The sequence below is a fragment of the Sorex fumeus genome, unplaced genomic scaffold, assembly GCF_029834395.1.
Source record: "Sorex fumeus unplaced genomic scaffold, SorFum_2.1 ptg000110l, whole genome shotgun sequence".
Lineage (NCBI taxonomy): Eukaryota > Metazoa > Chordata > Mammalia > Eulipotyphla > Soricidae > Sorex > Sorex fumeus.
The window spans coordinates 998,602-1,059,549 of NW_026606167.1; the positions used below are offsets into that span (position 1 = coordinate 998,602).

The 60,948-nt window shown below is 62.7% G+C and overlaps 3 protein-coding genes across 5 annotated transcripts; 2 read left to right on the forward strand and 1 right to left on the reverse strand.

The window, feature by feature from the left end:
- The first annotated feature begins 16,161 nt into the window (after positions 1-16,161).
- On the forward strand, positions 16,162-25,001 carry IRX4 (iroquois homeobox 4). 3 transcript variants are annotated; one of them, XM_056135178.1, is made up of 6 exons: positions 16,162-16,388; positions 19,741-19,885; positions 20,206-20,457; positions 20,899-21,011; positions 21,610-21,938; positions 23,669-25,001. In XM_056135178.1, exons 2-6 carry the CDS (start codon positions 19,841-19,843, stop codon positions 24,478-24,480), a joined length of 1,551 nt encoding a protein of 516 aa, XP_055991153.1. In that variant the 5' UTR covers positions 16,162-16,388; positions 19,741-19,840; the 3' UTR covers positions 24,481-25,001. The 3 variants fall into 3 exon arrangements, with proteins under 3 accessions (XP_055991153.1, XP_055991154.1, XP_055991155.1); XM_056135179.1 differs by lacking the exon at positions 16,162-16,388 and adding an exon at positions 16,501-16,588; XM_056135180.1 differs by lacking the exon at positions 16,162-16,388 and having other exon boundaries at positions 19,329-19,885.
- A 19,298-nt stretch (positions 25,002-44,299) lies between these two features.
- NDUFS6 (NADH:ubiquinone oxidoreductase subunit S6) lies at positions 44,300-46,730 on the reverse strand. Its single transcript, XM_056135323.1, has 4 exons — positions 46,590-46,730; positions 46,185-46,238; positions 45,396-45,518; positions 44,300-44,401 (listed from the first exon to the last, which is right to left on the reverse strand). The coding sequence occupies exons 1-4, from the start codon at positions 46,704-46,706 to the stop codon at positions 44,336-44,338; spliced, it is 360 nt and encodes a 119-aa protein (XP_055991298.1). The 5' UTR covers positions 46,707-46,730; the 3' UTR covers positions 44,300-44,335.
- Positions 46,731-46,991: 261 nt separating this feature from the next.
- MRPL36 (mitochondrial ribosomal protein L36) lies at positions 46,992-47,721 on the forward strand. The gene is made up of 2 exons (XM_056135328.1): positions 46,992-47,354; positions 47,608-47,721. The coding sequence occupies exon 1, from the start codon at positions 47,071-47,073 to the stop codon at positions 47,341-47,343; it is 273 nt and encodes a 90-aa protein (XP_055991303.1). The 5' UTR covers positions 46,992-47,070; the 3' UTR covers positions 47,344-47,354; positions 47,608-47,721.
- The last annotated feature ends 13,227 nt before the right edge of the window (positions 47,722-60,948 follow it).

Genomic DNA, 60,948 nt, shown 5'->3' on the forward strand with positions numbered 1-60,948 from the left:
TGAAGCTACACATGCCTGGCACAGCCTCCCTGAGGAGCAAACACATTAATTTCCCCGGCACAGGCAGTCTCGGAAGGTGTGATGGGCCAGGGCCCTGAGCTGCTGTGGCCTGGCCTTCAGCGGAGCTGCCGGCCTGTGGCGCCCCGCGCTCAGGCTGTGATGGCGCTGCAGCTCAGACAGCAGCTGGCAGGGGGCCCTGGGGGTCCCAGCATCGTAAGAGCTGCAGTAGCACCTTCTAGCAGCCGCCCTGCCACCCTCCCCCAGCACCCGGGGCCTCTGGGTGGGCAGTGGGGACTGGGCTTGCCCCCGTGGGCGTCCCCCATCTCCCTACAGCCTGAAAGCCACACCAGGGCAAGATCCGAGGCTGCAGGGGAGTGGAGAGAAGAGGTGCAGGCCTGGCCAGCGTGGAGGGTCCCCCTGGGGTGCAGGCCGGCTGCTTGCGCCCTAGAACCCTCCTCCCTGGCTGGATGCACTTGGGTCTGATACTCACTGTGGGCGCAGAACTCCCCAGGTCTCCGGCCTCGGCCAGATTTGATTAAGCACGATTCAGGCAGGTTCCAGAAACGCCTCGAAACTCACTTAAATCCAATTGAACAAGGCAGCTGTGCGGCCAAGTTATCAAGTGGCGTCTCATTAAAATGAGGATGGACGGAATGTTGGCAAGGATTAGGTCTGATTATCCTGAACTAGAAAAACCTCCAGGAACCTAATTTCATTTTCTATAATGTACTTATGTGGAACAGATACTCTCTACATTCATGTTAAAATCCAAATGAAACACTTAGTTCCAAAGTCTTGTTCTCTGGACTGACTCTCTCCCTCATTAGGCCCAAAGTTCCATAGGGGAATATTTACCTTTTGTTCCGAACTTCCCAGCAGAGTCAAACATACTGGAGATAAGTGAATATTTTATGAATAAGAGAGAGAATAGATGAAGCCTTTAAACCACCGTATATTATCACAGTGGGTGAGCTCACACCCACGGGTAAACTGGGTGGGGGCTGGGGGGCTGTGAGCCCTTCCCTCCTGGAAACTCTCAGAAGAGCCAGAGGTTGTGAAAGCCCTGGAATGTTCCTCACAGGACAGTGAAGGCGGGACTCGGCACTGGGACCCCAAGGCAGCTCCAAGGCCTGGCCACCCGCCTGTTGCTGTGCCGCGCTGTGTGTGTGAGGGTGTGAGTGTGAGTATGAGTGAGTGTATGAGGAATGTGTGTGAGTATACATGTGAGGAGAGTGTGTATGCTTGTGTGTATGAGTATTATGTGAATATGTGTGAGTATGTGTATGAGCATGTGTGTGTGAGTGTGTGTGAGGAATGTGTGTGAGTGTACACGAGTGTGTGTGAGGAGTGTGTGTGTCTGCATGTGTGTATGAGTATTATGTGAGGACATGTGTGAGTATGTGTATGAGGGTGTGAGTGTGGGATGTACGTGAGTGTGGATGAGGGTGTGTGAGGGTCCATGTATATGCATGGGTGTCTATGAGTACACGTGTGAGTGTGTGTGTGAACCTCCCTTGGCAGTTTTTCATTGCTGTCTCTGGTGTCACAGACGAGTGTTTAGCAGTACCTGTCGAATGAATGACGAGGGCACTTTTCCTCCAGAAATGAACTTTAAATGCCGCTCCCCGGTGCTACCGTGTGGATCTCTCCACGTTGCCTGCACACCTGTGGAAAGCATGTTCCTCTCTGGGCTGGGGAAAGTGCACACGCTCTCCCTCCCTGCGTGTGGCATCTGCAGGGCTCTCTCGGCCCCCTCAGCACTGACCACACCCAGGCGGGCGCCTGCGAGCCACCCGGTGTTCATTCTCTTCTCACCCTGCCCGTGCATGTCTTGGTGTGGGGTCACCCATGAAGCCCTGCCCCATTGCAGAGCAGAAAATTCCATGCTAGCTTCCCTGAGCTGTGGTGCGGGGCACATCCAGCCCCACAGAGCCGTCACCACTGTCCACACTGTCCATCCAGCCCAGAGAGATGGGACAGTAGGTGGGGCACCTGCCTCGCACACGGCTAACCTGGGCACCAAGTACAGCCCCCAAGCCTGGCCAGGATGCCCCTGAGCACGGAGTCGGGAGTCAGAGCCCCGCGCACTGCAGCTGTGCCCCGCAGGGCACCTGTCCCCCAGAGTCTGATGCCACATTCGTGCCGCCACCCCCACACTCCTGTTTCTCTGGGGAAATTCAGCCCTTCTCACTGGACACTGGTGTCCCACATGCTTCCAGTGGGCCTGTGGTCAGCTGTCCTCCCGTGGCTGGACATACCACCCCAGGGCCCACCTCTGGCTCCGCGGTCTCCTGCCCCTCTGAAGCCATGTCCCAGTCCTGAGCTGATGTCAGAGCTCCTGAGAGGGGTTCCTGCTGGCTGGCCTGACTGGCACCCCCGCCTGCCCGCCCATGTCTGCCCATGCCTGTCTGTGTCTGCCTGTGTCTGTCCGTGCCTGTCCATGCCTGTCCTTGTTTGCCTGTGTCTGTCCGTGCCTGTCTGTGTCCGTCCATGCCTGTCCATGTCTGCCCGTGTCCTTCTATGTCTGTCCGTGTCTGTCTATGTCTGTCCATGTCTGTCCATGTCTGTCCGTGCCTGTCTATGTCTGTCCATGCCTGTTTGTGTCTGTCCGTGCATGTCTGTCCGTGCCTGTCCATGTCTCTACGTGCCTGTCCATGTCTGTCCATGTCTCTACGTGCCTGTCCATGTCTGTCCATGTCTGTCCATGTCTGTCCGTGCCTGTCCATGTCTGTCCGTGTCTGTCCATGTCTGTCCATGTCTGTCTGTGCCTGTCCATGCCTGTCCATGCCTGTCCCTGTCTGCCCGTGTCTGTCCGTGCCTGTCCATGTCTGTCCGTGACTGTCCATGTCTGCCCGTGTCTGTCCGTGCCTGTCCGTGCCTGTCCATGTCGAGATGGTTGCCAGGCCGGGCTGCTCCTGCCCTCACCTCTGCATGCAAATCAGGGTCCACACAGTGATCCATGAGGACCGCGGGGGTGAAATCACACCTGGGGCCCCCAAACAGAGAGGGAGTTGCCTTGTGTAGGCTGGCGCATGTTCTGTGAGCTTCAGCTCCATGTTTCCTTCAGAGGCAGCCACGTGAGTGGCCACGTGTTGCCTGCTGTCTGCCTGCACAGAGAACACTATGTGGGCCCAGTGGCCCCTGGGCTGAGAGGGTCCCAGGGAGCCTCCGTGTGCCCCTACAGTCTTGCTCCCCCGTCACCCGCAGCTTCTTCCGGGCTCTTTTCCCAGACTGTTTCCACTGTGTCATTCTTTGAAATTCCCTACAAATTTCAAGGTCAGTTTTTTTCCATTTCAATCTTTTAAGTTTCTTTCCACAATGCCTGCATGCATGTGTGCGTGTGTATATGTGTCTGTGTGCCTGTGTATGTGTGTGTACATGTGTGTGCGTGCGTGGATGCACATGTTTGTGTATGAGTGTGCGTGCGTAGATGCACGTGTAGGTGTGTGTGCATGTGTGTGTGTGTGTGTGTGTGTCTGTGCACATGCCAAGTGCCCCTCCGGCAATGCTCCGGTGAGTGGATGTTGAGCTTGTGCTCTGTGCCAGCGTTGGCCTTTGCCCATCGGAAGGCCTTCGGCGGGCGTCTGTGTGGCTGCACAGCCACTTAGGGGCTGTCCCCAGCAGGGCCCCTGTGAGGCTGTGTCCCCGCAGGCTGTGCTCCTCGGCTTCTCACTGAAAGTGCCTGGGGGCCCTTTCTCTTGCTTCGTTGCCCCTGGACACAGGCAGGTGGGGTTCAAGAAGGGCAAGAGCCAGTGTCCACTCATGCTGGGAGCACGGCCTAGTGCCACTTCTCCCCGGAGGACAGGGCTGGGGCTACCACCCTCCCTGACCATTTCTCACAGGATGGGGCTTTGGGCTTTCTCCACTGTGACCTGCCTCACCTGAGGCTGCTGGAGGCTCACCCCCATCACACAATGGACCACCATCTCCCGATGAGCTGCCCATCACCCGGTAAACCACCATCACCCAGTGGACTGCCATCACCCGATGAACCGCCATCATCCAATGAACCGCCATCACCCGGTAAACTGCCATCACCCAATGGACCGCCATCTCCGATGAACCATCCATCACCCAATGAGCTGCCATCACCCAATAAACTGCCATCACCCAATGAACCACCATCACCCAATGAATAGCCCGTTTGATTCAGGTATGTCAGGACAGTTCTGTCGTCCTTGAGGTGAAGCCCAGTCGGTCACCATGGCTAACCCTCTGAGGGCAAGTGCCCTGGAGCCGCTCTGGCCAGCCCTGTGGTCTGCGATCTGTGGCTGGGCCCCCAGGAGCTGCCCGCTCACAGGTCACGGCATTCCACGCCAGCTGACATCTGCCCCGCAGTGGCCTCTGAAGATGAACACAGCAGCAAGCTTCTCCACCTCTCGGGGAAAGTGCAGGCGGGTGGCCCCTGAGGGCTCCTCGGGATCCTTCCCAGCACCCACTGGCAGCCAGGTCATGTGCGGCAGCCGGGCTGACCTGGTGTTTCCACCCGGAGTTGGCAATTTCTCCAGACCCCACAAGAGGGCCCTAGTCTGGGTACCGCCTCCCCGCGACAACTTACTGCTAAACTCAGCAGGCCAAGAAGTGTCCGCCTGGAGAGACCGGTTCCCGCGGGGCTGACCACCGGACCCTCTGCGTTCACAGTGCCGGGCGGGGACAGGGGCTGTGACCTAGGAAGCCTCGCCAGGAGTGGCTGTGGAGAGCCTGGCCAGGGGGAGCCTCAGGAACCCGCAGGCCCGAGGACAGAGAGGCCTGCGCGGAGAGCAACGGAGGCTGTGGCAGAGCCCCGCCCAGCCCCAGTGCGGCCCGTTCTGGGGGCAGGATCTGCTTTGGCATCCATTGGCATTGCGGTTCCCGCCCCTAAGTGAAAATATTTCTGTCCCAACTTCCTGGGAGAATCGACACTCTCTCCTGACCAGCTGCTCCTCGTCAGAGTATCATCACCTTCCGGATCCTTCCATGATCGCTTTTGGATATGCAACTTCTTAATAAAAGTTGAAGTCTGGCGGCTGGAGCAATAGCACAGCAGGTAGGGCATTTGCCTTGCATGCAGCCGACCCGGGCTCGATTCCCAGCATCCCATATGGTCCCCCGAGCACCTCCAGGAGTGATTCCTGAGTGCAAAGCCAGGAGTAACCCCTGAGCATCACCAGGTGTGACCCAAAAAGCAAAAAAAAAAAAAAATAAAGTTGAAGCCTGACTGAAGGTCGCCTAAATCACTCTCTGAGCCTGTGTTTAGTTCTGCCATCCTGGAAGAAAATCAAGGTCGTTGCAAGCAAACAAGCACCTGGGACAAACCCAGGCAATGCCCGGCATCTCCTGGTCTCTTCAGGCCTGGGGGCTGCAAACCTGCCCCCACCACGAGCCGGGCAGACAGACGCCACACACCGGCCACGGTGCAGATGTTCCTTCCTGTCTCTGGAGTGTCGTCCACCACAAGTGCACAGATCCCACGTTGTGCCCCGACACGCGCTGACGTGCCAGGCTTCAGGGTGCTGGACGAGGCCAGCTCCTGCATCATGGCCTCAGTCACTGGCCAGGCAGGCCAGCTGGCGCTCTGTTCCGTGAGACACACAGGGCCACGGGGCCCAGCTCTGGAATTGCCCCAGTCACAGCAGCAAAGGCACGGCATTTAGAAAGCTCTGGAAAAATACCCTGGTCTTGGAAACCGATCTCCCAGTTACACAAATCTACTTAGTGAGGCCTGAGCTGCTTCCAAGTATGCAGCAAAATCCTGAAACCACTCGTTTCCTTTGCTCGCAGGAGGTGAGAGCTCATGGCCAAGGCGGCGCGGGATGAGCCTGCGTGCCGTCGAGCGTGGCAGGGCCGTGTCCCGCATGGTCAGCAGAGAAATGGCTCTAATTCTGCTGCTTGTTGGAGCAAATTGCCAAAACGCCGCGCTGTTCTCCGCGTGTCCCGACGAGAGCTGCGGGTGATGGATTTCCCGGGAAGCAATCCTGAGGCGCCGTGACTCAGCCCACGTGGGCCCGTGGCCAGCTGACAAGGCCGGGAATCGCACCCCATGGCAGCTGGGGTCCAGGCGCACGTGGACAGGATTCCCCCAACAGCAACGCTGCAGCAAGGTGCAGGAGGGTAGGGCCAGGGTGGGCACCGGGGCCCATGGTGGGCTCAGCCTGCACCCCTTTCCGAGACAGGGAGAGCTGCTGAGGGCCGTTCAGCTCCCCTGGGCAAGTCTGAACACACAGCTGGAGGCGCCTGAAAAGGACAGTGAGTGAAGCCCTGCCAGGAGTGACCCTGAGCACTGCCAGGAGTGGTCTCAAATCTAGGGGACAAGGCAGAGGGGGCAGGGGCGACTGTGGGTGGCAGGTCGGTGTTATGCGGGTGTGCAAAGCCAGAAACCATCAGCCCAGGCTGGGGTCACCTGCCCGGGGCGCAGCCAGGTGCGGGGGCGTGTGCAGGCGTGCAGAGGCACCTGCGACGGGCTGGAAAACCCCAGGAGGAGACACAGGAGCGGCTGCGGAACGCCCCTCTCGGCCCTGCGCCAGAGCAGCCAGGTCTTGGGCAGGGGGCGGGTCCGGGGTGGGTGGGTGGCACCTGGGGCTCACACTCCTGCCCCAGCTGGGTTCACTTCCTCCACGGGAACAAAATCCCGACACCCACAACCGCAAAAGCCCAGGTCTGGCCCGGGGACGGGAGGGGGGGTGAAATCCCCAGGGGTCTGTTGACTCCCCCTATCTCATCAGGGTGAGACCTAGAGGATCTCTCAAGGCCCACCGGCAGCCTTGGGTGCACAGGAAGCCCCGGCCCCCTTGCAGTACTTCCCAGGAAGGGTGGGCCTTGCACAGGCCCTTGGGAGTCTCTCCAGTGACCACCCCAAGCCCAGACACCCCCAGTCCTGGCCCCCACGGGCCTCACACCGCTCCAGCCTGGCCACTCGCCTCACTGCCTGGAGACGAGAGGTGAGCCCCGAGGGTCCTGGAGGCAGAGGTCGAGGGGACAGGAGCCTGAGGGCCCCCGGCCTTGGCGCACGTAGCCAGGGAACAAGCTGCAAGGAGAGGCACGTGGCAGGAAGGGCACCAGGCTCCCGGGCACTGGACTGAGGTGGGTGTCCAGGACTGACCTCAGGAGCGAGCCGAGGCCACGGAGCAGGTCTGCCCAAACACCTCTGCATCTTTCTGGGCGTTTTCAATTGTCCATGAAAATGTCGAACACGGTTCTGCAGGATGGAGTGTGGAAATTAAACGATCTGGCTCACACTCCAGCCCATTAGGCCCCGCAGCCCTGGAGGAGAGGCAGGGACGGAGCCGTCTGTCCATGCCCTCCCGGGCAGCCCGGGCCGTGCGGAGCTGCAAAGCCGAGTCCCCCATGCCGTGTCCTGCCCCGACACCGCCCTGCCCCCACCACGCTGGGTCCTTTCTCCCACACTCGGGTCATGTGGTTCTGAGGAGCCTGGCTTTTTCGGCACCAGGCCAACCGACGGTGTGTGGGAGGTCCTCGTGCGCAGTGTGAGCCCATGGACCACCAACTGTCCTCCAGCTTCCTGTGGCTGCGGCTGGACCTTCAGTGGGCTCCGGCCTCCCCATGGCCAGAGCACACCTCGAGGGCAGGGGAGCCCCATGGACACACGGAGCCCTCCGGCGTGGCTGGCCCCCACTGGCTCACCTCAACGGAGGGAGCTGAAGCCCTGGCCCCTCGCTGGCGGTGACGTCACCGGCGCGGGCCTGATCCCCACTGCTGATGGGAGCTTGCGGCTCAGTAAACAACCATCCCGAGAAATTGAAAGACAGATTTGCTGTGTGGTGCGTGTATTCATTTCACTGTACAACACAACCCAGGAGCTTTGAGGCATTTAGAAGGAATTTTCCTATTTTCTCTCCCCGGCCATTAATTCCTCCCCCACAGTTGTCCTGCCTCTGGCAGTGGCCGCAGCCCCCATGCAGACGGCTGGCAGGGGCCGTGTGGAGACTGCCGGGTCCCGGCCCTGCATGTGTGGCAGTGTGGGCCGGGGGAGGGCAGCCCCCACACCCGTCGGCTTTCCTGCCACAGTGGGGGCTTCTGGGGAGTGAGGCTGGCCCTGGCCATAAGCTGGGAAGCCTATAGAGCCCGCCTCTGCTCCCGGAAGCCCAGGGTTATCCCCAGGGGGTGGGGCAGGGCTGAGGCAGGCGTAGGGGAGGCAGGAGGCGCCCGAGGCAGCTGGGGGTCAGGGTGAGGACGGCAGAAGTCAGACGGGCACTGGGAAGGGACAAGGGGGTCCCATGGAGATCTGGGACCTGCTGGAATCCCAGAGTGCCCCCAGCTGTTCAGATGGGCACTGCCCTGACCAGCCTGGGCTCTCTGCAGCCACTTGGCTCTGCCACACCCTCGCCAGCTCGAGCCAGTCCTGTTTGTCTCAAGGTCTCTCTCCTGCAGCTCCGGCCTCCACCTCCAGGGGGCAGCACTGCACCAATGTGGCCCTCACCTGCCCCGCCTGCACCTGCCCTTATCACACCTCATCACACCTGCCCCATTCACACCTGCCCATCACACCCGCCCTCACCACACCTGCCCCATCATACCTGCACCATCACACTTGCACCATCACACTTGCACTATTCACTCCTCATTACACCAGCCCTCACCACACCTGCCCCATCACACCTCATCATACCTGCCCCATCACACCTGACCTATCATACCTGCCCCATCACACCTGCCCCATCTCACCTGCTCCACCGCAGCAGCCCTCACCACACCTGCCCCATCACACCTCATCATACCTGCCCCATCACACCTGACCTATCACACCTGCCCCATCACACCTGCCCCATCTCACCTGCTCCACCGCACCAGCCCTCACCACACCTGCCCCATCACACCTCATCATACCTGCCCCATCACACCTGACCTATCATACCTGCCCCATCACACCTGCCCCATCACACCTGCCCCATCTCACCTGCTCCACCGCACCAGCCCTCACCACACCTGCCCCATCACACCTCATCATACCAGCCCCATCACATCTGCCCCATCACACCTGCCTCATCACACCTATCCTCACCACACCGGCCCCATCACACCTGCTCCATCACACCTGCCCCCACTCCAACACCCAGCACGTAAGCCATCAGCCACGGCAGCCGCCTGCACCTGGCACGCACAGGCAGCCCCCACCATCTCAGGACTCCCCGGGGGCGGTGGACAGTTTCTTGAGGTCTCAGCAGCCCCTCGGTGGCCACCACGGTGCAAGACGACAACTGAGCTGAGAAGCACAGCCCAGAGGCCGCGTGGGGTGTGTCTCCCCCCGGGCGTGTCTGCAGGAAGGCAGCACCCACGTCACAGCAGTTGCTGCCCCTGCCCAGCTGTCCCTGCCCTGCGCCACTCGAATCACCAAATCACCAGGCTAAGAAGCCGCCACGGGACACCACCCTGGGGGTCCCAGCCCACCCCCCACCAGCCTCAGCCCTGCCCCTCCCCCCTCCCAGCCCCTCAGTCCTGCCCCTCCCCCTCCCCCACCAGTCCCTCAGTCCTGCCAAGACCCCCAGCTGTGCTGTGGTCACACAAGTCCCCAGCAGACCCTGAACCCCCACAGCCATCTCTCCACATGGGCCTGTCTCCTGCTCCTGCCTCCTCACACAGTGTTGGAACCCGAGCACAGTGCCTCAAACCCCCCCAGACAGACTCAGCCCAGACCCCCTGAGCCAGCCCACGCTCTGCCCGCGGGCAGCCCCTCCTGAACACGGGACTGCGGCTGCCCAGGCCACAGGTAGAGAAGCGGCTGCATGTGCCCCAGAACCACACCCCAGTGGCACCCAGACCTGTGCCCAGATGTTCCCGTGGGGTCTGCACCCCAAACCTCTGAGAGGGCTGAGGCCCAGCCTGAGGAAGCTCTGAGAAGAGGCAGCCTGGCCTCACCCGAGGGGGTTCCAGCACCGCCCGGGGCTCCCCAGGCCTCAGCTGCCCACAGAGCCTGCGTGTGGGGGGGCGGGGCACAGGGGGTGGGGCCCCTGGGGCGAGCGGCCCTGTCTGAGGGGGAACGGACTGAGCCAGCACCTCTGATGAAGAAGGTTACAGACTACAGGGAGCAGCTGCCCAGACCCTTGAGGGGGATGGGCACCCCCAGACCCCCTGAGAGACCCTTGAGGGGGACGGGCTTCCCCAGACCCCTTGAGAGACCCGCTGAGGGGGACAGGCTCTCCCAGACCTCCTGAGAGACCCGCTGAGGGGCACGGGCTCCCCCAGTCCCCCTGAGAGACCCCCTGAGGGCCACAGGCTCCCCCAGACCCCTGAGGTTGTTGTCTTCTCTCCTGGCCCTGTCCTGTGAGGGGCCACGTGTGGGCAGTTGGGGTCCCAGGGCTAGGGACATGCTGCTGTCCCACGAGGTCCCCAGGACCCTGGGTCTTTTTTTTTTTCTTTTTTTTTTTTTTCTTTTTGGGTCACATCCAGCGATGCACAGGAGTTACTCCTGGTTCAAAAGGTAAAGGTAAAGGTAAAGGCCCTCCCGTTGATCGTCGATTTGCTCGAGCGGGCCCAGTAACGTCTCCATTGGAGACTTTGTTGTTACCGTGTCTGGCATATCGAATACTCTCGGTAGCTTGCCGGGCTCTCCGAGAGGGGCGGAGGAATCGAACTTGGGTCGGCCATGTTGGCCGCTTGTAAGGCGAACGCCCTACCCGTTGTGCTAGGAATTACTCCTGCTGGTGCTCGGGGAACCATATGGGATGCTGGGACTCGAACCCGGGTCGGGCCATGTGCAAAGCAAACGCCCTACATGCTGTGCTTGTAGGGCTCCACTCCAGCCCCAGGACCCTGGGTCTTAACCCAGGAACGGGGGGTAGATGAGCTGGCAGGAGCGGAAAGCGGGACTCTCGGCTCTTGTCAGCGTGCTGGCAGCTGCAGAGTCTCCAGTGAGGCACAGGAGAACCAGAAAATCAATTGTCCTCCCCAAGCAGCCATTGTTCCAGGCCGGGCTCCAACCAGAGCAGCCCAGACGGCAAGTCCTCCTCGGCTCTGCACAGCCTATCCTGGGGCCTGGGGAGAGGCCAGAGCACACTGCAGGCTCTCCTGGGGCACTGGGGGGGTCCACACTACAGCCCTCCTAGGGGCGTGGGGGCAGGAGCACCGGGTAGGCCCAGGGAAGTGCTACCTGCAGGAGTCACTGTCTGCCCCATGCCCAGAGAGAAGCAGAGAGCCCGGGGCCAGGTGAGGGAGAAGCAAAGGGCCTGGGGCCAGGTCAGGGAGGAGCAAAGAGACCAGGGCGAGGCCAGGGATGAGCAAAGAGCCTGGGGCCCAGGTCAGGGAGGAGCAGAGAGCCTGGATACTGGGCCAGGGCACAGGGGTACCCCACGGCATCAGGCTGGGCCTCTCCTGGTGGCCACTCTTTGGCCTGCAGTCCTAAGGGGGTGATGGGGGCCGGGGGCCGGGCCAGTGCTGGGGAGAGGGGGCGAGACTCGGCCACCTGCTCTGCCCCGGCCCAGCTAGGAGACCCCTGGCAGGCACAAGTTCCAGCCGTGGTCCCCGAGGGACACGGGGACTGGGGGCGTCCCGGGGCCGTCTCGGAGGCCAGTGGCAGGTGGTGGGGCCCAGCAGAGCAGAAGCAGCATGGGAGACCCAGGGAGCCGACAGCCACCCAGCCTGGGTGCAACAGACCACAGCATGGACAGCACCCAGGCTGCTGTGGGCACCTCCGCCACCCCATGTCCTGCGTGGCCCAGAGACACAGCTTAGGCCTGCATGCCCCTCGGGTTCCCCAAAGCTGCCAACGGGGTGGCACAGGTGGCCCCCCCGGGAGGGGGGCGTTTAGAGGATCCCAAACGTGATCCACCAGGCCAGGCCAGCACGGCCAGGCAGAGTCCCGTGAGCAGGGGCCGGACCGGGAGCCCCCTCACACCCTGCCCGAGCCCCACCGAGACAGGGCATCTGCACCCGTGTATGCGAGCTGAGCTTTCGGCCCTGAGGTAGGTCAAGACGGTCCCTCCTGCAGGAAGGTGGGGTTAGGGGAGCGCTGGCACGGCAGTGAGTGACAGGGGCGGGGTGGGGAGGGGGTGGGGGGTGTCAGCGCCTCACAGCCCCGTGTCTGAGCCTCACCCCGGGTGCAGAGTGACCTCTGTGTTTTTTCCCGACTTCCGACTTCCTAACGAAGGCCACTGGGCCAGGCACAGGTGGGATGGAAGCGGGCAGGTGGCAGGGAACAGGAAGTGAAGACGGGACTAAGCGGGGCAAGGCAGGAAGTGATAGGAGGCCGGAAGCAGGATGGAAGGAGGATGAGGGGCTGGGAGCACAGCCGGTGAAGGGCTGCTCCCCTCTCAGTCAGCGGGTGGGCGCCCTTGCCCCACCCACCTGGGCAGCCTGAGCTGGGCCCATCCTCGGAGGGGGCGAGGCTCTCCCGCAGGAGGAGGGGCGGCCGTGCCCCACTCCCTGTTGCCCGCTGCGGCTCACGTGGCCTCATCAGGCTGCTTCACGCCAACGGCTCCTTATTGAAGAATCCATTATTGATGAGGACAGTGCGCCTCACAGCCAGTCAAATGTTTTCATTTGACTACCACCAAGGAAGTGGCCAGAGAGAATCGCCCCGTCCCCACTCAACCCTGCGCACAGCACAGCTGATGGGATCACGGCCGAGGTGGGCTGCCGGGAAAGGACCACAGGACCAGGCACGTGTGGAATATTCTCAGACGAGAGTGGGGCAGAGCGCCAGGACGACTTCAGATCCAGTCCCTCTGTCAGGGCAGGACAAGCCAGGCCCACAGCATCATCAGTCACTGTATCAGCCCTCACCCGCCCCTGCCCACGTGTCCTCGTCACGAGCTCCCACGTCCTGGTGGGTGTCAGCGAGTGATGCCGCCTGGCTCTGTGTCTAGGGATCGCAGTGACCTGACAGCACCCCCCCCCCCGCGCAGTCCTAGGGGGACAGGCACGTCATTGTCATAACAACACACGGTCACCCTGACAGTGCTCACAGGGTTCCAGAGTCCTGACTGGCTGGGACAGACCCTCCTGTTCCCCAGCACCACCTGGGCCTGAAGCAGGTGGTCCTGCCCCGACAAGCTTAGCATCAAGGCTGCAGCAGGACAGGGAATGGGGTGACCCCCAGCTGGTGCGAGGACCTCGGCTTCTTCCCGACAGTGACCTGGGTCACTCCAGCTAAAGACAGTCCATGACAAGGTCAAAGTTAGAAGTGTGATCCCCTAAAGCTGGCTGACCCCACCTCCATCAGTGAAGCCCTCCACCTCCACCCTCTGACTCCCACCACCTCCACCCTCTGAACCCCTCCACCTCCACCTTCAGACACCCTCCACCTTCACCCTCTGACTCTCACCACCTCTACCATCTGACTCCCACAGCTTCCACCCTCTGACTCCCTCAACCTCCACCCTCTGACTCCCATCACCTGCACCCTCTGACTCCCTCGACCTCCACCCTCTGACTCCCACTGCCTCTACCATCTGACTCCCACAGCTTTCACCCTCTGACTTCGACCCCCTTTAGTGGCCCACAGCTCCCAGCCAGATCAGGACAGACAAGAATCTAGAGAAACGGTTGCTGGGGAGTGTCCCTGCATAACTGGCCGTGGCTCTGCCTGTCTCCCGGCCACCAGGGGTCCCTGCGTGTTCCCTCGCTCTAGCGGGAGGCCCCAGGCCCGTGGATGGCACATTCTCTGGGCGTCCATCCTGGGGCCAGCTCCCCGCTGAGGTCTCCGGGCTGCTTTAGGCCCACAGGCATGGGAAGGAGTGGTACTCGCCTGCCCCCAGGCGGGAGGCCATGTCCTGCCCCAGCTGCAGAGACCCGGGTGGGCGGGGTGCCACACTGGCCCCAGGCAGCTACAGGCCCCAGGCGCAGACCCGGGACAGTTCTCCAGTGTGAGAACTGGCTCTCCCTCTGGCCTGCACCCTGCAGCCCAGCCTGGGGCCACCTTCTCAGGGGCCTCGCCAGGATCCAAGGCAAACACTTGCCTCCCACCAGGAGCAGAAGCTTTCGGAGTGAAGCGTCTGTGCCCCAGGCCTTGCAGCAGAAAATGCAAAGGTTGCTAAACTCTGTCCCTCGGGCCCAGGCTCCCCTGGGGGAAGAAGGCGCCTTCATCTGGGCCTTGGTTAGCGTCCCCCCCCTCCCGCCCCGCCAGCTCCACGGCCCTCGGGGGACTCGCCACCACCGGGACCCAGCCAGCACCCCAGCAGGGTGCTGTGTGAGGGTGACTATGGGGCCTCCTCCAGGGGCACCCGAGTGTCCCCCCAACCACACGGGCACACCACGGACCTTCCCTGCCCGGCACCACTGTGGTGGGGGGTCAAATGCCAATGCTTGGCAGCTCCATGAGAGGCAGGACTGACCTGGCGTCAGACACCGCATGGAGCAGCCTCCCCCCCGCCTCTCCACCTGAGCAAAAACGAAGGACCCTCTATCTGCCCGTGATGGCCCGGGGACAGCAGGACACGGCTTGGGGCAGAGGGCCCTGCCCTGTGGAGGCGCCACCCATCTCCCTGTCCCGGCGCCCCGCTGTGTTGTTGCTGTACCATTGGTATTTCTCTCCTTCCCAGGAGGTTCCTCTGATGCCACCAGGCCCTAGACCCCCAAAGCTCCCCATGCCCTGGAAAATGGCCGCCACCCCCTGTCCGGCAGACACGGCGGGAGACACAGAGCCATGGACACTGGCGGCGGTGACAGCTCTTCACACAGAGTGACAGGAGCCTGCGAGTGGCTGCCGCAGCCCCTCCCCACACTCAGCCAGGAGGTTCCAGGAGGCAAAGGCCAGGGAGGACACCCCTCACAGCACAGGGCCACCGGGCCGTGGGTGGCGTGGGCGCACGGTCCCCACAGTGCTGGGGCAGGGAGCGCCCTGGAGGAGGAGACAGCCCCAACTGTCCTGCCGAGCCAGCCCGGAGGGGGCTAGCACCGGCCACTTCCCGCGGCCAGCCAGAGGCCCTGAGCAGGTCCATCTGTGGCGGGTGGCAGGCCCAGAGCTGCAGTCACAGCTGCCTCTGCCTGTCGTGGCGGAGTCGGGAGGGGGCGGCCCTGCACCCTGGCCAAGCCCCGGGGCGCTGCGCTCTGGTTCAGACTGCACGGGCTCTGCCAGCCGTAGACAAAGGGGCGATTGAGAGCCGCCTCTCCACCCCGGAGCTGCAGGGGGACGGGCCTCGCCCTATCCTGCCCGGCCCCTCCCCGCAGCAGACCCCCAGGTGTACCTTCCCACCAGGACGCAGACTGGCCCCCACCGCCCACAGCCTCTCAGTAGCCAGCGGCTCCCGGTGGAGGGCCCGAGAGCAGAGGGCAGAGATGCCCAGGGATGCCCCATCCGCCGGCTCGGCTGAGAGGGTGGCCAGGGCTGCAGGGAACCCACAGGGTTGCCCAGGGGCTCCCACCAGACCAGGCTGTCCCGGGGCTTCCTGGCTCCTCTCCCCCTGCCAAGAGGCTCAGCACCACCCTGCCCTAGAAGGAGGCCTGATGGGGGTCCTGCACGGAAGACCCCCTTCCCCGGGGGCAGCTGGCCTAGGGCCTCCGCACAGGCCTCCCATCCGGGGCCCAGACCTCATGGCTGTTCCAGGAGCTCTGGGCTCATCCCTGCCAGCCCAATTCCTGCCCCGTGAAGCAAGCAGGGGCTAAGCCCTGAGCAGGGCGGTACCTCCCACCGCGGGGGCTTTCTGAGGGAGAAGGGACTAGGAGAGCCAGAAGGGCAATCCTAGACGAAGAGCAGGGCCTCAAACGTGGATGGAAACACACATGGCAGGGAAACTCGCCCCTCCCTGGAGACTGGGACGCCCCGAGGAGGCAGAGCTGCCCACCCCAGGGACCACCGGTGGCCTCACAAAGGCCCTAGCGTCCTGGGCAGGCCCCGAGTCACAGCTCCCCAAACCCTAGTGCCCCCAGCGCTCAGCCCAGAGACCAGGCAGACGTGGGCGGGGCCTCGACCCAGTCCGGCTATTCTAAGATCACCTCCGCCCGCCCCCACCCCCACGGGCTGCCAGAGGCCTCGCCCTCAGCCTGACCTCCAGGGCTGGACCGGGGGGCACTGAGGCCAGGCGGAGCGAGGCACGTCCTCGTGCCCAGACGCCCCGGGTGGGCAGCGGGCGCAGGACTGGTCCTCCTAGCGCCTAGGAGGAGCCCCAGGCCCACGGGAGAGGCCCCGGCTGGCCCCCGCCCCGCCCCCAGGCCAGGCGCCCCCCGGGCCAGCCCGGCACGGGCGCGGGCCGGGCGCGGCGGGAAAAGTTGGCAGGAGGCGCCGCGGGGAAGCGTTCACGGCGGCCGGGTGGGAGCAGCGCGCCCGCTCGCCCACGTCACGCCGGAGCGGGCTCGCTGACGACCGCGGCGCCTGGGGACGCCCGCGCTCCGCTCGCTCGCCAGGTGCTCCGCCTGGAAATGTCTCCATTAGTTGTCGCCTGCTCCCCGGCGGAGCGCGCGCGCCGAGCGGCCGCGCGGCAGCCTCGCGGGCGAGCGGCAGTGGCCCGGCGCCCCCGCAGGTAGGCGAGGTCCCCGAGGTCCCCGCGCGCCCCCGCCGCGGGCTCCGGCCCCTCCCCTGCCGCGGAGGCGGAGGCTGGCGCGGCCGCCGAGGGGCGCGGGCGGCGGCGGCGGCGGCGACTCCCCGGTGCGTCCCGGGCGGGCGGCGCGCGGCTCCCCGCGGCCCCGGGCTGAGCGCGCGGCGCGGCGGCCACGCCGGCAGGTAGGGAGCGGCCTCGGCCGCGCAAACTTGGCGCCGATCGCTCCTGAGCCGGAGGGCGCAAAGTTTGCCGCCGCCTCGGGGGGTCTCCGGAGGCCGTCGCGCCGGCTCCGGGGGAGAAAACTCGGGTGTGGGGCGCGCGGGGGCGCGGGGGCCGAGCGGGGCCTGCGTCCCCCACAGCGAGCGGTGGGGGCGCCGCGGGGAGCCCGGGGGCGCCGGTCAGGATGGGGAGGGCGTTCGGGGAAGGGGGGACGACGCGTGCGCCTCCAGGTCGCCGCCCTGGCTGTGCGGGAGACACCCCCACCCCAAGACGGCTGCAAAAGAGTGAGCAGCCGAGCCCGAGGCTGGCGGCTGAGGCGCCCCGACTTCCAGCACCCCAAAGCCCTAACCATACCCGTGGGGGGCCTCGCTGGGCGAGCTGGGGCCCCGAGGGTTTGTCCAAGCGCCTGGAGAAAGGCCTCAGGCTAGGAGGTGCCCCCTCTGCCCGGAGGCAGCCTCTTGGAGGGACCCCTCCTGGGGGGGGGGGGACGATGCGCGCTCTGGGACCCCCAGAGCTGCTGGGAGGTCCTGGCGCGCCCGGTGTCCTCAGAGGCCCTCCAGGCCCCCAGGCTGTCTTCACCCTCGGGCCCTTGGGCACAAGGGCGACCCGCGGCCCCCCATCCCTCCCGCCCTCCCTGGTGGCCTGAGCTCGGCGAGCCAGCGGGTTCTTCCCCAAGCGCCGTTGCTGCTGGCTGCCACCGACCGGGACTAGGGGCTTTGCCCGCTGGGCTCATTAGGCGTGGCCGGGCACCGCTCCCCGCGGGCCGCCGCTTCCTGCGTCTGTGAGGGTCTGTGAGGTTGCGTTTGGCCGATGCCCCAGTGGAGTGGGTTCCCAGAGGGTGTCTGGGTACCTCCGCCCCAGGTACAGCGTTTTGGAGGAAAGCGGACAGTTGGTCCCGGCTGGGGCGCGTGGGCCTCGGCGGGCCGGGCTGGAAGGACAACGCCGGGGCTGGAGCAGACAGGAGTGGCCTGCGTCCGTGGCTGGGTGCGCTCAGGAGGGGCCAGGGCAGGGGGCCCGCAGGGGTTCCGGTCCGGGAGAGACCTCGGGAACTTGACGCGGTCAGGACCAGCCCTTATTCCGCACCCACCCTGGAAAGCAAAGCAGGAGATGGAAGCCGGCGGTCCCAGGGAGCCCGGAGATTTGCGAGGGCCCCCGCAGGGGCCGCGCCCCGCGCCCATCTGGAAGACGAACGGTCCCGGGGCCGAGGGCGCTCGGAAACTATGGCCTAGTTTGGGGGCGGCGGCGCGGTGCCCAGGTGGGTGCGCGAGCACTGCGGGCCGGTCGGCCGCGCGCAGAGCACTGGGGGGGGGGGCACGGGCCGCGGCGGGGGCCCCCCTTCCCGGCGGCGCGAGGTGTTTGTAAACAATGCGGAGTGGAATGTGCGCGGCGCGAGCCCAGCCGCCAAGGAGCGGGGGAGGGGCGGGCGGCCGGGAGGACCCGGGCGCGGGGAGATTCATTTCTGCGCGCAGCCCCCTGGCTAGCTCAGCCTCGCATTATTTACAGGAGGGTGAGATTAGCGATTCAGGTGAGAGAGAAAGGAACGCCGCGGCCGCGGAATCAATACAGAATTCGAAAACGATTATTAATGTCATTTGACTCGTGTTCTTTATATATCTCTCCCGGCTACAGACGCTAAGCTGTCTGAATAATTTGCATGGAGTGGCTATTCATTATTTCCCATGATTTTTCTCTGCGAGCAGCGCGGACGTGGCCGGCTGCGGTCCTGCGCGATCTGAGAACGCGTATTTTCATCTGTGAATTAAAGCAATTACGCAGCAGATATGATAGGATGCGTAGCGCGGTCTCCAGATAGTCATCAATCACCTTCAACCGAGCTGTCAGCGCGCGCAGATTTCGTTTCTGGGAGGCAGGTTCGCAGCTGGGGAGAGGGCGAAAACGTCATCATTAATTAGAGGGTGACCCCGGGGCTATTCACAGGTCTGAACCCAGGAATCTTCCCCAGCAAGTCTGCACAGCGCCGCCGCTCAGGCTCCCCTCTGGCCGACGGGAGAGGCCCGGCGGGACGCGCACGGGGCCGGGGCGCGCTCCCGGCCGCTCGGCTGTGTTAGGGGACCCCGCGCCCCGCACAGAAGCTGGAGAGCCAGCGGGGGTCTGGCGCGCCGCGTCCCCACCCAGCACCTCTCCCGAAGCGCCCTTCCAGGCGCCCCTGGACAGAACTGTGAAAAGGCGTGGGGCTGTCCGGAGGGCCGGGAGTGGACTCGGCAGGGGGCTCGAGGGAGGGGGGCTCCGTTCTGCGCGCGAACTTGCACGGGGTGAGCGGAGGAGGGGCGCTCCCTCGGGACGCGGGCGCAGAAGGCGGTAGAGCCCCGCGAGCGCCTTTTCTTGGGACCTCGGCTTGCGGGAGACCCACAACCCGGGGCACTCGGACGCTCGTATCCAGACGCCCGTGGCCACTCTCTGTGCTGGACCTCCCCCCCCCCCCGCAGCGCGGGTTCCACGCCGGTGCGAGCGGCGGTGGCCCCCGGGCCGGGCCGACCAGGGAAGGACGCGCACGCGGCGGGAGCCGCTGCCCGCTCCAGCGCGCGGCTAATTTTAACTGTTGATTACATCTCCAATGAAGACTCACTCGTGTGCCCCTTCAAGTGTCTCATTTGTAATTGAGACTAATGATTACAGTGCGGTGGGAAGACCAGCTGCTCATTAATTAATTTCTAATTAAAAGTGCCTCCGTCCGCGGTGACTAAGGAGAAATGCCGCGCGGTGGGCCTTATTGACTTGGAGGAGGAAATGCATTTGTCCCCGCCCGATGGCCCCTCCGCCCCCGCCCCGCGGACCCCCGCGGCCGCCGAGTGACCCGCACGTCTGCGGCCAGGCCGGCGCGGCGTGGGGCTGACGTCAGAACCGCCGCCGCTTAAAGCCGCGCACATCTCACTTGACGGTTCCGGCGACTGGTCCTTTTTCCCCCTTGCCTTTTTTTGCAAAATATGTATTTGTGTCGCCGCTGCGAGGCCGCTCGGTCCCAGAGTCCCCTGGAGGCCCCGGGGCGTGCGGCTCCGAGGCGGGCCGCGGCGCGCCGCCCCCCGCGGTCGGAGAAGCGGGCCGGGCCCTCGCACCCGCCACTCTGCTCCCCGACTAACCCGCTTCGCCCTCCCAGCGCCTAGGAGCCCGCGGCCCCGGAGCAGTGGCGGCGCCACGCCCGCCCCCGCGTGCAGGACCCCGCCGGCCCCGCCCGCCGGCCCCGGGCCGTGCCAGCCATGTCCTACCCGCAGTTCGGGTACCCCTACTCCTCAGCACCCCAGGTAAGGGGGCCCCAGAGGGCACACGGGCGGGGGGACCCCAAAGGGCAGCACAGTGCCAGGCACGCCCAGGTCCGTGGCGCCGAGCCCCCGGGAGGGGCGGGGGCGCTCAGCGGCTTCGGCCTCTCGCCAGACCGGCCTCCCCGTGGCCAGCGGGGTCTCCGGGCTGCGCCTCGAGAGCTGGAGCGACAGATTCCCGGGGACCGTCTGGAAACCCAGTGGACGCGCTGGGACCCACGGCCTGGCCGCACGTGGCAGGCGCGCGCGGTGGGGCACGCGGTGAGGGGACCAGCCCGAGCACTGGGCCGCGCCTCTCCCCTCAGTTCCTGATGACCACCAACTCCCTGAGCGCCTGCTGCGAGTCCGGGGGCCGCACGCTGGCCGAGTCGGGGCCCGCCGCCCCGGCGCAGGCGCCCGTCTACTGCCCGGTGTACGAGAGCCGGCTGCTGGCCACGGCGCGCCACGAGCTCAGCTCGGCCGCGGCGCTCGGCGTCTACGGGGGACCCTACGCGGGCTCGCAGGGCTACGGCAACTACGTGACCTACGGCTCCGAGGCGTCGGCCTTCTACTCGCTGGTGAGCCACGAGGAGGGCCCACGCCCTTGCCCCTCCCTCACGCACAGAGCGTTGGGGACGCAGGGGGTCCCATGCGAGGCTGGCTGTGGGGTCCGGGGAGCGCACGCCTTCTTTCAGGCCGCGACGCGCCAGCGGGCCCCGGGCTGGGGAGCGCAGCGGGGGTCGCTGTCAGGCTCTGAGCGCGTCGCTCCCCCGTCCCGCGCCAGCCCGTCCCAGAACCCCTGTTCCTCCCGGCCCCGACTCCGCGCAGCCCTTCCCCCTTCTCCCACCCCAGGGCCTCCCCGTTTCCTCTCCGTCCTCCAAGTCGACTCCGCCTGGCCCCCAAGTGAGACTGGGGCCGGCGCGTGGGGGCCCGGGGCGTGGCTACCCCGGACTCTGCGCTCGGGTAGGGGCTGGAGCAGGTGACGCCGGGAAGCGCCATCCAGCCTCCTGCCTCTACAGAACAGCTTCGAATCCAAGGACGGGACCGGGTCTGCGCATGCGGGTCTCGCGCCCGCCGCGGCCGCCGCCTACTACCCCTACGAGCCAGCGCTGGGCCAGTACCCGTATGACAGGTGAGCCCCAAGGACGGTCCCTCGGGTTCCGCGGGTCCCTGCGCGCCACGCCCCCGGCGCAGCAAGCCCCGCCCCGCGCCACGCCCCCAGCGCGGCCAGTCCTGCCCCAGCCTCGACCCGGGAGATAAGCCACGCCCCGGCACGCCCACGCCCACGCCACGCCCCCTGCGGAATGGCCACGCCTCTTCGCAGGAGCCCAGCCCCCCTGGGGAGTGCCGCCTGCTGCGACCCCCTTCTGTCCTCTCCCTGCGCCCTGGTTCTCCTGCGCAGGCGCCAAAGCACCCTCCACCCCTCACCTCTCCCCTCTGGTAGTTCTAGACTGGCAAAGAGCAGGTTCCCTCTTCTCAGAAACAGGTGTGACCCCAGAAAGCCCTGGAGACGTTCTTGGCGCATGCAAAGGCCTTTCCTGCCCCAAGGAGTCCACAGCAGGCCGTGCCCGTGCATTGTTGGCAGGGTAGGGGGCTCAGGAGGGCTCAGGCTCGCGTCTGGACGTCATCTCTGCCTGCCTGCGGACCACTGAGGCAGGGCCGGCAGCCCAGGGAAAGGGGCTTACTGGGCAGCAAGGCCGCGGGCGCCCCATTGTCCAGCCTGTCCCCAGGTACGGGACCATGGACAGCGGCACGCGCCGGAAGAACGCTACGCGGGAGACCACCAGCACCCTGAAGGCTTGGCTGCAGGAGCACCGCAAGAACCCCTACCCCACCAAGGGCGAGAAGATCATGCTGGCCATCATCACCAAGATGACCCTCACGCAGGTCTCCACCTGGTTCGCCAACGCGCGCCGGCGCCTCAAGAAGGAGAACAAGATGACGTGGCCGCCGCGCAACAAGTGTGCCGAGGAGAAGCGGCCCTACGGGGAAGGCGAGGAGGAGGAGGGGGGCGAGGAGGAGGCCCGGGAGGAGCCCCTGAGGACCGCCAAGGGCGAAGGTGGGCCAGGGCTCAGGGGTCTCCTCTGGGGGTGTCCTCGGACAACAAGGGTGGGGCCTGCCTCCAGACCCCCTTCCTGCTCCCTGCCAGGCTGTGGGGCAGGAAATCCCAACACCATACACACCAACGCCACACACCAACATCACACACACCATCACACAGCACCACACACTGCCACCATTCAACATGCATCATCATACACCGCCACTACTCATCACACACCCCAACACCATACACCAACACCACTCACAAATGTACACCACCACCATTCACACCAACACCACAACACACACATGACTCAGCATACATCAACACCACACACCAAACACCACTTATAAACACCACACACCAACACCACACACACTGCCACCACTTACCAATACCACATGCCAACATCACTCACGCTAATTACCACACACACGATTCAGCATACATCAACACCACAAACCAACACCACACACACTGCCACCATTCACCAGCACCACTCACACCAATAACTGCGCACTCCGCCACCACACATTACATACCAACACACACTGCCACCACTCAGACCAATACACACCATCACCACCATTCAACAACAACATATAACAATAACATACACAGCTGCCACTTACCAATACCATACACCAGCATCACACACAGCAGCATCACACACACTGCCACCACTCACCACACACCAACACCACACACAACACTACACACCAACACCACACCACACACCAACAACCACACACACCAGCACCATATACACTGCCACCACTCACACCAACACCACAGTAACATCACACACCAACACTACTCACACCAACACCACACACTCACACCAACAACCACATACTTTGCCACCACACATCAACATTACATACCAACACACACTGTCACCACCCACACCAACCCACACCACCACCATTCACCTATAACACCATACACCACTACCATGCACTACTAACACCATACCCTGCCACCATTTACCAACACTGCACACCAACACCATCACACCAACAACCACACACACCAGCACCACACACACCAGCATCAACACACCAACAACCACACACAACAGCACCACACACACCAACACCACACATACCAACATCAGACACCAACACCACTTATCAACAACCATACACACCACTACCACTCACACCAACACCACACATACCAACATCACACCCTAACACCAACAACCATATACTCTTCAACATTACATACCAACACACATTGCCACTTACTCACACCAATACACATCACCACCATCCACCAACACCACACACCAATACCATGCACTAACATCATACCCTGCCACCATTTACCAACATCACACACCAGCATCTCACACACACACACACACACACACACACACACCTCAAACCAACACCACACACCACCCCACATGACCACTCCTCACACCAACAGACTGAAAGGCCAGGCGTGTGGGAAGGGAACCAAGAGACCACCAGGGAACAGGAAGGGAGGGGGCTGGAGGAGAAGGGAAGGGGAGCGAGGAAGTAGGGACCCAGAACGGGGGTTGGAGGGGGGTGTCTGGGATACATGAAGGGGGCCAGGGGTAGGAAGGGCTTGGGGTGTATGGGGGGTCTGGGGTTCAAGACAGGGACAAGGGTCAGGGCCCTGGGGTCCTGCTCATAGCCACAGGGTTCACCCCATCGGGCGGGTTCTGTTTGACCCCACGCTCACACCCGCCGCTGCCGGCTTTCTCTCCTGGGCAGGGTCGGTGGGCAAAGCAGAGAAGGATCTGGAGCTCAGTGACCTGGAGGACTTTGACCCGCTGGAGGCCGAGCCTCCGGAGTGCGAGCTGAAGCCGCCTTTCCAGCCCCTGGACCGCGGCCCTGAGCGCGTCCCGGCCACGCCCGACCGCACCGGCGCCCCGGGCAAGGAGACTTCGGGCGCGCTCCGGCTGCCCCTGGCGGCAGGCGGCGGGGCCGCGCTGGAGCAGGACCTGGACCCGGCCCGGAGCTGTCTCCGGAGCACGGCGGCCGGGCCTGAACAGCAGCCGGGCGCAGGGGGCGGCCCTCAGGCCTGCGAGGCCAAGCTGGGCTTCGTGCCCGCCGGGGCGCCCCCGGGCCTCGAGGCCAAGCCGCGCATCTGGTCCCTGGCGCACACAGCCACCGCGGCAGCCGCCACTGCCCTGAGCCAGACTGAGTTCCCTTCGTGCATGCTCAAGCGCCACGGCCCCGCCGCCCCCGCGGCCGCTGCGTCCTCGCCCGTGACCACGGCCACCGCCGGGGCGCTGGAGCGGCAGCAGGACTCCCCGGTCACCAGTCTAAGAAACTGGGTGGACGGAGTCTTCCACGACCCCATCCTCAGGCACAGCACTTTGAACCAGGCCTGGGCCAGCGCCAAGAGCGCGCTCCTGGACCCGGGGCCCTTGGGCCGCTCGCTGGGGGCCGGCGCGAACGTGCTGACCACGCCCCTGGCGCGCGCCTTCCCGCCCGGCGCGCCCCACGACGTGCCCGGCCCCGGCGGCTCCAAGGAGCTGCTGGCGCTGCCCAAGGCCGGCGGGAAACCCTTCTGCGCCTGAGCGGCCCGGGGCCAGGGCTGAGGAGTCGGGGGCGCTGGGGCCGGGGCGCGCACACGCTCCCCGCGCCCAGCTCCCCGAGGACGCACAACGAGCGGGCTCTGGAGGCGCCCTGCAGCTCGGAGGGCGGGCCCAGCTCTCATTATCCCCGGGCCCCCCAAAACAGGCCTCAGGGCAACCAGCACGGCCCGACCCATCCGCGGGAGTGGGCCTGAACTAGGACCCGGCCAGGCGGCGCTGACCGGGAGCTGCAGGAGCGGCCCGACGCGCCAAGTTTACGTCCCAAAGTTTACAAGGAAAGGCGCGTGAGCCGCGCGCTCCGGCGGGTCCGAGGCATGCCGCGTTTCCGTGAGACCCGCCGTCCCGTGTCCTCTGCACCCGACTCTCACCGACAGCTTCCCCGCGAGCTCACACGAATGCACACGTAACGCGATACAATTGTTTTTCTAATGTCTGCGCGCTGGCGACTGCCTGCTTCGAGGCTAATACAGCAAAACCAATAAAGCGAGTGGTGGTGTTTGCATCGCAAAACGAACACGCTTCCAACCCGGGGGTGGAGGGGCAGGAACGGGCCCGCTCGTAGGAGAGACGCCCCGCCGCCCGCGCGGAGAGGGCCTCGCGGTTTGCGCGGTTTCCCTGATTCCGGCCAAGTCGGAATGGTGGGTGCGTGGTGGAGACGTCGTGACTCTCCCCAGGTGCCAGCGCGTGAGGCGGAAGCGAATAGAAGCTTCCGTGCGAGGGACCCCCGACAGTTTCCGGACGGATAGAGGGAGTGAGGGCATGAGCATCTCTGCCCGGGCCTGAAACCAGCTTCTAGCCCGCCCTCGGCTAACCCGCTCCTTGTCCTTTCTGGATGTCTGAGACCCAGGCTGGGGCGCACAGACGGGGCGGGCCGCAGAGGCGCAGGGAGAGGCGAGCTGGAGCTGGAGCTGCTTTGGAACGAGCCTGCTTGGGGACCCGGTGCTTAAGCCCCCATCCCCACGGGCTCTTCCGAGGACGGCCCGAAGGTCTGGATCCAGAGGCCCCTCGAGGCCCTCTCAGACGCCCCGGCCAGGGAAAGCCGGGGTTTGGGGGGATGGAAGACGCAGGTGGGGGCAGGCGGGGGTGACCTGGGACCTCCTTGGGGAGCTCGAGGCCCCAGCGGCTCTTCCTGGAGCCCTGGGGGCGCGGGGCGAGGCCGGGCGCGCCCCAAGGCGGAGGCGGCGGGGCCCCGCGGGCCGGGGCCCTGCGCCCGCCCGGGGAGCCGCCCGCCCCGCCGGCCCTCGGTAATTGGATTGTATCCGCCTGCGCTGTCACAGTATTGACTTTCGCGCTCTTGGATGATATTATCGAGACTCGGAAGCTCGCCGCTGATGTCTGTCAAAAGGCAGCGCCGGCAGCCCCCGGCCTGGCCAGCCAGCATCAGCCAAGATAATTTGAAGTGAAATTTTCATTTTGACAGTAAACCCCTCAATTTCTAAAGGCTCCGCGCCGAGAGCTCGCTGGCAGGGCCAGGCTTTGCAGAAAGCCCACGTCTTAGACTGAAAAGGGCAAAAGAACTCGAATTAGTTGTAATAGATAAAAGGGCAAAAATAAAGAGTCAAGGGTACTTGACAGTAATAGCGAAAGTGGAGTCTCCGGGGAGCCGCGGCGGCCTAGGCTGGGGCGCCAGGAATTTTAATGCGCCTGAGCGCGTGCCTCCCGCCCCTTCCGCGCCGGTGAGGGCAGCCAGGCGGCCTGAGCGAGGGTCGCCTGTCCGACGGGACCGGTCAGGTGGGGGCCGCGAGCCCGGCGGGGACGGGCCAGATGGGGGCCGGACAGGGGCTGGCCAGGTGGGGGCAGCAGACCGGACAGGGATGGGACGGGCCCGACGAGGGAAGGGCCACGGGGAGGCCGCGTCCGGACGGGGACGGGCCAGGTGGGGGCCGGACAGGGGCTGGCCAGGTGGGGACAGCGGGTCGGATAGGAATGGACCTGGTGGGGGCCGCGGGCCACCCGGGGACTGGCCAGGTGGAGGCAGCGCTCCGGAGAGAACGGGCAAGGTGGGCGCCCTGTGGCGCCCAGGGGCCCGGGGAATTGCGTCCTCAGGGGCTCGACCCGCGCCTCTTCCTTCCTTCTCTGCGGGAGGCCAGGACCCTAGCCTGTCCCCTCCCGGCTGGCCCGAGCGCCTTGACGCAACAACCGCCCCAAGGAGTGAAACGCAGACGGCAGCCCAAGAGGAGGTCGGCCGCGGTCTGGGCGCGGAGTCCAGCGCCCGAAGTCGGGGCTGTCGCCGCCACCCTACCCGCACTTTTGGGCACACGCTTGAAAAGTTCTTCGCAGCTGCGCGACCCCCTTGGTTTTTTCTGGGGGTCGGGGTGCGCGCGGAGCGGGCGCGCAGCGGGAGGAGGGGCCGGTAGCCGGGCGCGGGGAGCCGCGGCCCACCCAGGCGTGTCGGGCCGGGCGCCGAGGAGGGGCTGCTGAATTGACGGGCGCCTTCCCTCGCCCAAATCCAGCTGTAATCAGCGGCGCGTTTCTTTTCATTAAGGCTCCGACAGCGCGCGCGGGATATACGAGCCTCGCCCGCCCGCGCCTTCCCGCTGCTCCATTAACGACGCTGCGCCCCGGGAAACGCGGCCCACGGCTCCGCAGCTAAACGCTTTATCGACCCTCAAACCGCCACTGATGGTTCCATTTTTCCTCTTTTTTTCTCCTTTTCCCTTTCCTGTGTTTTTTTTTTTTTTAATTTAACTTAAGGGAGAGTCTCCAGCAAGCAATAGAGTCTGACACGACACCTTAACTAGAGGAAGAGGCGGGAGGCGGCCCTCGGACGGGCTGAGAGACAAACAAGTCAGAGCCCGCGCCCTGAGACCAGGCTGGGCTCGCCCACCACCCAGCCCCTCTGCACCTGCCCTCCCTCTCCTCCTGCCGCCCTCCCACGCTGCCCCTCCTCCTCCCTGTCTCCCCCCAGCCCCTCATCTCTCAGCTTCCATCTCTGTCTCTGTGTCTTTGTCTCTTCCTCCTTGTCCCTCTTTGTCTCTTTGTCTCTGATTCTCTGTCTCTGTTTTCACAAATCTCTGCCCCCTCTTTTCCTCCATAACCTCAGAGAGGAAATAGGACCCCCAGGCCCCCTGGGAGACCCCTGAAGCTGTCAGGGGGCCTGGAGTTGTGGAGCCCGGCTTCACCCACATTGCTGAACAGACACTTGGCACCCTCCAGCTCTGGGGGGCTGGGGGAGTGTTGTGCTATGGAGATGGGGTCCAGTAGTTGACACCTGAGCCCATGGCCTACAGCACCTGGTGCCTCCTGCCTACCTGGGCACTGCTCCAGGAAAACCTTCGGCCAAGGGTCAGCCTTCCTGCTGCCCGCCCAGCACCTCATTCCAGCACTGCCCCTGCCTGGAAGGTGTGTGTCCCCTACCCAAGGACACACAACATGCAGCCCTTCCCACTGGGCCTTTGGGTGGGTGGGACAGGCAGGGGGAGGGGCGGGAGGCGAGAAGGAAGCAGAGAGGGGAGGAAGGGGAAGGGAGGCAGAGGGAGGGAAGAGAGGGGGAGGAGGGAGAATGGAGTGGGGAGGGGAGGTGAAAGGTCAGCAGGGTGGCAGGCAGCAAAGGCCAGTGGGCTCTGGCTATCAGGAAGCCAGGAAGTGGGACACCTTGGCCTCACGGTCACATCAGGCCTTTCTGTGGTCCTGGCTGCTGCTGCAGAAGGTGTGGAGCCGGGCGGAGTTCAGGGGGCGTGTGCTCCAGCCACCGTGAGAGGAAGGGCCTCTCCTGACCCCTCCCCACATAGTCATAGCTCCCTGGTCACCGGTGAGGCCAGCCACCTTCGTTGGTTCTCGCCAATAGGCCATCGCAAGGGGGTCAGTGTGTCCGCTGGGAACCCAGGACCCAGGAGAGACTGGAGGGCCCAACACATGCCCAGGCATGGGGCCAGCAATCCCCTCACATCGGGTGTTGCAAAGCCAGAGGGCAGCATGGGCTGGGTCAGGAGCCCCCTCCCAGGGACCTGCTTACCCCAAAGGCCTGTCCAGGAGGCCATACCGGAGAAGGCCCCACCCCAGGAGGGCCACACCCAGGAGGATGTCCCCAGAGCAGAACCCAAGGAAAGTGAGCCCTGGGCAGAACCAAGTCCCACCTTCCCTCAGCCTCCCACACACCAGCACCCATGGCCTCTGTTGGGGAGGGGGTCCTGGCCAGGAGCTGGACTGCTGCCATGCCTCCATCCCTGAGAAGCTCCTTTGCCAGGACAGCAGGAGGCAGTGGGGAACAGGCCAGGGGACCACGGGGAGACCAGAGGGCCCTAAGGGGAGGAGTTTGGGGTCTGCCTGGACCTGGAGGTGGGTTCTGGAACTCTAGGACTGCAGATGTGGGCACACCCAGGCCCCCCCCCCAGGCCCGCAGTGGGGGTGGGCATGCCCAGGAACCCCCAGGCCCGCAGTGGAGACGGGGACATCCAGAGACCCCAGGCCCGCAGTGGGGTGGGCACACCCAGAGCCCCCCCAGGCCCGCAGTGTGGGTGGGCATGCCCAGGACCCCCCCAGGCCCGCAGTGGAGACAGGGACATCCAGAGACCCCAGGTCCATAGTGTTGGTGGCCACGCCCAGAGCCCCCTGAGGCCCACAGTGCGGGTGGGCATGCCCAGGCCCCCCACAGCCCGTAGTGGAGCGGCATGCTCAGGCCGGCAGCAGAGGGGGTGGGGTGGCTGATTTTCCTGGATTCTTTGAAGTGGGGGTCTGGATGATTCTTCTACAGGTGTTCCGGGCCCCTAGTGCTTCCCCGGACCCAGAGATAAGGCCCAGGGCAGCCTCCAAGATGGGACAGCAGTGCCCAGGAACTGGGACTGGGCCCTGTGGGCACAGGGCAGGGCCCCTCCCCAGGCTGGCTGCAGGACCCCTCTCCTCCCGACCAGGAAACACTACTTGGGTTGTCTCTGCCCGGGCAGGGGCGAGGGCGTGCTGTCCACACCAGCCTCTGCAGAGCTGGACCCACCCTGGCTCTCCTGCAAGAACTGACGTGTCCCCTGACCTTGAGTCCATCTGGGGGCTGGGCTGGGGTCAGTGCTGCAGTTAAGGGCCAGCCAAGGTGGAGCGGGCATCACCTTTGGATGCCCGGACCCTCACTACCCTCTCTGGTCAGGGCCGTGCTCAGAGGAACTGGAAGCGTAGGAGTCCCCACGGCATCCTGCCACACCCTGCCTTGTCCACCCAGTGCTGGCCAAAGGCTTCTCTAAGGCCGAGAAGGTTCAGCCCCACCTCACGGAGGGGGTGACAAGGTGCAGAGTCCAGGGGAGATGGACGAGGGGCCCCAGGGGAGATGATGAGGTGCCCCAGGGGGGATGGATGAGGGGTCCCAGAGGAGATTGGACTAGGGGCCCCGGGGGGGATGGACAAGGGGCCCCAGGGGAGATGGACGAGGGGCCCCAGACTACAGGCCTATGCCACTGTGACTCAGAAACACAACGGGCCACAGCGAGGACATGCACGCAGGCTGACCTCACACAGGCTTTCACACTGTCCTCAGCAGGGACACACATGCAGCAGGACCGAGGGCTCACACCTGTCCTCAAGGCTGCAGAATGGCCAGACCCGGCCAACAGTGGGCGGCACGCAGTGTCCTGCTCTTCTGGGAGGAAACGACACCAGGCAGAGCTCCAGAGGGTTGCCTCTTGGTAGGCCCCACAGAGCGAGGACAGAGGTCAGCCACCTGGAGAGCAGTGCAGGGGGACCTTTCCAACCCGAGGACAGGCCTGGGCTGGACCTGCAGAACCCTGGGGCACTTCTGCCCACGGACACCAGGATGACCCCCACCGTCGCTTGTGCTTCTGAAGCCATGGGCATCTCCACCAGTTCCACCCTCCCAGAGACGAGCAGTGAGGGGCCGGAATGAATGCAGCCCAACAGTTGGCAGGGGCCACAGGACACAGGACAGCCCCACAGCCACGCTGCCCTGTCCTCCGCCCCCTCAGCCCCTCCCAGCCCTGTGGCCCTGTGCCACCCCGCTCATGAGGGCTGAGGAGCGTACCTGAGTGTGGCACACATGTTCATGGGACTGCACACGAGTGTTCATACATGACCATATGCCTGTGCGTGTGGTTCTAGGTAACATGTATGCCCAAGTGTATGTCTGCATACCTTGTCATGAACTTGTGTGCGTGTGTGCATTCATATGCGTTCACATGCTTGTATTCATGCAAATGGTGTGTGAGATGCATGTGAGTACTTGTGTACATTCACGTGTGTTCCGGGGGTACATACCTGAGTCCGAGGGCGTGCACATGGGCATGCGCTGAACTTGCATCTGTGTATGTATGTTCTGTGCATATGTGTGAGCAGGTGAGTCTGTGTGTGTGCTTGCTGAGTGCGGGGGCTGTTGGGTCCTCTGGAGTCTTGGGGCTGGGGCTAGCAGACACATTTGTGCTGAAGACATGCCCTGAGCCTGGACCACGGGTCAGGAGACAGCCAAGGGACAGTTCCTGCTCTGCCTCAGGAAAGGAGGTGGCAGTGAGGGGCGGGGAGGGGCCCAGCCCTGTGAGGTGAGGGCAGGAGCGAGGACTGCAGACCAAGGGAAACTGAGGCTCCGGGGGTTGACACAAGGGCTCAGAGCTGCCTGGGAATGGCTCGAGTGCCTGAGGGCCGCCGGGGTGGGCTCTGTAACCTGGCATCATCCGGCCCTCACCACCCTCCACAGCCACCACGGAGCTAGCAGGGCCCCTCCAGGGGTCCTGGTCCTCCTTGGCCTGGGAGCAAGCTGCAGGGCCCTAGGGCAGTCATCTTCTGTGCTCTTTGTGTTTGTTCTGCCTGGCCTGTCAAGAGTCGCCTCTGAGGCAGGAAGGGGACGGGGAAGGGAGGCACGGCCGGGACACCCGCCCCCACACACGGGCGCACCCGGGCAGGGAGGCCAGATGCTCTCGGCCACGGCACGGCTGGTGCGTGTCACTTGGAGGCCCCAGGACATCCCAGGCCCTGTGCCAGGTGTGAGGGGGGAGGGCGGGGGGGAGGGGCCAGGACACCCGCCCCAGCTACTCCGCCTGCCCACCCCCGGGCCCTGGAACGTGCCAGATGGCGGCTGCACTGGCCGGCCCCTGGGGCCCAGCGCGTGCCTGTGGGTCAGGCGCCTGGGCGGTCTGACGCGTGTCATCTGGTGGCCGCTGGCTCCTGTCCTGCAGCAGGACCAGCCCAGGGACGCGCCTTCCACATACCACAGTGGCAGCAGGTCAGACAAGGCAGCGTGAGGTGCGGAAAGGGCCCTGCTGACACCCTGGGCTCCAGCTGTCACTGCCTGTGCCCGCGCCCAGAGCCTGGGAGAGGAGCAGGACAGGACAGAGCTCCCTGGCCCCGTCCCTCCCAGAAGCCAGGCACAGCCAGCAGGACTGGGAGTGTGGACACGCACAGACATCTGTGTGTGCCGTGCATGTGTCTGTACGTGTGTGTTCAAGTATGCTCGTGCACCCGTGCACGTTTGTGCCTGTGTATATGTACCCATATGTATGTGTGCAAGAATGCTTGTGTGCCCATGCACGAGTCTCTGTGTGTGCGAGTATATGAGCCTGTGCACGTGTGTTCTCATGTGCATGTGCAGGTACACCTGTGTGCCTGTGTCATGTGCATGTACCTGAAACAGTGTATGAGTCACATGTGTGCGTGTTTCTGTTACTGTGTCTGTGTCCAATGATACCCTGCATATGAATGTGTCTGTCTGCATGTGTGCACAGGTGGCTTAATGTGCATTGCACACACATGTTCATGTTTCTGCGTGCATGCACACACTCACATGGGTGCACTCATGTGGACACATGTATATGCCCGAGTGGCACACGTGATAGTATTGTGCATATGTGAGAATGTGTGTACATCTATGAGCACGTGTGAGGATATGACTGTGTGTCCACATGTGTGCATGTGAGAATGTACGTTTGTACATGCCTGTGTGCACATGTGAAGGTGTGTGTCTATGGGTACACATATGTGCATGTTAGGATCACGATCACGATCACGATCACGACCACCCTGTTGTTCGTCGATTGCCTCGAGCAGGTGCCAGTAACGTCTTCTTCGTCCTAGCCCTGACTGTCTCCACCAGGGCCCAACAGCTGAAGACCACCGAGGCCCAGCCAAGGCCTTGCTGAGAGCACTCTCCACACACTTGGATGAGCCTCACGCATAAAAGAACTGACAGAGGAACCCAGGTGTGTGGGACCCGGGGCTGAGATCTCCAAGCCTGTACAGTTTGGGACTGGACCTGCCAGTAACTAGACAGTTACACCCACCAACTGCCTTGTAACTCCAACAACGGCCAGGATCCAGAGATCATCACACTCAGCTCCTGGGAGAGAACAAGACAGAGTCTCCTACCCTATGCCTGACTGTCTCCACCAGGGCCCAACAGCTGAAGACCATCGAGGCCCAGCCAAGGCCATGCTGGGAGCACTCTCCACACACTTGGATGAGCCTCACGCATAAAAGAACTGACAGAGGAACCCAGGTGTGTGGGACCCGGGGCTGAGATCTCCAAGCCTGCACAGTTTGGGACTGGACCTGCCAGTAACTAGACAGTTACACCCACCAACTGCCGTGTAACTCCAACAACGGCCAGGATCCAGAGATCATCACACTCAGCTCCTGGGAGAGAACAAGGCAGAGTCTCCTACCCTATGCATGTTAGGATATGTGTTTATATACATATGCATGCCTATGAACACATGTGAGGGCTGTGTGCATGTGTTACATGTAAGGACATGTAGGTACCTGCCTGTGAGCACATGTAAGGATTGCCTGTGGGTACACATGTGTGATCTTGTGCATATGCATATATGTGGATGTTAGTATGTGTAAGGTTGTATTCTCTACTATACATGTGTGCACCTTGTGCATATGTGTGGGTGTGCATATGTGTACCTGTAAGGATGTCTCTGTATATACATACCTTTGGGGTTGTGTCTATGGGCACACATGTATGCACCATGTACGTGGGTATGTCAGTGTGAACAGGTACCTCTGAGCACACGTGAGGCCAATGTGCATGGGTGCACGTGTGTACACGTGAGACCAGGGTCCATGGGTGCACGTGTGCACTCGTGAGGCCAGTGTCTGTGGGTGCACGTGTGCACACTTGAGGCCATGTGTGTTCACGTGTGCAAGTATGCTCATGTGAGGCTATGTGTTTGGGTGCACATGTGCACACGTGAGGTCATGTGTCCATGGGTGCATGTGTGCACACATAAGGACATGTGTCTCTGGGTACACACATGAGGCCAGTGTCTTTGGGTGCATGTGTACACACGAGGCCATGTGTCCGTGGGTGCACAATTTGGGATGAAGGTCATGAGGAGCCCATGGGGGAGCTGAGCTGGAGCATGAGGCGGAGGGTGTGCACTTTGTCTGCTTAGAGAAACACACAAGGGCTCAGAGCTGCCTGGGAGTGGCTCGGGTGCCTGAGGGCCGCCGGGGTGGGCTCTGTAACCTGGCATCATCCGGCCCTCACTACCCCCCACAGCCACCACGGAGCTCAAGGGACCTTGTACCTATGGGGCAGGACCAGGGTCCCCCCTTCGGGCCCAGCCCTATGTTCCCTGCACAGGCCCCCCATAAGGATGACTCTGCCCCACCCTGAGAATACTTGTCCCACCGCTGCTCTGGGCCACCCTTGCCTGCCACGGTGCTTGACGGTGGGGGGCGGGGGCTGTCTGCAGAGGAGGGGCTGTGAGGCCCCATTCTGACAAAGCAGCCTGAGGCTGGCCCCTGCCTGGGGCCTCAGGGTACCCCCAGGATGAGGTGCTGGAGACCCAGTGGGGGTGGGACTTCCCGAGGAGGACCCACTCCTGCTAGAGGGTCCTGGAGAAGATTCTGGAAGGCTTCCCTGGATTCACAGGGGGCACCTAGGCCCGCGGAATCCTGGGTCCAGCCCAGGTCCCCGCCAGACAGACCTGGAGCTGCCCACAGGTACCCGCCCTTCTCGTCAGCCGAGAGTGACGTGCATATGTCCTGTTCTACGAGGCACACCCGTGCCCGGCTGTCCCGCCTCCCGCTCAAGAGCAGGACCCTCGGAGCCAGCGTGCCAGGCCTCCCATGCCTGAGATCTGTGTCGGGAGTCCCCGGGGCTCGGGGACGGCCCTCCCCACCGTGCCGCTGCCATGGGCTGTGCCCGTCCCACCCGGCACCCTCCCCACTGTGCTCCTCCCCCCGTGCCCTCCCCTGCTGAACCCTCCCCTGCTGGGCCCCTCCCTGTTGTGCCTCTGCCCTCCCACACTCGCCCCTCCCCGCCCAGACAGCTGCTGCTGTGCTGACAGGCAGCCCCCCCCCTCGCGACCCCGCGGTGCCCTGGGTGCCAGCACTCCTCTCTCAGCCTCTCCAAAGGTCACCAGATAACCCGTCCCGAGAGTCCTTATCTGTGTCCTTCCTGCCCTGCTGTCCCCTGAGAAGGGACAGGCCATATCGCAGTCCAGAACAGGGAGGCCCCAGCCCCTGCCCAGCCCCTCCCAACCCCTGCCCAGCCCCTGCCCTGTCTCTGCCCAGCAACCTCCAGCCCCTGCCCAGACTCCCTAGCCCCCGCCAGCCCCTGCCCAGGTTGGTGTCAGCCGTGCCCACCCCCTCGCCCTGCCCTCCTCTTCCCTGGGCTCCTCCAGCTCCCCCGGCCTCCCACTGCACACCTGATGGCCAATGTCTCCTGGCCTCCCACCTGCCACTGCCAGCCCTTAGGAGCACCTGGGCCTGAATCCAGCTTGTGGAGCACTGGGCACTGCCCAAGGCTCAGAGGGTCCATGCTTCTTTGAGCGTCTGTGAACCCAGCATGATCCCCCGCCATGCCTGTGACCAGTACGTGGCCACCAAGCCCACAGGGACACACCAGCAGGTATGGAGTCCAGCCGGGATCAGCCCTTGCCCTGCGCCCGCCCCACCCATAGGACGTGACTCAGGGCCGAGTCAGGAGCCTTGAGGTGACCAGCGCCAGCTGTGGGCTCAGCTCAGATGCCCAGGAGTAGCAGGACACTGCCACAGCCCGCAGAGATGGCCCAGGGCCACCCAAGGGGGGTCCCACAGCCCACAGAGACGGGCCAAGGGCCACCAAGGGGGGGTCCCACAGCCTGCAGAGACGGGACCAGGGCTACCTGACGGGAAGGTCTCACAGCCCGCAGAGACGGGCCCAGGGCCACCGAGGTGGGTCCCACAGCCTGCAGAGATGGGCCCAGGGCCACCAATGAGGGTCCCACAGCCCATAGAGATGGGCCAGGGCCACCCGAGGGGGGGTCCCACAGCCTGCAGAGACAGGCCCAGGGGCCAGGCAGCCCAGGGAGGGTCCCAAAGTGCCGGGTCCTCACAGCCATAGGCCCCGGTGAAGAGGAGTGAGCGGGGGTGCATGGGGATCCCACAACCTGAGGGACAAAGGGGGTAGCAGGACACTCCAGGTGCAGGCCGCAGGGAACAGGCCATGGGGGTGGACATGGGCTGGGGGCAGGGACAGGCCGTGAGGATGGACACAGGCCAGGGGGATGGGCACAGTTTCGGGGGATGGACACAGGCAGGGGACAAGGATAGGCCGGGGGGGATGGACACAGGCCGGGGGGATGGACACAGGCCGGGGGGGATGGACATAGACCATGGGGATGGACACGGGCAGGGGACAGGGACAGGCCAGGGGGGATGGACACAGGCCGGGGGATGGACATGGGCGGAGGACAGGGACTAGGTGGGGATGGGCCCAGCGGGGCCCAGCAGGTGGTCCCTCCCATGGCAGAGCCCCCCACAGCAAAGGTCGCCCGCGTGGCCTTTCCATTTTCCATCGATCAATATTACATTTTTCCCGGGAAAATGCGAGCGCAGAGTTATGGCTGACCTTTCCTTCACCCTTCGGGGGCATGCGGCAGCCCCACGAAATAACAAACGACTCTGAGTCCCAGGCGTTCCCAGCCCAGGCCCAGGTGCGCGAAGCCCGTCCTCACGTTTCCTGACTGAGGAAGGAGGGATGGGACCCTGCAGGCCACCCGAGGCCCTGCGCCCTCCAGGCCTGCCCTGGGCGGGGGGGGGGGGGGGGGGGGCAGGAGGGCCAGGGCAGGGCAGGCCCTCGTCGGGGAACGCGACTGGTGATGCGCAGGGAAGCAGAGACATCCCGAGGCTGAGGACCCCGCACGCACCCTGGCCCACGGCCCAGCTCTGCCCATCCCAGGGCCCTGGCATTCAGATTCTCCGTGGCATGATGGGAACCAACCCGTGTAGAGGGGAGCCCAGCCCCCGCCCTGCCCAGCAGGGGCACCTGTGCAGCCCCCACAGCAGGGCTTCCCAAGACGGGCACTGCAGGACAGAGGGCAGTGGCCCAGGGCCCTTCACTGGCTCCAGAACTCCAGCCAGGGACATAGCGGGCAGGCAAGGACATAGGAGGGCAGGAGGGGACATGGGCTAATAGGGAGGAGTTGGGCTGACAGGGGGACATGAGCTGACGGGGGGACACGGGCTGATGCAGGGACACGGAGGCATATCAGGGAGCGCGATGGTGGCAGCACAGACTCCTGGGTCGGGGCAGTGGACTCTGCTCAGGATGGGTCACTGTCCTCCCATTGTTCATGGATTTGCTCCAACGGGCCCAGTAAAGTCTCCATTGTGAGACTTGTTACTGTGTTGTTACTGTGTCCATATTGAATAGGGCCCAGTAAAGTCTCCATTGTGAGACTTGTTACTGTGTTGTTATTGTGTCCATATTGAATACTACTGGGAGCTTGCCAGGCTTTGCCGCGCAGGCGAGATACTCTCAGTAGCTTGCCGGGCTCTCAGAGAGGGGCAGAGGAATCGAATCCGGGTCAGCCGGGCCGGCTGTGTGCAAGGCAAACGCCCTACCACTGTGCTATCGCTCCAGCCCAAGGGATGAGTCAGTCCAGGCCAAACCCTGGGGGTGCCAGCCGGGAAGAGGCTGTCATGGGGGTAGTGTCAGCGCCCCTGCAGTGAAGCCCCAGACGAGTGGGACCCAACGTGCTGGGGCACTGGAGGGCCCCTTACCCGGCTGTAGCTGTGAGCTCAGACAGGCTGTGCCCCTCGGCTCTGGGGTTGAGTGAGGGGTCCCAGGTGAGGGGCAACTATGCAGGGCCACACCCACTCGCTCCTGGTCTCAGCCGGAGGCCCCAGTCAGCTCCTGCCACAGGATGGGGGTCCGCCACCCCTGCCCCTGCCTGGTGAGGCCAACAGGAGAAGCAAAGGACAGAGGCAGGGGTCTGGGTGAGGAAGGGGCAGAGCGTGAGGGTCACCACAGGATGACCTGCCCTGCCCCACCCCCACTGGACAGTGGCCGAGCTGGGACCTCATGTGGCGGCGGGGCGGGGGTCACTGAGGAGGGGTTGGGTTCATGGGAAAAGGGGTCCCTGCCGGGCGCTTTCTCCTCTCCGTGGCCTGAACAGGCTGGGCAGAAGAGCGACCGGCAAACGGTGGTCTCTGAGCACTGTCCAGCTGCTACGTCCTCGGGGAGTCGGGCTGCACCATGGACAAGGCCAGCATGAGTGTGGGCCTGGCCCACCTGAGTCCGGCGACGGCGCAGGGCAGCCGCCTGCAGGGTCTGCATCCAGGGCTGAGCCACCCTGAGGCCGGAGCAGACTCTCACGCTGCTGCACCCCCACGCACACGCACACGCACATCAGCCCTGTCTCCACCCGCAACGACGGCTGCAGGAAGCCAAGTGGCACGGGGGGCAGGGGCTGCTGTGAGGGTCCAGCGGCCGTGTCACCTTCTCCCTGTGGACGTGGCCAGGGAAGCCAGGCCGGCCAGGCCAGCTTCATCACGGATGTCCCTGCGAGTCCGGGGCCTGTGCACGCCCTCCCCTCTAATGAGCGGCCGGGCTGCTTTTAATTACCCGGCCCTGCAGCCATCAGCGTCAGCCGCTCAGCCCCGAGGAGGCGCGTGGAAGCAATTACTCGGCTCCCCTCTGCTCCTTGCAAATGTGACCTTTCCTGGGACGTGATGGCGAGTTTCCTGCTGCGCGCGAGGTGGCTGCGGGCGTCTCTGCCGTCACGTCTGTGCGACCACCCCCACCCCACGACTCAGGACAGACGTGTGGGGCGGGGGTGGGGGGGCTGTAATGAGGAGACCCAGCTCCGAGGCACCAACCCGAGAGGTGGCAGCAACTGTCTCCCGGAGGGACGAGACCCTTGTTCCTCATGCGGCAGCCCCTCCCCCTCTTCTTCGATGGATCTGCGCCCCAGGTCAGGCGGGGGCAGCTGAGGAAGGGAGACCCCGAGGTGGGTGGGTGGGCTGGGAGCCGCAGGTGTCGGCAGTTTGAAGGTTGTGGGACAGAGCCCATGTGGCCTGGCCAGCCGCCTCCCGTGGCCTCGGAGGTTTCCAGGTGCCTGGGCCCAGGCCCCTCTGACTGGAACACAGTCGTGTCCTCAACCCCCAGGGTGTATGGCTGGGGACCCAGTGCCACGCAGCAGGAGGGGGTAAAGGGGCCTGTGGTCCCAAGTGCAGAATTGGGAGAAACAGCCGCACGGTGACAGAGCGGCAGTGAGACGGTCTCGAGCCCCAGGATCACGCTGGCGCTGCTGGTCACAGGGTAGCAGGAAGAAGCTCAGGGCAGCGCAACTGGCAGTGCGGGTCCCCGGGGTCTTTCTGCAGAGCAGCCCAGAACCCAGCTGGGCTGGCATTGGGCCAGTGTGGCTCCTGGAGGGCCAAGGTCATGCTCGGGGCCAGAGGGGCCTTTCTGGGATGTCCAGCTGCGCCAGGTGGGTTGCCAGGAATCGTTTTCACACGGCTTTCACGTGACCCTGAAATCACAGAAACCTGCCGGAGGGGCCCAGAGGCACAGCGGACTCATTCGGGTGCCTCCCTGCGTGCCGTCTCAGCAGCAGCAGCACCCCTTGCTCCCAGGCCGGGAGGAGTGTGGGGGAGTCTGGGAGGAGTGGAGAGGAATGAGGAGTGGGGAGGAGTGAAGAGCAGGCGGGAGGAGTGGGGAGGAGTGAGGAGGAGTGGGAAGAAGTGGGGAGGAATAAGGAGTGGGGAGGAATGGGGAGGAGTGAGGAATAGGGAAGAGTGGGGAGGAGTGAGGAAGAGTGGGGAGGAGTGGGGAGGAGTAGGGAGGAGTGAGGAGGAGTGAGGAGTGGGGAGGAGTGAGGAGTGGGGAGGAGTGGAGAGGAGTGGGGAGGAGTGAGAAGGGGGAGGAGTAGGGAGGAGTGAGGAGTGGAGAGGAGTGATGAGTAGGGAGGAGTGAGGAATGAGAAGGAGTGTGGGAAGGAGTGGGGAGGAGTGGGGAGAAGTGAGGAGTGGGGAGGAGTGAGGAGATGTGGGGAGGAGTGAGGAGGAATGTGGGGAGGAGTGGGGGAATTGTGGGGAGGAGTGAGGAGGAATGTGGGGAGGAGTGGGGGAATTGTGGGGAGGAGGGGGAGCAGGGGGAGGAGTGGGGAGTTGTGGAGAGGAGTGGGGAGGAGTGAGGAGGAGTGTGGGGAGGAGTAGGGAGGAGTATGGGAGTTGTGGGGAGGAGTGGGGAGGAAAAGAGGAGCCTGAGGGGCAGACCTCAAAGTCGGGCCGACACAAGCGCTGCCCCATCTGTGGTGGCCAAACCTGGAGCTGCTGCCCTGAAAGGAATTTCCTGGACATCAGTCAGACTAGCTGCATGTACAGTGGCTTTCCAGAAAGTTCTGTCTGCAGCCAGCGCTGAGGCAGTTTTCTTGGAGACAGCAGCCGTCCGTGCCCCGCGCGGAGCAAGGCCACCGGCTGAGCCGGGAACTGAGAGGCTGCAGGCACCTCGGTGAGCCCCGCTGGCCTCCATTACGCCGCAGGCTCCACAGGGGCACCACAGCATCCCTCTGCGACCTGTGTCTCTGGTGCATGGCTCCCGGGGCATCGGGGTGTGTGGCAATCCCTCACGGCCAGCCAGCTGAGCGGGAGCAGCGAAACCCAGACAGACCCAGCACAGCCCCACAGACCTGCCCCCTCCAGAACCACAGCGCGCTGGTATCAGATCAACCTGGAGAGGCCAGGAGGTCCCGGGCCTGGCCTGCGCGCTGGGCAGAGCACCCCGTGTCTCTCCCTGGGCTCCTGCAGAGCAGAACCTCCAGATCTGGGGCCACGCTGTGGGCACCAGCAACCACTGTCCCGGAGGTCACCGGGAGGGGTCTTTGGGGCAGATGTGCCCTGTCCCCTGCCCCCCGGCGCATGTGTCCTTGCACTGTGCCCTGCTTGGGCCCGGGCCAGATGCGGGGACAGGTCCCCCACAGAAGCCTCATCTGCATGAAGATGAAGCACCCAGCCTTCACCCACCACTGGCCAGCAAGAGGCCGCAGCTTCCACACCAAGGACCAAGGAACCCAGTCATCTTGGTGGCTGCCCTGAGCCCTCCCATTCCAGGGTCTCCGAGTAAACCAGGGTGCTCTTGGGTGTTCCAGGCTATGACCTCCAGTACCATGTGCTCCCCAGAAGTCACACAGGAGCTCAGTGGCAGTTCCTGTCCCCAGCTCAGCCCTCACCGGTGACCACCTGTGCCCCTCCGTGCATCCCCAAGGCCAGTGCCCATGCTAAGGGAACGTATCCTGCGTCCACTCTCTTCACCCCTGCAGGGCCAGCCCCAGTATCCGCACTGAGGGAATGTGTCCTGTGTCACTCTCCTCATCCCCTCACGAGGCCAGGCCATGTCCTCACTGAGGGAACGTATCCCACGTCCACTCTCCTCACCCCCTGCAGGGCCAGGCCGACAGCACTGTGGTGGGCTCGGACGTACTCACTGTGAATGTTTAGCTAGGCTCACCCAGGAGCAATCCTCCAGCACCGTGATTCCCTACCCACTGTGGGGTCCTGCTCCTCAGGGACACTGAGGGTCAGGGTCTGGGGATACATCAGGTGAGACCACTGGGCTCCCACCCGGCCATGGACCCCCAGGATAGAGATTCTGCCTCAGCATCTGCCAATCAATGGGAGAAGCCATGCCCTCCCTCCAGTGACGCCACAAGCTGGACAGTCACTGAGCTGCCCAGAAACCCAACCTGTGGGCATCCTGCCGGAGGCATCCAGGCACCCCACTCCAAGCTGAGGGAGAACCGGAAATCTCCAGGCCACGGACCCCCTTTGTGAAGCCTCAGGACTGCTCCCTGCGCCTCCCCTCTCATGACCATCAAAGAGGTGGTCAGCTCCCTATGGCTTCAGCCCCTGCACCTGCCAGGCCCTAGGGAGACCCAGGGTCTGACCCAGAGCTGGGCTGAGTGCCACCGCCCCCTGGTGGCTGTCCTGCCACAGGGACAGCGCCACCATCACAGGGCTGGTGCCCATGTGGCAGCCTCTCCCCTGCATGGGGGCGCCCGGCTGCCTCACTCCCACAGATCATCTGTACCGGAGGAAACTGGACGGTGTTTGTGTCCATGAGGAGACTCTGGACAGTGTCTGTGTCTAAGGAGACTGCGGACGGTATCTGTATCTGAAGCCTGTAGATAGTGTTTGTGCCCGTGAGGAGACTGACCGTACCTGTATCTGAAGACTGTGGATGGTGTCACTGTTTGTGAGGAGACTGCAATGTGCCCATGAGGAAACTGGGCAGTTTCTGAGACTGTGGATGGCTACCTGTGTCTGAAGAGACTGTGGCTGTCTTTGCTCAAAAGGAAACTGTGGGCAGTGTCTGTCTGAGGAGACAGTGGACAGTATCATACCTGAGGAGACCATGGACAGTGTCTGTGTCTGAGCAGACTGTGGACATTGTCTGTGTCTGAGACTGTGGACAGTGTTGTACCTGTGGAGACCATGGACGGTGTCTGTATCTGAGGAGACTGGACAGTGTGTCTGAAGAGACTGTGGCTGGTCTCTGCTCATAAGGAGACTGTGGAGTCTGTGTCTGAGAGACAGGGAGGGTGTGCTGGTAGGAGGCTGCCCCAAGTGACAGTGTGTGGCAGGATCTCAGGGGATGAGCAGTCATCTCCTCCCAACCCCAGTTCCATGGGGCAGGGTCACTGTCCAGAAAATGGGGTAGGGACAGCGGTTCTTTTGGGGTGCTGTCAGCGCCATCCCCCGTCTCACCTGGGGCCCTGCCAGGAGACTCTGACCCCACAGTGGCTTACCGGCCAGGCTGCCCACCCCCACTGGGCTCCCGTGAAATGGCACTGTCTCCACCCCGCAGGCCACTCTCCTGTGAAGCTCCTGCCTCTGCCCCCTGACACGGAGCAAGATCCTCGGTGCTTCATCTGTTTTGCTGACTGGGAAACTCAGATGAGAAGGGCCTGGGCAGGGGTGGATGTTCCGAACATGCAACTCACAGGCCCGCAGTCAGGGGACAGCTGTGCCAGGCCCCATGGGGGACACAGCAGGGGAGCGTCAAGGGGGGGGGGGGCACACCCTGCCCAGCTCCACCAAGGGCCACAGGATCCCGCCAGCACACGCTCCAGCCCCAGGACTCCGAGGCCACTGGGCAGTGTGATCCTTCTAGAAGGAGACAAGAAACAGTCTCAACCAGAGTCTCCAGGGAGAATGTTCTGGACTTGGGTTGAAAGGCGTGGCCATGGAAGCCATCAGTGTACTGATGGAGCCCAAGTGCCTGAGTGCCGTGGAGGAGGGTCCCACGTCAGACACCCTTGCACCGAGGCAGCACAAAGACAGCTCTGTCAATGGCCACGGAGTCCATGGACTCACAAGCGGTAGGCTGACGCTATGCCACGGGAACCATCCCCCCCACCCCTGGGCCTCGGGGGCTGCAGGCTCCACACGTGCCAGCATCGGCACCCCTGGGACCACCCCCGCCCTGCTGTGCATGACGTGTTCTCCAGGGCCCCCTCAGCTGCTCCCTGGGCTGCAGCCCCTCCTGATGTGCGTCTGTGTCCATCTGTGAGATGTGTTGGGACACAGGGACAGAACCTCCTGCCCAGGCCCCTGCTGCCACACACACGTGCACACACTCCACTACAGGGCAGCTCCGACCCATCCAGACCTGGAAACACGGTTGGTCGAGTCCCAGGGCCACGTCACCACGATACCCTGTGATGGGTCACTGGCATTCTGCTAAGCTCTTCAAACGGTTTGTGAATTCTTGATGTGTTCTGGGTATTAGTATGTCACAGGAGCCTAACACGCACACAAACGCCTCCCTGCACGAGGTGGGTGCTCGTTCATGGATGGTCACATCCAGCAGTGCCCAGGGCACGTGGGACCCTATGGCATGCCAAGGACTGAACCAGGTCAGCCACACATAGTGTCTTTCCCTGTACTATCTCTCCGCCTAGGTGGACACTTGTTAAGGGCAACACCCTGTGGACACTGGGCCAGAGGACGCCTGGGGCTCCCAAGAGACAACGTGGATGCCCACACAGGCCATCTGCGGGAGAATGCCCGCCCCAGCTTCTCGCTCTGGGCTTGTTCCAGGCCTGGTTCCTGGGTGACTCGCGAGCACCCCTGTTCGGGCCCACACTGGAATCCTGACAGCTCTGCTGTGCCCTGGCGGATGTGGGAAGCGCTGCTTCTCCCTGCATCTGAGCTGCATCCACGTGGGGCCTCCGGTCTGCACACGGCACTGGGGTGCAGTGGCCACATGCAACCGTGTGTCCAAGGCGCTCCCCCTGCTGGGGCCTTCCACACCTCCCCTACAGTCCTACCCACTCCCATCCACCCCACCCGGCCCCCTGCCTCCCTGGAGTCGGGCGGTCCCACTCACGCTCACCCACTACCCCGTTCAGGCCCCTGCACCCCAAGGGCTGCTCTAGACCCGGCTCCTGAGATAGCCGGGAGGTTCCACTCAGCTCCCAGGGACCACACTGGGCTGGGTCCAGGGCAAGCTCGGCCTCAGCTGCCCGGAGCTCGGGGCCCGGTGGCTCCCAGTGCCTGCTCCAGTCTGAAGGACTCTTGACAGTTGCTGGGGGGTCGTGACTCTGGCCCCTGAGCTCACAGGGCGATAAGCGCAGCCAGGGAAGAAGCACACGAGCACTGGCCTGGAGACGCCCTTTATTCTGGCACCCAGGCACTAGTGATGCTGCTGCCGGAACTGCAGGCCGCAGTAGCCGCACGTGCCCGTCTTGGTCTCCTTGTCCTGCAGCGGGGAGGGACACAAGCAGGCGACAGTCACAGGCGGCCCACACCCAGCGACCCAGGGAGCGGGCCCTGCCCCCACCCCAGGGGACACCCCTGCAGTGCAGGCATGGCCCTGCTGGAGCAGCAGGACACATGTATGCTTGTGCACGTGTCTGTGTGTGTATATTCTGGTGAATGATTCTGTGTACCCACGTATATGTGCCGGGGAGGTGTGTGAATAACTATCTGTGTGTGTACATATAGTTATGCACACACCTATATACCACCATGTATCATCACGCGTATAGCATCTGGGTGGCTATATCTGCCCATGTACATTTCCCTCCGTGCATGTCTGTGTGTATACATGTGTCTGTGCATGGTGATTGAGTCAGTGCAACTGTGTGTGCACACTATGCAGGCACACATATGTGTACTATCGTGTTTCCACAGGTCATTTTCTGTGTGCAAATGCGTATCTGAGCATGCACTTGTGTGCCGTCATGTACCTGTGTGGGTGTCTGCATCTGTGTGCCATCACGCATCTGCACGTCTGCGTGTGGTCACGTCTGCTCCTAGGTGTTCACGTTCGTGCTGTTATGCATCTGCAAATGTTTCTGCACCTGTGTATGTGTGCCATGTGTGTTCCTATGTGCATGCATGTCATCAGCGTGTTTCCGTGTGCATTAATTGCTGTCTTGTCTGGGTGTATATGCCACCACATGCCTGTTCTCTGTTCCTATGTGCATGTTGGCATGTGTCTATTTCTGCGTGAACTGCTGTCATGTATCTTGCTGGTTCTAGGTAAGCATGTATGTGTTGTCATGTGTCTTGCGTGTTCCTGGATATGCACGTATGTAACATGTGTCCATGCAAGGTTCCATGTGCACACATGTGTGTGCGCCTCCCTCCCATCTCTGAACTGCACACAAAGTGGCTTCCCAGGAGCTTGAGGACAATGGTGCAGGCTCGAGTCCCATCCCGGGAACCTGGCAGGAAGGCCGGGCCCTTACCAGGTTGATGTACACCCTGGGATGGCCCAGGGCACCCCCACCGCCATCACAGGCCACCACACGGCTGCCCACCTCGCTCACGGGCTGCTCAGCAATGAGGTCAATGGCGAAGTTCTCATTCACCTGCAACAGGAAGGAAAAGGGTGCGGGGAGCCAGGAAGGGTGCGGACGGGCACCAGGCACCACACGCCATCAGACCACGGAGTCCTGAACATGCACCACCCATGCACTCGGTCCAGTCAGCTCCATACACACCACATCCATGCAGTCCCCCACGTGCCATATCCACGCAGTCCATGCCCACCGCCACACAGTCACTGGGCCCCTGGGATGGGCCTGGCCCATACACTCCTGTCACCTCGACAATGTGTGCATACAGAGACTCGGGCCCACGGATATACATTCAGGCACATGTGTTCACACAGAAACCCCACGCGGGCCCAGTGGGCAGCCACTAATGGGCCAGTGCTAGAACAGTCACGGGGCAGGGGGGGGCTATTCCCCCCACCCCCGTGAGGACCCCAACCAGTAAGGTGAGGCTCAGACCTGGGCATCCGTGAGGCACGGCCAAACATGGGGTTTGGGATGACCCCCAGGGAACCTGAAGGCCAGACTGTTCTTTCTGACTCCAGCCGCCTGGCTGCCCGCCCCCACTCCCCCAAGCAGCAGGGTGGGGGGTCCCCCTTGGGCTGTGGGAAGGGCCCAGAGTCACAGGGCTGGGGGTCCTGGGTGGGCTGTGGGAAGCCCCGAAGCCAGGGTCCCGGGTGGGCCGTGGGAGGGCCGGCGCACCTCCTTCTGCCGGCCCACGAAGCGGATCCTCCTGTAGTCCCCAACGTCATAGGCCTGCGGGAGAAGTCGAGCCCAATTGGGGTCCGCGCGGGGTCCAGGCCCGGGTCACGGGATCACGGGGGCGGCGGGAGCCGGGGCTGCGCGGGAAGCTGGGGCCCGGGGCGCAGGGGCGGGGGCTGCGGGGCGGGAGTCCCGAGGGCGGGTCCGGGGCGGGGGTGCGGGGAGGGTCCCGGAATGGAGGTCCCGGGGGGGTCCGGGGCGGGGATGCCGGGGGCAGGTCCGGGGCGGGTCCTGGAATGGAGGTCCCCGGAGAGTCCGGGTCGGGGGTCCGGGGAGGGTCCTGGGGTGAAGGTCCCCGGGGGGTCCGGGACGGGGGTCCCGGGCGGGTCCCGCGGGCGCACCCACCTGGCCCGTGTGCGTGACCTTCTCCCCGCCCGGTCCGGCGCGCACCCCGAGCCCCCGCGCCCCCAGCGCGGCCCCGCAGCGGCCCAGCAGCGCGCGGAAGGTCACGGCCGCCGCCATCTTCACTGACCCCTGACCCAGGCGCGCGTGCGCAGAGCACGGGGAGGGGGCGGCCGCGGCCGGCGGGCTTCCGGGGAGCCGCTATCCGGCCCCGCCCCGCCGGCGGCCCAGGACCTGCGTCCGGGTGGCCCGCGGGGTCCGCAGGGGCGGTGCCGTGGCTCCGGGAGGCCCGGGACGGCCCGGGACGGCCCGGGCCGCGTCCCGCCCGCCCGGCCACGTGACCGCCGCCATCTTTACTCCGGGCGCACGCGGGCCTCGGCGTCACCGCCCACTGCGCAGGTGCGGACGGGGCGCGAGCGGGCCCCTCCGCGCGGCGGCCCGAGGCTCGGTGACCGCGCCGCTGCCCCGCAGGCTCGGAGCCGGCATGGCCTTCGCGAGGACGCTGCTGACCGCCCTGCGGCCCCTGCTCCAGGCCGGCGTGCGGGCCCCGGCGCTGCGCTGCCTGGCGCTGCCCTTCCCCGCCCATCCCTGCCCGGCCCTGCCCTGCCCGGCCCTGCCCTGCCCGGCGCCCGCGCAGACCTTCAAGACCAAGGCCGTGCTGCGGCGGCGCTGCCGGGACTGCTACCTGGTCAAGCGGCGCGGCCGCTGGTACATCTACTGCAAGAGCAACCCGCGGCACAAGCAGAGGCAGCTGTAGCGGCGCTGCAGGTGGGGCAGGGGGCCGGGCCCTTCGGACAGGTGGGGGGCAGGAGGAGCCGGGCCCCCGGACAGGTGGGGCAGGGGGAGCCAGCCTGCCGCCCGGTGGGGGACAGGGGGAGCCGGACCCTCCTGGACAGGTGCAGGGGGCCCGCGGCCAGATGGGGGGCGGGGGGAGCCTGTGCCCCGTCCCCGCCCCGCTCCCCTCCCAGTGCTCCTGCATTCCAGCCGCTCCAGCGGGACGTGCACATCCTGTGTGTTTCAGGTCGCAGAGGCCGGGGTGACCTTAGGAGAGCAGCCGCCTTGGTGTCCTTGGAAGATTCGCTGCTGGTCCCTGGGAGGGGAGATGCCAATAAAAATCCCAGCGGGGACTTTTGTACCAGGTGCCATGGCTTTGTGAACGGGTTGGCGAAGAGTCGGCCGCAGGGTTTGGCTGCGGACGGGACCCTGGGTTCCGGCGTCCTGTGGGACCAGAGTCTGGGAGATGCACCAAGAGGTGGGCAGGGGACCAGCGGAAGGAGCGGTGCCCAGAAGCAGTGCCTAAGAAGTAGGGCCGCGTGCCAGGAAAAGAGGTTTCCAAGCAGTGTCAGAGCAGCTCGTGGAGACTGGAGGTTTAGACCCGGGTTTCAGTCCCTGGTAAACATGCCGACCCCCTTGCCCCAGGCAGAGCATCGGGGTCAGTGGTGCAGTGGGTAAGGCACTTGCTTCCACGTGGCCAGCCCAGATGTTGTCCCCTGCGCTCTGTATGGTCCCCTCACCCCTGCCAAGAGTGACCCCTAAGCACTGCCGGCTGTAACCCCCAGAAAAATGTCTTTTAGTGACAGTGGACCGGGACTGGAGCAATTGTGCACAGCAGGTGGGATGTTTGCCTTGTACGTGGCTCACCTGGGTTTGAGCTCCAGCACTGCGTATGGTTCCCTGCGCTGCCAGGAGTGACCCCTGAGAACTGCCAGATGTGGCCCCAAAACAGGAAAGTGTAGATACTCACACGTGAGGTGTATGTGCATTTATCGGCCTGCGTGTAAAATCTAAAAACGTGTCTCGGAAATGGGATGCAGTGCTCACGAGTTGAGTTATAGAGTGACGTAAGAAGGGGGAAAACCCAATCAGATCCAACTGTGTTAACAGCAGAGGCTGCTGTCCAAGAAGCACTGCCAAGGGACCGGGAGAGGAACGGAAGCTCCTGAGCCGCAGGCTGAGAACCTGAAAATCACCAGACAGCATCCCAGTTAGGAAGGGGCCACAGGTCGGAGAGAAAGACACAGGGTAGCAGGACAGCTTATACCGTCCCAGTCGCGGTGAGGTCGTTGTGCCCAGGAAGCCAACCACACGTGAGTGTTGGAAAACAGGAAAACCAACTGTTCTTAGAAGCAAGGGCGGCTCGTGGCCGAGCAGTTGGGCGAGGGGCAGGAGTGCCGTGGTTTCTCAGTGCAGTGCTCTGCTGGTGCTCAGTCCGAGAACCAAGGTCGGACAGTCCCGGAGACTGCCGCAAGCCCTCAGTGGGTAAGGTGCCATCGTGGTGAAAGGCCCACTGAATGCAGTGTCCTTTGAATGCAGTGTCCTCTGAATGGAAGGGTCCGCGGTAGTGGGAGGTATTTATTGTCAGGAAGTTGCCATAAATGCACACTTTTGTAGACCCTGCTGCATCTTGACTGGGCAGAGAAGCCTGGACCCCAAAACTTCAGACTTTGGTTCTACGTCTGGCACTGCGGAGAAGTTGGTCTTGGGGTGGACACAAGTTGGCCAGGTGGGTTGAGGGAACATGCTGGTGTTGCGGTGGTTCCCATGTGACACCTGCGGGACCGCACAGCCTGTGGCAGGGTTACGCACTAAAACAGCACGTTGAGTTGTGAGCTGCCGTGCCTCCCCCTCAGACCCACTGCCACCAGCCGGGCCCCAGCGGCAGCCCCGAAACCCACCAGAACAGGCAGGGGGGTGGCAGGCTGCAGCCCCTTCAGATGCCCCGGGGGTCTGAGAGGCGGGCCCTGACCCCCAAGCCTCGTGTCAGGAAAGCCAATGCTCTCGGGAGCTGAGCTGTGGCCAGACGGGCGTGGGGGGCCCTACCCCAGCTGCAGTGCCAGCTCAAAGCAGCCGACAGGCTGAGGGCCGGTCACCTGTTCTGGGAGCCCCTTTCCCTGCCCACAGGGGCCCCTGTGGACACTGACCCACTCTGTCTCCAAGCACAGCTTCTTCGAGGGAACCTCCCAGAAACAGCCCAAGTCAGATGCCTGCAGAGAGGCGGGGCCGGGAAGGGTGGTGGGTGGAGTCACTGGCACCTAAGGGGCCTTGGGGACAGGCTCCTGGGGCTAGTCCTCTGGGACGGGCAAGAGCAAGCCCAAGAGAGAAGTGAGGCCCAGGGCCCTGCCTTGGTCACATGCCCCACCCCTCACTGTCCCCTTCATGCCTCACCCAACCCTGACACCAGCCTTCACCCCAGGGCGCCCTGCCACCCTGACCCCGCCTACCCCAGCACTGAAGGCATCTCTGGGTGCCGGCAGCACGCAGGCAGCTGTGAGGCTCGGTCCCTCCCTGCCCACCAGCCCGCGTATTCAAACACGGGCTGTCAGACACACATTCACACGCTGTCATCTCGCCCACTCTTGGTCACATACACACACACACGCATGTGAGGGTACCGAAGGGCCATTTGGGAAATGTAGGCCCAGCCCCAGGTACTTTCCTCCAGGGCCCAGAACACACCTGGACAACCCTGTTTGAGATGACAGCTGTCTTGGAACCCCATCACCCTGCCCCAAAGCCTGGGACCCCTTTGCCTTGTCCCAGGGGCTGGAATCCCCTAACCCTGCCCTGGGGCTGGGGTGCCCCTCCTGTGCCCAGGTATCTCTAGCCATCAGTTCCCCAGGTGGCCTCACACAAGCCCCCTTCGTGCCCTGCAGAGCAGCTGAGGGTGGGGTCTGAGTCGGGGGATCAAGAGGCTCAGGGATGGGGCCAGAGGGTCCCCTGGGGCACAGGTGCTGAGGGTTTGGCTCCAGATGGGCACTGGGTGGGCACTCTTCCCCGCTGGACGCCGCAGCCAGTCATGGGACCTCAGTGTCTCCTCAGCCTGGGGGCATCTGCCAGGGTTCCAGGGGCTTGGGCATGGGGTGCTGTGCCCCCATGAGAGCCGACTGCTGTCTTGAACATTATTTTGAAAGTGACTCTGTTTTAGGGGCTTGTGCGTGGCGTTCCCCTGTCCCCTGGGAGGGGTCCACGGCCCAACCGGGAGGCTGGTCCCCGCAAGTCTGCCCCCAGGTGGTTATTTCCATCTGCCCCCCCCCCCTTCTCCTGTCTGACTTTGTCTTAGTGACTGTGATTCCCAATTAGAGGTCAATTATTTTTTTCCACATTCCGGCTTGTCATTTTTCTGTTTATAAAGCATGGCAAACACAAGAAATTTCCCGAACAAAGAGCTGTTTTGCAATGCATGAGAAATTCACTCTGGCCGTGTCACTATTCCGTGACAACACTGTCAGAAATCCCAGGGCTGGGGAACTGGCCCGGCCCCCTACGTGGGGGCTCGCAGACCCCCTGGTGGCCCATGAAAGATTCATGGTCTCGTCTGTGCGGGCAGCCACTAAGGCGCTTTGCCTACACACTGGGCCGGGTCCTCCTGGTGGCTGGCCAGATGCCCTCCCATCTGTGCCCGAGAACCTGGACCAGCTTCCTTGCTAACGTCACTTGGGGATGGCCGTGGAGGTCCCAAGGGCCGCTCGCTGAGTGCGGCCTTCCTTGGTGTTTGCCGACGTTTGCTGCACAGCACCCGACGCCTAGTCGCCTGTGTGGGTGTCTCTGCACACAGGTGTGCCAGGCAGTCGCTCTGCGGGGGCAGCAAGTAGCCTGGGGGTCCCCTGCTCCCTCTCCTCCTTCGGTGCCCCCCCCCCCATGCTCAGACGTGTGCTGGGCTCTCCCCGTCTCCAGAGAAGCCGCATTGGCTCTGCGCCTGTCTCTCTCCCTCCTTCCCCTCCTAAAAGCCTCCAGATTAATCTGTCTCTACTCCCTGGTCTACTCCAAAAATCCTTTCTGTGAGACAGGACGAAACCCTAGAATCCCTGAGAAGGCCTGGCCCGACTCTCCCCTACTCAGAGCAAATCCTCGCTCCCAAGAGCTCTGTGGCGGGACCAGCTCCCAGCCGAGCAGACCAAGGTCAGGTGTGGCGTGACAGCCCCTGCTGGGTCCAGTGGGCTCTGGCCTGTGCCGTGCGGGTCTCTGCAGACTTTATCAGCCCGACCTTCCCAGCTGACACGGGGCAGCAGAGGGGACAGAGAGAAAGTGGCCTCTGGCCTGGGGCTCCAGGCAGTGGGAGGAGGCGCCCCCAAAGCAGGGTGGGACAGTGACCAGCATCTCTGTCCCGCCCCGGCACCCCCAAATCCATCATCAGCCCATACCCACCTGCTTCCTCAGAGTCCCACAGTGGTCTGGGCCCTGATGCCCCCTGGAGCAGCTCCCAAGGCTGGTCCCCAACCTCCTAAGGAGGGAACCTTCTAGAAGCACTCGGCATTGGGATCACCGTCCGACATGGTTCCCTGGCAGGTGCCCGGCTGTCAGCATTGGGGGCTCTCCAGAGCAACCCCCAAACTGCTGTGTGTACTATTGTGCCTCTCCCCAGGCATCCGTCCCCTGGGCAGGGTCCCCTGGAGGAGGGGACGAGCTGCCATCCTGAGTGTCACCTGCGAGGGCAGAGGCACCTGGGAGAGGCCACGGTGGGGGGGTCGGAGTGTCAGGGTCAGTGGAGCCCCCAACCAGGGGCCACAGGGAGCCCAGGGGATCTTTCTTGGTGGGACAAGGGCAGGCAGCCGGGGGCTCGCTGTGCTGGGGGCCTGTGGCCAGCCCAGGATCCCCGCTGGGTTGCGTGCCCCAGGGAGCAAGGACCAGCCTGCCCGCGTGCCCCTGCCCCCCCCACCAGTCTTGGGGGAGTCCAGCAGCCCTGGTGCTTATAGGATAACATTAGTTTGTCCTTCCTCCCTTGCCACAGGCTCCTGGAGCTTAGGTTTATCCGGTTACACCCATCACAGTGCTCCCTAGTCACTCCCATTTCTCTCTGCTTATCTGTAAACTCTTCTCTGTGCTCTGCTTCCAGTTAATCACCTTTTTCCCCTAATCAGATTCTGTTAACTTGTAAGATCAGATCCTTCTAAGGACACTGAACTTGTAAGTTATGTCTTTTACATAGTTTACCATAAAGCAAGGTCCTTTCTGTATGGACACAGAAAAACAGTTAACATTCTGCTTTTGTAACTTGGGAGTTGATTGACTCCGAATAATATTTATTCCTGGTCATCTGCTTTCTCGACTCAGTTGCCCTTAGTTCCTAGCAACCCAAAAGCAAGGTCCCGACAAGGGACTGAATGAACCCAGGGCAAGCTGTGAGCTACCCTGGCATCGGAATGGGCCAGGCCAAAGCTCCACAATACTCAACTATAAATTGAGGGCATGATCATGGACAAATGGTGTCATGGTCCAAAAGTAACGACAAGATTAGGACCCTGCTGGGGTTAGGAAGACTAAACCTAGCCTGAGGGCTGTGGTCTGGAATATATAGTGAGATGTCCTCAGGAAGAACCAAACCTTAAGGCTATCTCTTACTGGGCTCATACAGAATGACATTGCTAGAATGTTAGAAGTAGCTTTACTACAACTATTTAGGTGGAGTATTAGCTGAGGAAAGAAGAAAGTGACACACCCTCGTTGGGTTCCCACCCTTGAGCGATCTCCCAGTAATTTGGAGTAATCTTAGATGAGATTTTATCCTTGAATTAATCTCCTGGAGGAGTGGTCTTACCTCTCTTTGTTGACTTGTTAATGTTCACCCCACCTTTGTGTCACCACCCTACTTGATTGCTGTATACACTAGACTGTAAGGTCAGAAGGGGGCTCGTGCTCGAGAGAGAAGCAGAAGGGGAATGGAGATTGGAATAAACTACAGTGGAATAATTAATAAACTGAATTGGAATAAACTACAGCCAGCCTGGCCCTCGTTTCTTCCTTTGCCTGCCCATCGCCATCGACCTCCCCGGGATGGAGGAAGCTGCCTGAGACCACTGAATTGGGGGGGGGGGGGGGGTGCTGGCAAGAGAGAGAGAGAGCTGCCCTTTTGAAAACACAGGTGCTGGCCCAGCAGAACCTGCTGCCCCACCTCCCTCAAGCCCCAATCACCCCGCCCCTGCCCTGCACCATCTCCCCCACACATGCACACACCACCCCCCATCGCTGCCTCAGCCGCTCTGCGGGGGACCCTGCAGGCAATTTGCTGAGAGTGAGAAACCTCAGGTGCACATCAGCTGGAATGCAGGAAGAGTGAGGCTTAGCGCCAGGAATTCTGGATGGATATTTCATCGCTCCCCCATCAAAGGCTCCTTGTCGGCGCTAGGATGAGGAGTGTGTGTGTGTGTGTGTGTGTGTGTGTACACACATACGTGTGCATACACATGTGTGTGTGCAGACTTTGCCCAGCCCACTCTCCATCTCACACTTTTTTAATAAACCAGCATAAAGTAGAATTTATTTACATAATGCAGTGATCCATGAAGGTTACCATAACACCGAGGGACCATATTAGCCGCTTGAGTGGAATTCATTAGAAATTAACTACCACTTAAATTAATTTCCCGCCGCCACCAGGCTGTAATGGCGGGTGCGAGACCGTCCATCACCGCTGCTGACAGGGGCCCTGTCACTGCTGTTATTTATCGTGAGCGGCGGGCCGAGCCAGTGCACCGCCCACCCTAGGCCCAGCCCTGCCTGGCGTGTTGCCCTGCCCATGCAAGGGGCGCTGGAACCCGCTGCCACATGAGCCAGCACAGCCCAGGACCCGTCGGGCACTTGGCGCCTCCCTCCTGTTGGGCATCAGCACAGCTCCCCGGGAGGCACCAGGTCCCCGTGCCCCCTCCCTCGTGCACATGCAAGCCCATACCACACACCACGCACATACACAGCACACACGTGTCCACCAGGCAGGGCGGCCACTGGCCCTGTCTGCAAAGTCGGGCACATGCCACGGCCATGTGCACGCATGTGCCGGGTGTGTCATGTTTCTTCTCTGTCCGTGCGTGTGCCTGTGTGATGTGTCCAGGGCAACCCTGTGTGCTGCGTGCCTGTGCACATGTGTGATGTCTCTCTACACATGCTTCCTGCATGCTTACATGCCTCTGCTCTTGTGTGGGTGCACACGTGCCATGTGTAGGTGGACAGTGCATTGCATTACCCTATTGGTTGTGTGAGCGGACACATGTTGTATGCATGTGTGCACAGATGGGCAGACACGTGTGTGCTGTGTATGTGTGTGGTGTGTGGTATGGGCTTGCATATGTGTGAGGGAGGGGGCACAGGGACCTGGTGCCTCCCGGGGAGCCGTGATGATGCCCAACAGGAGGGAGGCGCCAAGTGTGTCTGTGAGTGTGAGCGTGACTGTGCGAGAATGTCTCAGTGTGTGTGTACTAGTGTGCACTAGTGTGGATGTTGGTGTGTGTGTACTAGTGTGGATGTCAGTGTGCATGTGTCTGTGTAAGAGTATGAGAGTGAATGTGAGTGTATGTGTATACTTGTGTGGGTGTCGGTGTGCATGTGTGTGAGCATGAATGTGTGAGAATGTGTCAATGTGCTAGTGTGGGTGTTGGTGTGCGTGTGAGTGTGAGCGTGAATGTGTGAGTGCGTGTGAGTGTGTGTACTAGTATAGGTGTGAGTGTGAGAATGAGTGTGTGAATGTGTGTGTGAGTATGTACTAGTGTGGGTGTCAGTCTGCATGTGTCTGTGTGAGTATGAGCATGAATGTGCAAGTGTGTGTGTATACCAGTGTGGGTGTTTGTGCTTATATCTGTGAGTGTGAGCATAAGTGTGCAAGTGTGTGCGTGTGTGCCAGTGTAGGTGTTTGGTGTGAGTGTAAGCGTGAGTGTGTGAGTGTGTGTGCACTAATGTGATGTCAGTGTGAGTGTTTGTGACTGTGAGTGTGTAAGTGTATGTGAGTATATACTAGTGTGGATGTCGGTATGTATGTGTGTGAACATGAGTGTGAGGATGTATCAGTGTGTTTACTAATGTGGGTGTCAGTGTGCATGTGTGTGAGTGTCTGTGTACTAGTGTAGGCATTAGTGTGCATGTGTGTGAGTGTGTACTAGTGTAGGTGTTCAGTATGAGTGTGACTGAGCATGAGTGTGCGAGCGTGTGGGTGTCAGTGTGTACTAGTGTTGATGTTGGTGTGCATGAGTGTGAGCGTGAGTGTACTAGTGTGGGTGTCGGTGTGAGTGTGTGTGAGTGTACCAGTGTGGGTGTCAGTGTGTGTGTGAGTGTGAGCGTGAGTATGCAAGTGTGTGGGTGTATGCTAGTGTAGGTGTCAGTGTGCACGTGAGTGTCTATGTGAGAGTGTGAGTGTGCCAGACTGTGTCAGTGTGTGTGTACATATTGGTTGTGTGAGCGGACACATGTTGTATGCATGTGTGCACAGATGGGCAGACATGCACACACTGAGCATCAGTGTGTGTGTGATAGCGTGAATTTGTGAGTGTGTGTACTAGGGCTGGAGCGATAGCACAGCGGTAGGGCGTTTGCCTTGCACGCAGCCAACATGACCGACCCGAGTTCGATTCCTCCGCCCCTCTCGGAGAGCCCGGGCAAGCTCCCGAGAGTATCTCGCCCGCACGGCAGAGCCTGGCAAGCTCCCCGTGACGTATTCGATATGCCAGACACAGTAACAACAAGTCTCATGATGGGGACTTTACTGGGCCCGCTCGAGCAAATCGATGAACAACGGGAGGACAGTGCTACAGTGCTACAGTGTACTAGTGTAGGTGTTCGGTGTGACTGTGAGCATGAGTGTGTGTGTACTAGTGTGGGTGTCAGTGTGTGTGTCTGTGTGAGAGTGAGTGTGCAAGAATGTATCCATGTGTATCAGTGTGTCAATGTGCATGTGAGGCTGTGTGAGTGTGTTGATATGAATGTGTGTCAGCATGAGTGTATGAGAATGTGTATGTGTGAGTGTGAGCACGGGACGCAGTGACATGCCTGTGCCAGTGCAACAGTAGATGCCACAGCGATGAGGGCAGGTGTTCGGGCAGAAAGGGGAGGGCAGAGATCTAGAATGTTCTTTCCAGGCAGGCCTAGAACAAGGCCCCAGAGCAGACTGTGTGGGGAAGGGAGCCCTCGAGGGATGTGGGGGAGGGCGCCCCAGAGCAGAAGCCATGGCCTCTGCGTCATGCTGTGGCCCTGCCACGTCAGTGAACGAGTGGTTCAGGTCACTCCTGCTGTGTGCTTGGGGGCAGTGGCGCCCGGGAGTGCCACACCCCAGGATAGGGCTGTGGACTCCCTGAGGGGTGAGGGTCTGGGGAGAGCTTCCCGGGCTCCCACGTCTCAGCGTACGACCCTCATCCACTGCGGCCCCCCTGCCAGGACCCCAAGTGCGTTTGGGGCGGGGGGCCTTGGCACACAGGCCTTGGGTGCTGGGGACCCCGGGGGGCTGTCCCCACCCCAACCCCCACCCAGGCTCCAGAACCTGCTTTCCTGAGTGGGTCCCTCATGCACGCAAGCGCACATAGCCCCGGGCGCCAGTCGTGCTGGAAAACACATTTGTTCTGTGTCCTCTAAGGACAGATGATGGACATGTAAAAATGTCCCCCCTGCCTTTCTTTCCGGGAATACTTAGTTCAGAATTAACTTCTGTCAAGGAAACACAATTTCCTGCTCCCACAATATGTTATTTCCCGGCGTTTTGATTTGAGAGGGAAAGTGCTGGGCTGTGTTTGACATGTATGATTACAAGCTGCAGACGCCACTGACGTTTCTGCTGCTATTACTGTTTCTCTTTAGGAAAAGCTACTCATTAGAACCAAACAGGACCTTTCTTTCCCGAGAAACAAATAAATGTGGGGAATTGGCTGCCCTCAGAGGAGCTGCTGAGCTGTAAGCATGTCTGCAGAGAGCGGGAGCCTGACTCCCGTCCTGGGGAGAGGGTGTGGAGAGCCGCAGTCTTGCCGTGGGGCACACAATGTCACCTGCACACGTGCACATGCTAGTGTGTCACCTGCAAACACGCACATGCTAGCGTGTCACCTGCAAACGTGCACATGCTAGCGTGTCACCTGCACACGTGCACATGCTAGTGTGTCACCTGCATACATGTACATGCTAACGTGGCACCTGCACATGTGCACATGCTATGATGTCACCCACACTCACGCACATGTTATCATGTTACCTACACACTCACACACACCATCGCATTACCTACACATGTATGCCAGCTATTATGTCACCTACACACATTCACATGTGTGTACTGACATGCATGTGTACAGATTCACACAAACATGTGCAGCACAAGCATGCACATTCACAAGGGCACAGGAGTTCCACACTCCAGCAAACATGCACACAGCACTGCACACTCTCGGGGACTCTCGCCACATGCATGAACAGAAAATCGTGCACATGGTGGGACAGGGACCAGGGGACAGCCTGGCTGTGCTGATGCTACGCACGGGTTATGCAACCTCAAGTGGGCGCTCTGAAGGCAGCAGCACCTCTGCCGGGACAGCCGCACTCAGTTCCATGGGGACAGCCACACTGGGGTACATTGAGGAATGGGGCACACCCAGGTACCTCAGGGCATGGGGACAGCCACACCTGGGTATCTCAGGGCATGGGGACAGGCACTCCCAGATACCTCAGTCCTCAGGAACAGCCATACCAGTTACCTCTGGGCATGGGGACAGGCACACCAGGTACCTCAGGGCATGGGGACAGGCATACCAGGTACCACAGGGCATGGACACAGCCACACTGAAGTACCTCAGGGTATGGAGACAGGCATACCAAGTACCTCAGAGCATGGAGACCGCCACACCAGGTACCTTAGGGCATGGGGACAGGTACCTCAGGGCATGGAGACAGGCACACCAGGTACTTCAGGGCATGGAGAGAGCCACACCGAGGTACCTCAGGGCATGGGGACAGGCACACCAGGTACCTCAGGGCATGGGGACAGTACCTCAGGGCATGGAGACAGGCACACCAGGTACCTCAGGGCATGGAGACAGCCACACCAGGTACCTCAGGGCATAGAGACAGCCCCTGACTCTGGGGTCCAGACAGCCCCAGCACCACGAGCACTGTTGCTCCCCAAAGCCCCCTGGACAGAGACCCTGGCTGGAGGTGGGTTACCCGCTGCACAGAGAGGCTTCTGTCAGCCGTGTGACTCTAGGTGCCCCCACGCTTAGCCTGGCAGCCATCCTTGCTCCCTGTGGAGACCCCATGACATAAGCACCCCTGTGACGCCTCCACGCCATCCACCCTCCCCCCACACCTGTCCTGCGGCAGAACTGCTAGGGTCCTCCCTCGAGGACTCAGAGCCCCTGAGTCACACCGGGGCTTAGGGGACGCCTGTCTCCAGTGGGCCCGCCGCAGGGAAGGCCAAGGGCTTGGGGCCACACAGAAACTTGCAGGAGCGCCACCCTGCTGAGCCTCAGCAGTGGCCGCCCGGCATCGGGCACCCAGAGGGCAGCTGCACTCTTGGCCCTGATCTTCCTTTCTGTCTCCCCCGCCTCTCGACCCCTCTCCTGCTTCTCTGCGGAGTTGGACATGTGTCCCGTCGCTCTGGCTGCTGCAGAGACGGTGCCATTCTAGGGAGAGGGCTGAGGGCAGGAATCTCCACATCCCACCCTGCACCCCCAACAGGAACATGGGGCGGGACCAGCGGGGCCTTTGTGTTTCTGGCCGAGCCGAGCGGGCGCCTGTGGGCAGCTGCTCAGGCTGCTGCGGCTGTGCGGGGGCAGGCTGGCCCCCAGCACAGGGCGGTGATGCCGTGGGTTTAGCCACATTGTGGGTGTGACGTCACTGGTGCCGGTGGGACTCTGGCCCCCGTGGCGGGGCAGAGCGGAATGTGTGTGGCCCCCCAGAAGACAGTGGCCATGGGAATGGCCATTTCTGTCTGTGCTGTTGGCGGAGGTCTGCGGGGGCCAGAGAAAGCCCAGCCACATGTGAGGCTCCAACAGGCATTTCAAGACTCTCGGAGCAGGGCCGGAGCGGACCCACAAGACACAGGCTGGGCTGATTCCCCGAGGACACGGGGGGCTCAGAATCAGGCTTTGTGGCTTTGTTTCAAAACCACCCCCGGTGGTGGCAGAGCACTCCCGCCCATAGTCGCAATCCTGTCTGTGCTGGAGTCCGGGAGATAATCACCCCATTTTCCACGCTGCGCCTTGAGACACGGGCTGGAGGGCTGGGAGGGAGAGGGCCAACTTCTCATTAGATTGTTTGCTTTGCTACAATGAGCAGACACTACTTTGGTAATTAAAACATCGAATACAACAAAACCAAACAAAAATGAAATGGAGTGAGAAAAGCATCCTGGGGTGATTGAGGTGGTGGTCAGGGCCGAGCTGGCTGCCTTCCCGGGAACTGCCCGCGCCTCCCTCCCTCAGGGCCAGGCGCCCGCCCCCGCCTCATCCTCCCCTCGGAGGGGCAGGCACCAGGCCCCCTGGGTGCGCTTCCCCCACTCTCTCATGGGCCAGCATTTGGGGCTCACAGCTCCATCCTCAATACTGTGGTGCTCACCTGGTGGACACAGTCAGGCCAACTGTGGGAATTGCCGGGGATCATCCGCCCATGCCCCGGGCCACCTGGATCTCTGGCCACCCACACTTCCTGATGACACACCATTTTGCTCCACTGCCACGTGACCTCAGGACACATGACTGAGAATGATTCGATCTGCAGCATCACTGGCTCGCTGGGACCCAAGGGGGGGCTGGGCAACCTGGGCTCCCACCTCCAGTTCTCTTCAGGTTTGGGCCACACCCAGCAGTGCTCAGAGCTTAGTCCTTGCTCTAAGCTCGGAGTCACTCCCTGTGGGGCTCGGGGACCATAGTGGGTGCCAGGGACGGAAGCCAGTTGTGCGTGAGGCCAGTGCCCTCCCCCCTGCTCTTCTCTTGGCCCTTCCTGCAGCATGACCTCTGGACGCTCCCTCAGAGGCACTTCTGACAGGAAAGGGGTAGGAGGCTGTCCCCAGAGGGGGTGGGAAGCGCATGGGGAGACTTAGGGGTGTGAGTCAGGATAGGGCCTATGCGGGGCATGTAACAGGACAGGGAGTGTGAAGCAGGGTGGGGCAGGGGCATGTGAGGGGGCCTGTGAGGGTGAGAGGGGCCTGTGGGGGGGATATGAAGGAACGTGTGAGGGTGTGAGGGGGATATTTGAGGGGATGAGGGGGCATGTGTGGAGTGTGAGGGGGCATGTGAGGGGGGACATGTGAGGGAGAGTGTGAGGGGCATGTGTGGAGTGTGAGGGGGTATGTGAGGGGGTGAGAAGGCATGTGTGGAGTGTGAGGGGGCATGTGAGGGGGGACATGTGAGGGGTTGAGAGGGGGTATATGAGGGTGTGAGGGAATTATGTGAGGGAGGGTGTGAGGGGGCATGTGTGAAGTGTGGGAGGGCATGTGAGGAGGTATATGAGGGTATGAGGGAAGCATGTGAGAATGCATGTGAGGGGATGAGAGAGGGTATGTGAGGGGGACATGTGAGGTGTGAGAGGGCGCATGAGAGGGAATGTGAAGGGTTGTGAAGGGGTGTGTAAGGGTTTGAGGGAAGCATGTGAGGGTGCATGTGAGGGACATGTGAGGAGATGA

Bases quoted from the DNA above. Each gene is read 5' to 3' on its own strand.
- MRPL36 (XM_056135328.1), top strand. From the start codon at position 47,071: ATGGCCTTCGCGAGGACGCTGCTGACCGCCCTGCGGCCCCTGCTCCAG.
- NDUFS6 (XM_056135323.1), bottom strand. From the start codon at position 46,706: ATGGCGGCGGCCGTGACCTTCCGCGCGCTGCTGGGCCGCTGCGGGGCC. The intron at 45,519-46,184 runs GTGCGCCGGCCC...TTCCTGTTGCAG, and splicing joins TCGTGGGCCGGCAGAAGGAG to GTGAATGAGAACTTCGCCAT. The intron at 44,402-45,395 runs GTAAGGGCCCGG...TCCCCGCTGCAG, and splicing joins CCAGGGTGTACATCAACCTG to GACAAGGAGACCAAGACGGG.
- IRX4 (XM_056135178.1), top strand. From the start codon at position 19,841: ATGTCCTACCCGCAGTTCGGGTACCCCTACTCCTCAGCACCCCAG. The intron at 19,886-20,205 runs GTAAGGGGGCCC...CTCTCCCCTCAG, and splicing joins CCTACTCCTCAGCACCCCAG to TTCCTGATGACCACCAACTC. The intron at 21,939-23,668 runs GTGGGCCAGGGC...TCTCCTGGGCAG, and splicing joins GAGGACCGCCAAGGGCGAAG to GGTCGGTGGGCAAAGCAGAG.